The 70,042-nt window shown below is 47.0% G+C and overlaps 4 protein-coding genes, 1 long non-coding RNA gene and 1 pseudogene across 25 annotated transcripts in view; 3 read left to right on the forward strand and 3 right to left on the reverse strand.

Moving 5' to 3' along the window:
• The first annotated feature begins 5,905 nt into the window (after positions 1–5,905).
• Positions 5,906–6,161, forward strand: LOC101703906 (large ribosomal subunit protein eL39). Its single transcript, XM_004840430.4, has one exon. It carries the CDS (start codon positions 5,932–5,934, stop codon positions 6,085–6,087), a length of 156 nt encoding a protein of 51 aa, XP_004840487.1. The 5' UTR covers positions 5,906–5,931; the 3' UTR covers positions 6,088–6,161.
• A 4,838-nt stretch (positions 6,162–10,999) lies between these two features.
• Ints15 (integrator complex subunit 15) lies at positions 11,000–25,448 on the reverse strand. The gene is made up of 6 exons (XM_004840431.4): positions 25,185–25,448; positions 24,513–24,734; positions 22,639–22,804; positions 19,438–19,965; positions 15,641–15,680; positions 11,000–13,246 (listed from the first exon to the last, which is right to left on the reverse strand). The coding sequence occupies exons 1-6, from the start codon at positions 25,374–25,376 to the stop codon at positions 13,045–13,047; spliced, it is 1,350 nt and encodes a 449-aa protein (XP_004840488.2). The 5' UTR covers positions 25,377–25,448; the 3' UTR covers positions 11,000–13,044.
• Positions 25,449–26,914: 1,466 nt separating this feature from the next.
• Zdhhc4 (zDHHC palmitoyltransferase 4) lies at positions 26,915–34,800 on the reverse strand. Its single transcript, XM_004840432.4, has 6 exons — positions 34,677–34,800; positions 33,904–33,977; positions 33,328–33,506; positions 31,141–31,266; positions 29,338–29,582; positions 26,915–27,253 (listed from the first exon to the last, which is right to left on the reverse strand). Exons 1-6 carry the CDS (start codon positions 34,791–34,793, stop codon positions 26,963–26,965), a joined length of 1,032 nt encoding a protein of 343 aa, XP_004840489.1. The 5' UTR covers positions 34,794–34,800; the 3' UTR covers positions 26,915–26,962.
• Positions 34,801–36,480: 1,680 nt separating this feature from the next.
• Positions 36,481–38,512, forward strand: LOC110348260 (uncharacterized). The gene is made up of 2 exons (XR_015445512.1): positions 36,481–36,586; positions 38,236–38,512. It is a non-coding gene; the product is annotated as an uncharacterized LOC110348260 (long non-coding RNA).
• A 573-nt stretch (positions 38,513–39,085) lies between these two features.
• LOC147822706 (BCL-6 corepressor-like protein 1 pseudogene) lies at positions 39,086–47,084 on the reverse strand (annotated as a pseudogene).
• Positions 47,085–67,019: 19,935 nt separating this feature from the next.
• Grid2ip (Grid2 interacting protein) overlaps positions 67,020–70,042 on the forward strand; it is a 25,189-nt gene continuing 22,166 nt past the window's right edge. For 6 of the 21 annotated variants that reach the window (XM_087196503.1, XM_087196507.1, XM_087196505.1 and 3 more), the window contains exons 1-2: positions 67,043–67,145; positions 68,500–68,569. In XM_087196503.1, coding sequence (XP_087052629.1) covers positions 67,132–67,145; positions 68,500–68,569 — 84 coding nt within the window. In that variant the 5' untranslated portion in view covers positions 67,043–67,131. Of the gene's footprint in view, positions 67,146–68,499; positions 68,570–70,042 lie in introns of those variants that run through there. The other 15 variants (XM_021254718.2, XM_021254719.2, XM_013070624.3 and 12 more) reach the window with 13 other exon arrangements.

Consider the following 70,042-nt stretch of genomic DNA (forward strand, 5'->3'; position numbering starts at 1 on the left):
GCTTTTCTCCCTGCCCCTGTGTTTCCCATCCCACATCAAGCACATGGTGCAACAGCTGTCCTTCTTCTTCCTTCCTTCTCCCTCTACTTTTTCTCAAGGTAACAGACATACCTAGCTGGATGTCCCAATGGTTCTATACAGCTTGTAGCAACGATAAGTTTATCTTACTTCTGAGTCTACTCCCATTTTTCTGTATTTGTTGCCATATTTTTTTTGGTACTAGGGATCGAACTCAGGTCCTTGCGCTTGCACAGCTGGCGGCAAAACCACTGAGCTAAATCCCCAGCCCTGTTGCCATATTTTTAAATAACACACATAATGTTATTACTTGATTATATTTTAGAGAGTATCTATTGAAAGATGAAGATATTTATTTATTTATTTATTTAATTGTGGTACCAGGAATTGAACCCAGGGCTTTCACACTGAGTTTCATCCCTGGCCTTTTTCTTATTTTTTATCTTGAGGCAGAGTGTTGCTAAGTCACTGAGTTGCCCAGGCTGGGCTCAAATTTGCCATTGTCCTGCCTCAGCCTCCCAGAGTGCTAGGATTACAGACCTGCACCATCACACCTGGCAAAGATAACTCTTTAAATATCACATTCACATTCATACTTTCCCCCTCATCCTGCTGTCATGTAATAAAGACTTTACCTGTGTTTGCCTTGGTTCTTCGCAGAGCTTCTGTATCCTTGGGGTCACCAGGACTCCTTCAGGCTCTTCCCAGGCCTCATCTTGTAGGTCTCCTCATGGACCCTGGCTGGTCCTGCTTTATATCCTTTAAAATAAAACTATAGCCATAACATAGTGCTTCCTTGATTTCTGTGAGGTGCTCTAGTGAATGTTTAAACCTGAGTAGGTCATGGGAACTTTCCAAATTTGTAGCTAAAGCCAGGTGTGGTGGCGCACTATAATCCCAGCACTTGGGAGGCTGAGGCAGGAGGATTACCACAAATTTGAGTTCATCCTGGGCTATATAGCAAGACCTTGTCTAAAAAAACCAAAAGGCCGGGGGTTTAGCTCAGTGGTGCTCCCACCTGCCTCGCAAGTGCGAGGGCCTGAATTTGGTCCCTGGTACAAAATAAATAAATAAAATTTTAAAATAAAAAAAAACCAAAAACCAAAAAACAACAACAAAACATATAGCCAGTTGCTCAGAAGTGTCCTGGGGACCCTGAAACTTGTGTGTGGCATCTAAAAGTAAGGGCAGTCACACTGGGGACTCTACTGTTAACCTGTGGAATCAGTGCCGACTGATGGTCTGCAGTTTTGGTTAGATCCACATTTATCGTTTCCATAATTACACCTATGTGAACATCATTTTTTTTTTTTTTTTTTTTTTTTGGTACCAGGGATCGAACTCGGGTCCTTGCGCTTGCAGGGCAGGCGACGAAACCACGGAGCAAATCCCTGGCCCTATGTGAACATCATTTGTGGCTGATCCCAGTGAAGTCTTTTTGTTAGTTTCCTTCTGTACAACTCTTAGTTCTTGCTCATCTTTTTTAAAAATTCCTTTTATTTGAGTAATTCTTTGCTCAGAAAATCTTCCCACATCCATCCTCCTTGGCTCTGTAAGTGCATTTTCTCAACCCACTTCCCACTGGTCAGTCTGTTTTGTCGGACCCTCCGCTCCTCCTTCCAGGGGCTCCTGCCTCTGGACCCCAGGTGGCCAGGTCGTCCTGTCAGCCTGGGCTTCCCTGGGGACTTTCCTGGCTCCCTCACATCCTCTCTTACACTATTCTGGTTTCCTCACATCATATCTAGTCTGTCTTGATAACCTTGTTGTGATAGGAGACACTCAGTGCTCATCAAATATTCCAAGTGCTTGCCTATATTTCCAAGTCTTCCCAGTTAAAATGAGGGGTAAGTGACCAATTTGGCCAATACGCTACGAAGGAAAGTGGCATAAGTTACTTCTCTTTTTTTCCCCCTCAGAATTACAGATAAAACCAAGGGTCTGCGTTGAGCTACATCCCAAACCTTTTTACATTTTTTTGGTACCAGGGATTGAACTCGGGTCCTTGCGCTTGCAAGGCAGGTGGCGGAACCACTGAGCTAAATCCCCGGCCCCTAAATTTTTTTTTTTTTTTTGCTAAAGTTGCTAATTTGCTCAGGCTGAGCTCAAACTTGAGATCCTCCTGCCTCAGCCTCCCAGTGTGCTTCCATTACAGGCATGTGCCCAGCTGACATATACTACTTCTAAGCCAAAGCACGTAGTAGGTAGGAGCTAGGGTTCTACCTCTATCTCACTGCTCTCCTGCTCTGGTGGTGTTGGAGCAAATGCATTCCACATGGAGCTTTTGTCTGCCTGAGCCTGGGAAACTCCAGCCAGGGAAAGAGAAGAATTCTTACATAATTAAACAGAATACTGAGTACAGCAAAACTGCTACAAACATATTAAAAGTCCTGCAGTATCATTAAGGAGAAGGTGAGAATACCATAGATTAGTATCCCTAGTTTCAGAGAAGCAAAATGAGAGAGTGATATTATAGACAGCTACTCAGGTAATTACAGACACACAGTTCTAAGTGCTGCTATATGATGGGAGCCACATTAGCCACTGTTGCAAATGTGATTAGAAAGCAAGAACTTAGGAGCCCTGACTGGCCAGCCACAACCTAAGGTGCCACTAGAAGCAGAAAATGCCTTCAATCCCATTCAGACTCCTGAGATTTCATGAGTTCTTCCCAGAACTCATACCTAGAATACACCCAGAAGCCAACCAGCCAGGGAGACTGGGAAGTATAGTTTGTAGTCATCCAGCCTCCTGTAATACTGAGGAGACCATGGAAGAATGAGAACCAAACCAAGTGGCAACAGACCAAAACTGGCACATTCAGTAAGTTTGTACAGCAGACCCCTTGGCAACCCATGTTGAAAATGTAGACACTTTAGGGCTAAGCCACTGAGACTGACACTACAGCTAGCACTGATTATCTTGACTTTTGGTTTTTTGTGGTTTTTTGTGGGGTTTTTTTTGAGGCAGGGTCTCTCCCTTTGTAGTTCAGGCTGGCCCTGAACTCACTATTTAGCCCAGGCTGGCCTCGAACTGGAGGTGATCCTCCTGCCTCAGCCTTCCGAGTGCTGGGATCACAGGAGTGCACCACCACACCCGGCTATCTTGACTTTCATTTGGTGGAGCAGACTATTTAGCAGTCTTGAGAAAATGTACGTAGCAAGTGTACCTTTGGGAACCTTTCCATGATGTTAATTTTATGTGCCAACTGGATTGGGCCATGAGGTGTCTAGACGTTTGGCCAAACATTATTCAGGGTGTGTCTCTGAAGGTGTTTCTGGATTAGATTGACATTTTAATCAGGAGATTGAGTAAAGCAGATGGCCCTCCTACATGTAGGTGGACCTCATTCCAACAACTGCAGACCAGAGTAGCACAGAAAGACAGAGTAAGAGGGAATTTCTCCTGCTGCCTGGGAGAAGACAGTGATCTTTCTTGGACTGAAACCAGCTTTTCCCAGGTCTTGAGCTTGCCAGTTTTCAGACTCCACTCTATCCGATGGCCTCTCCGGGTCCTCAGGCCCTCAGATTTACAGTGGAACTACACATTGGCCCTCCTGCATCAATGCAGATCTTGAGACTTCTCAGCCTCCATCATTGCATGAGCAATTCTCCAGAGACCCTTCATTTCTAAGACGTCTTTCCCTTTGACTTTGCACGGATTATAGATTGGCACTTCTTTCCCCTTAGAATGTTGAAGTCTTGTCTTTTAGCTTCCAATGTGGCTGATGGAGAAGTCATGTGAAAGGGAAAGCTGTGGGCTAGGAGGGCTCCATGGGAAGTGGAATGTCCTAGACTTACAGCTGCCCCTGGACTGTGGCTGTGGGGTCGCAGGAAGTTGCGTCTCTCACTGGAGGTAACGGAGAAGGTTTGGAATAAGCACTGGGACACAGTGGCAAACTTCACAGTGGCACAGGCTGCCAGGAACCAGGACGAAGAGCAGGAGATGAGTGGTGGTGAAGGAGTGAAGCTTCATCTGTGGACCTCGGTTGTGCGCTCCTTTACATCATCCTGAAACCACCCCCAGCCCCTGTCCTTGGAAAAACTATCTTCCACAAAACTGGTCCCCAGTGCCAAAGAAGTTGGGGACTGCTTTCTCAGGGGTGAAGCTTTGGGGAGATGGTTAGGTTATGAAGGAGAGCCCTCTTGAATAAGATTAGTGTCCCCATAAAATAGGCCCAGAGAGACCTGCAGCCTCTTTCTGAGAACTCACCAAGAGGATGGTGCTCTGTAAATCAAGACAAACACCCTCACCAGACACTGAATCTAGCAACACCTTCATCTTAGACTTCCCAGACTCCATAACTGTGAGAGACAAATTTCTGTTGTTTATAAGCTGCCCAGTTTCTGGCATTTTAAAAATAGCAGCCAGAGTAGACTATGACACATTGGCATGATTCTGATTTTATAATCTGATTAGGGTCTTTCTCACCCACAAAACTGCCACTTATGCAAGTCAAGGAGTTTGGGTTGGTCTCCATTGTCTCCCTAGGACTTAGTATGACAGACATCCAGTAAGTGTTTGTTGGATGAATTGTGAGATGGAATCAAATTGGGGACGCCATGTTATACCTACTATTGCAGCAAAAACTACTCAGCACAGTAGCCAATATTTCACCCCCAGTCCACAGCGGTGAGGCATCTGACCAAAGGCAGGCAGCCCTCTCTGCCAGTAATCAGGAGCAGAGTCCTGTTGGAACCGAAGGTGTCTGGGTTGAACTGACTACTAGGGCACCTTAGGGAGGTGGTCTCTTGGGTTTCCAGTGATGAGAGGCCCAGAGTTCTCCTGGCTCCCCTCTCTTCTATGAACTGGTCTTGCATTCTTCCAATAAACTTATTTTGTTTGCCCAATTCACTCAAGATGGGTTTCTCTTGCATGCAAACAGATACTTCTAACAAATGTAAAAACTCTGACTAGACATGGTATATAGGCACTGACTTCCTAGGAAAAGGTAGGATATCTGGTATTGGTCACTGGGGAAAGGCAAGGAGATTTGCTATGTGTGTTCCAGGATGAGGAAAGGCACTCCATTAAGACAGATCAAGCTATCAGCTAGGGTCATTTGGGGTCATGTGTCCTCTGTTGAAGCTCAGATTAATGCAAAGGGATGCAGGACCATAGTGCAGGGCAGTTCTATGTGATGATGCTGGTTTCTTCCCAGCAAGACCTCGGCATTCCTTTGTAAGGCCCAGATGGAGCCAGGCCCTTCCAGGTCTGCTCTGAGAACATCTCAAAGACTAAGACTTGTAAAAATCTAGATCTGAAGTTGAATCCTGGGTCACTGGAAGGGAGCTCCACGTGGACTCTAGTTTGTTTGCTCATGCTGCCATAAGACAACTATGTGCCTTAAACAACAGAAATGTATCGTCTGCAAGTTCTGAGGCTAGAAGTCCAAAAGCAAGGTGGTCAGGAAGGCCGGTCACTTCTGAGGTGAGGCCTGGCAGACCGAACCCATTCCAGGCCTCTGCCCAGCCTCTGGCAGTTTGGTGGCAATGTTTGTTGGCCTTTGTCTTGTGGAGGCATCATCACAATCTCTTTCTTCATTTTTAGGGGTGTTTGTGTGTCCCATTTTTATAAGGATTATATTGGATTAGGCTCCATCCCAATGAACTCATGTTATCCCAACTAATTACATCTGCAGTGACCCTGTTTCCATATAAGGTACTGGGAGTTTAGGACTTCAACAATATGAACTTTTGGGTGGGGGAACAGAATTCAACCAATAATAGATTCACAGCCCTATCAGATGCTTTGTATGAGTTCAGGGCATTTACCGAGAAGGCTGGGGATGCTGACCATGGAAGGAGTGTCCTTGGAAGGACACAGGGACTAGACATCCTCCAGATCCTTTGAAACACCTCTCCTCCTCTGCTTCTGTCTGCCATCGCAGGGGTGCACTTGCCTCCGAGCCCAACCATGTCTTCTCACAAGACTTTCAGAATCAAGCAATTCCTGGCCAAGAAGCAAAAGCAGAATCGTCCCATTCCTCAATGGATTCGGATGAAGACTGGTAATAAAATCAGGTACAACTCCAAGAGGAGACACTGGAGGAGGACCAAGCTGGGACTGTAAAGAATTGAACATGAGATGCAGCATATTTCTCTCCCCTGAGTCACAAAATGATACATTCTTTATCATGGTCGAGATTACATTACCATATCAAGCTTAAATACGATTGGCTGGACAGTTGAATGTGCTTAATCAGGAATCTTGTCCTGTGATCACACTGAGTCAACAATAAATGTTTTGAAACCTTAACAAAAAAAAAAAGAAGAAAAGAAACACCTCTCTACCCCCAGAATGCCATGCCCCTGCAGGGGAGGGCTGACTGCTCCTTGGCTGCCTACACAGATGTCCCTGAACAATCAGAACCTGTATTCAGTACATCCCCAAGGACCAAACTCAGAACCTGAGGAGGGAGGAGAGGAACATCCAGGAAGAAAGTGGTCAGGACATATCAACTTATACTCCAAAAGTCTGAGACTTGTTGAAGAAGTGTAGTGAACTCAGTCCAGAGAGCAGAATGTGATGTGGGTCAAGCTGAACACAAGGACTATGTGCTATGTCTGTGTTTTTGTACCAACTTGTGCAGAGGGCATGGTGCCAGCAGCCTAGGGGGAGCCAATGCCAACCTGAATGACACATGAGCCTGTTCCTAGGAGCACTGGTCTTGGCCCAGGATTGAGGAGAAATCCAGAGACTTGGGGCAGGAATGCCGGGCTGGACGGATCTCGACATCTGTCCCCCATTCCCTCCTCAACTCTCTCTCCCATAAAGGCTCAGTGGACATCCCCCTGCCTGATTTGGGAAATGGGTTAGTGACAGAAGCACCAGGATCACTGAGCTGGTTCTTGGCCAGGTGTGTTTGTGAGCAGCCCATTCAAGTCGACTTCTTAGTTTGAGGTGGGATGGAAGGATGTTCAGCCAACTGAGGTCAGGAAGCAGCTCTGAACCTCCAGCAGCAAGGTGGGAGCACCATATGTATTGTTGGGCTGGAAACCAGTTCTCAAGGAATGGTTTCTGTGGTCAACAAAACCGGAGAGCAGCCCAGAGAGAAATACTTGATGTGTGTAACTCAAACCTTTTCAGTTGGAGAAAATGAAGCTTGACCCAGGCTGCTACACTGGCTGATGTGGCCTCATCTCTGCCATGGGACCAGCCCTTCCCATTTACCTGGTTTGAGGGACATGCCTGGGGCTGTCAGGCTTGGTCCCCTGGTGTGTCAGTCAACTTGGCTAGATTAAGAGGCTTAGGGGGTGGTGCACTCATCAGAGGATTAATCCACTGATGTCACAGTTGAATGTGCTGTTAGAAAGTGGGGCTTAGCTGGTGGTGAGTCACTGGGGTGTGTCTGTGGAGGTGCTCTTCCCCTACGCTCTGCCTCTTAGCTACTGTGCACTGAGCTGCTGTGCTCCCCCACCCCCTTCTGTCGTGATGTTTCTGCTTGGAGCCAGCTAAGCGTGAACTGAAACCTGTGTAACAATGAGCCAAATTACGCACCCCCCCCCATGTGCGTCTCTGTATCTGTCTCTATTTTGTGTGTGTGTGTGTGTGACAGGTTGGCTCAAACTTTTGATCCCTCTGCCTCAGCCTCCCAGAGTGTTGGGATTACAGGTGAGCGCCACCATGCCCCACTGAACCTCTCCTCTTTAAGTTGCTGTGTTGGTCCTTTTCCCCAGCAATACTAGGCAGCTGATTCTAGGATGGAAGTTAGCACACAGGAGTTTCATGATGGAGGGTTCTGCCAACCAGAAGGGGAAGGAGAGGGAAGGAGCACTGGGGAGAGGAAGGCTTTAGACAGGGATGCAGTTTCGGTCACACACATAGACACCCAGGACACGGGGACCTCAGCATCCAGTATGGCTCTTCAGAGTTGTCAGAAGCTGGGACAACTGGCAGCAACTTCACACACCTGTATCCATTATTAGACACAGACCACCCTGGCATAACCTTGGCAAGGTGTCACTCTTAGCTGAGGGAATCTGGAAGAGGGCAAAGAGCTGAGCACTACCTGCCTCAGCCTCTCTGCAGCTCAGAACAAATCCTGACCCTCAGGGAGATATGGGCCTGGGCAGTCCATCTTAGCATTCACACCAAGCCCCTTCCCTTTTCAACCTAGCCTGGGGCTCCCCATCCAGGCCATGAGCCAAGGCCACCAGGAAAAGAACTCAGCATCTAATCAGCCACTGGAAGTCGAGGAGTCAACACACATGCCATCGAGGTGCCAAGGTATCTGACACTCAAGAAGGGCCTGACCTGCAGAAACCAGGCTACTGTGAGTTTATCATTGCGGCCTCAGAAATGAAATTGATTCAACCTCAGTTTTATGACATTATGTCAACAGAAATATCCCAGAGCGGGTGTGTGAGGGACCCATGCCCAAGGAAAGAGCAAATGACGCCTGTGGGGAACATCTCTGAGTAGTTAGAGGGGACTCATCGCCTCTTCTGGTGACCACAACCGAAAAATTTGAAAAACACAGAACAAATGTCTGAAGACTAAGGCGGGGTGGGAAGAAAAGACAAAGCATAAAGAGAAGCCAGGTGGCAGTGGCTCTGGGGCTGTTGGGTCTTTCCTGCTTCTTACTGGCCACAGCCTTGGTAGCCTGAAGCTGGGAACATATAGCAGGCAAAGACTGCAAAACTCCAAGAGACCCAGTCTTCACAGACAAGGCTGGGACAAGTGGCCCCCAAAGCAGGCAAGTGGGGGAAAGATCTCTGTATTTTCCTTCTTCTGTTAGTCCTGCTCAGTGCCAGGGTCCGTCAGGTAATCATACTATCATGGCAGTGGTGGCACAGGATCTAAAGTCCTGAGAGAAAACCTCTTTTCCAGCTGGGCGTGGTAGTGCATGTCTGTAGTGCACCATGTCTGGGCGTGGTAGTGCAGCACTGTTGGAGGCTGAAGCAGAAGGATAGCAAGTTAGAGGCCAGGCTAAGCTACCTGGTGAGAGAGTGTCTAAAAAGAAGGAAATGCTGGGATATAGTTCAGTGTAGTGCAGTTGCCTAGCAATGGTAAGGCCCTGGGTCAATCTCTAGCACTGCAAAGTCAATAAAATAAATTTAGCCAGGCGTGGTGGCAGATGCCTATAACCCCAGCACTTGGGAGGCTGAGGCAGGAGGCTCACATCAAGTTTGAGGCCAGACTGAACTACATAACAAGAGCTTATCTCAAAAAAACCCCAAAAATAAAAAATAAAAAGGAGGAAGAGAGGGAGGGAGGAAAGAATGAAGAAAGGGAAGACAGAGGAAAGACAAATCTGTAGTTGAGGAAACAGGACCAACAGTCCCTGTTTTTTCTTTTTTACACAGCAATCAATCTTGGCATGCCATCCACGTTACGAGTCACTCTCCATCACCATTTTGACTTCTTTGTCTGGTTTTTTTTGAGTCTTTCAGGCTGGCCTTGATCACTATGTGGCCCAGGCTGGCCTTGAACTATTCCCCTGCCTCAGCCTGCAGAGTGCTGGGATCACAGGCAGTGTGCCACCATGCCTGGCTTGACTATCTTGATTTTGAACACCACAGTTCCAAAGGTATTTTTGTTTTTGTTGTTGTTTTAAGAAAATACAGAATTAAAAAATCTGATTTCCACCCCCTCTTGAAAACTTGGCAACATTCACCCTGACCCAGGTGCCTGTGGATGGCACAGATCAGCAATTTGTCCTGTTTAGCTGAGCACTCAGTCCTTCTTGGAGTCTAATCCTGGCAGCATCACCCACAGACATCACCAGCCTGATCCCTAAGGACCGGTGAGTTTACAACTAGCTGGCCAGGCCCCTGGGAATGGCTACTTAAGCCATTTTTGGATTTTCCTTATTTAAAAAAAAAAATACACAGCAATTTTGTATATTTTTTCCCAAGGAAATTGGAAACACCTCCACACAAAAACTTGTACATGAACAATATTCAAAAAAAGCCAAAAGGTGGAAACATCCCAAACGTCCATTAACTGATGAATGAATAAATAAAATGTGGTATCAGTAAGTAATGGATTGTTCAGCCCTAACAAGTAAGTGCTGACCCGTGCTGACTTGAAATATGCCAATCACATGTATTGTGTGATTCTATTTGTATGAAATTCCCAACAAAGATGAACCCATAGACTGAAAGTAGACAAATAGTTTCCCAAGCCTTAGGAATCGAGGTAGTGACTCCTTATAGGCAGGGTTTCTTTTGGAGATGATGTTCTAATATTGCGGTGATGATTACACCACTGCATAAATACACTAAAACCCACCGAATTTTACATTTTATTATTTTTGCAGTACTGAGGGTTGAACCCAGGGCCTTTGCACTGAGCTACATCCTTTTTAAGAAGTTTTTGAGACAGGGTACCACAGTGTTGCTAACTTGCCCAGGCTGGGCTTGTGAAACTCCTGCCTCAGCCTTCCAGAATACCTGTACCTGTCATCAGTCAACTAGGTATGTAAATTAAAGCTCACTAAAATTGTTACTTAAAAAACAAACACTGTGGCAAATATCACTGAATATCTTTTTGTTTTTGAAATTGCTGGGTCACAAGCCATTTTATTTTTTCCAGAGTGGCTAAACCCGTTTACTGTACCACTGTGTGACACTGCTCCTCTATACCTGTAGCTAGTTTGTTTTGCCAGTCTGATGGGTGAGTGAAAAATAGCTGACCAAAACCTACACTCCGCTGGTTGCCACAGTCTGTCCATATTTATTGGCCATTTTTATTCTTCCTATTAATTTTGTTCATTTCTTTCATCTTTTTTTTGGAATGCCTTTTGATTAATGTGTAGTTATTCATATGTTCTACACTATTTTATGTATTGCAAATATTTTTTCATTCATTTTTAATGTTAGGTAAAATCCTTAAGTGCCTAGCATGTAATAATTACTAGATAGGAAGTAGCATTTTCATTAATAAGGAGGACAAGATGGTGAATATGTGAAAGTCAGCCTTTACCTCCATTTTCAGTAGGTTGATTTAATGACTGGTAAGAATACCACCAAAGGAAGTCTGTGGTTCCAGTATTTTGTTTTATTTTTGGTTTTTTGAGGCAAAATCTTGCTATATAACCCAGGCTGGCTTTGAACTCGTGACCCTCCCGCCTCACTGTCCCAGCCCTGAGATCACAGGTGGGCGCCACCTCGCCTGGCTAGTGGCTTTCTTTCCATTTTTCATTTTGACAAGAACCATCCCAGATCTGAGAGGAATTAAGATACATCCAGCCCCTAGAAACATTTGGTGGAGGCTACACTACTCAGAGATCCGCAGGAAAAAGAAAGTAACATTGAGTTGATTTGCAGTTCTTTTCTGAAACACTTCATACAGGAGTGAAGTACAGAGAACGGGCCGGTGGTGATCTTTTCAGCCTCTTCAATGTGTGCCACCGAAACAGACACACACAATCTCCTGCAGTTCAGTGTCTGACATTAGCAGGTTTATACTTAAGCAGGTCTAATCAGAGATAATCAAATCAAACTCAAAATGTCCTTTATGTCCATGGCCCTTTAATGCAATTTAAAAACAGATTCCTGAAGAGCTTCACCTTGCAGGCTGGTTCCTTTGCCCTGACTGTGGCTGCCACTCCAGAGACTAGGAAGGCTCCTGTCCCTGAGCAAGAACACACGATCCCTGCCAAGCAGACGGCCTTACATACAAGGCTTCAGCTCCCCCTCTCAACCTCAGGGATGCCTTAAACTCCAGATTTAAACACACACACACACACACACACACACACACACACACACGTGTGTGCGCGCGCACGCTCTCCCGGGACTCTGCTAGGCTACTGGGTTTGGTCTGGTGCTCCAGGCCATGGCCTTTAACCAGCAATAGAAGGGTAAATAAATGACAAGGTTATATTTCTTCCCTACAAGGTAATCTTAACCGTCTCATGCTCCACTGTTTTCTGTTACCATCTGCCACTTCTCACTTTCGGCTAGGGAAGCCATAGTGACATGGTCAATGAGCTTTCCTTCCTCCTCAAATTAATGAGACCCAAAGCAGACAGCTTCCAACAGCAAACTAGGAAAAAAAAATACCTGAAGCCAGGTGTGGTGTGCTGCCTGTAATCCCAGCACTTGGGAAGCAGAGGAAGGAGTCCCTGTGAGTTCAAGCCAGGCTGGGCTAAATTCAAGAGCAGCCAGAACTATATAGCAACTCTGTCTCAAAGAAAAAAAAAATCCCAAGGGCTGTATTTTGTATACAGAAAGCACATGGACCAGAAGCCAGCAGGGCCCAGAGGCTGAGTGGGGGCCAGGGTGGGGACACTGCAGTGCTTCTGTCAGAAGTAGCTTAAAAACTTACATTCAACCTTCTTAACGTGATCCTTGTGGACGGGGAAGGAAACCCCGAAGTTCACATTTATTTCATTGTTAAAATACATCCTGCAGGGCTGGGCTGTGGCTCAGCGGCACAGCACTTGCTTGGTGTAAGGTTCAACTCCCCCTCCTGAAAAAAAAATATTTTTTTCCCATAAAGTCTATAAAACTGTTTAGAAAAATTTATTGGAACATATGAAAGGAAAATTTAGAGACGCCCAATAAAACAGAAGTTCCTTTGCAAGGTGACGGGAAACCCTGACAGGCATCCCCGAGCGGTGCCCAGCGCTGCCCAGGCTTGGGCTGCAGCACTCACACTCTGCACTCACGCAGCTGCAGAAGGAGCCCGTGTCCGGGGCAGGGCTGTGTCACATTCACAGGGGAGAGGCCCGGCAGACGGACACACAGCTCAGGCTTCTCCTCAGTGCTCCTCCGGGCACAGGCTCCAAGGGTTCATCTGAATGACGCCAAGTGAGCCAGGGCCCGCAGAACCAGCGTGTTAAAAACACTTACAGCGCACTCTGCAGAGGGCTGTGTGCTTTCCTTCCATCCATCCAATCTGGATTTTTAAGACTGTGACCAGGCAGGTACTTCAAACGAAGACGATTCTGCCAGCCAGGAGGGGCCGCCTGCTGCCTCCCTAGGGTCCTCTTCTGGGGCCAGCACCCTTCTCTCCAGAAGGCTCCCTCCACCCACTGCAGAGGGCACATGGCCTCGAGGCGGCTCACTAGAGGCTGGCCTAGCGGATCGGCCTGAACGGGAAGGCCACACCGGGGATGAAGGTGTGCCCCGGGTGCGTGGGCAGGGCAGGGTGGGCAGCGGGGTGGGCTGGCACGGCCCCATAGCCCAGCGGGGGCGTGTGGATGTGAGGGTAGAATCCTGGGGGGAGTGCTGTGTGTGGCGACTGCTGCACTGGGCCCGAGACCACGAGCTGGAGCAGGCTGCAGAAACAAGGAGAAGCATTAGGGTCACCGAGGCCAACCTCACCCTGCAGCACACGCGCCTTGGGGTTGCTCTGTCCCTCTCATCTGTCAGCAGGACACGGAGATGCCTCGTCACATGGGCTTCCAGGTAGCTGGACACTGAGCACAAGAGGAAGGAGGGGGTGGGGTGGGGAACGGAGCAGCAGGTGACCCTGGGTGGCAACATTTAGCCAGAGGAGGAACCGGCAGGGGAACGCCAGGAACCCAGCAATGGCTTATGGAGGGGGGTCTACCTGCAGGTCGTGGGCCACATGGGAGCTCGTCAGCCTCTTGAGCGCTGGGGTTACAGAATCACAGCACCACGCCCAGCTCTGAGTCATTCTCTCCTTGGTCCTGGGGATCGAACTCAGGACCTTGCACTTGCCAGGCAGGCACAGCGCCACTGAGCCACATCCCGGCCCTCAAAGTCATTCTTCATAACTGCGTCTCAAGTAAATTCAAGCATCATCAGCGCCTTTAAAGCCAGCCTTTCAAATAAACCTGAAATTAAGGGTCCAGCACAGCACTCCCTGGACAGTTTACACCTTCACCCCAGCCCTGACTATGGGGCCCACTCCCCGCAACCTGCACAGCTGGAGCCCATCTGGCTCCCAAGCTCCCCTACACCAGGACTGTAGCTTCCCCACCATGCCTGGCCCCGGGTCTCCCTCAACAACCACCTGCCCCACTATCAGACCGACCCTACCATCTGCAACCATCCTGCCCAGCTGCCTGGACCTTCCCCTCCTTTTTTTTGGTAGTCCTGGGGATTGAACCCACAGGTTTCACAGCAAGATATAATCTCAGCCCTTTATTATTATTATTATTATTATTATTATTATTATTATTGTAGCCCTTTTAAATTTTTGAGACAGAGTCTAAATCATACAGGCTGGATGACAGGGTCCCTGAACATGGAATAAGCCCGCCCTTCCTCCACATCTAGCCCAGCCCCGGGCTCCAGTTTTGCACACTTCTGTCTCCATCAGCTCCTGCTCAGATTCACTGGCTTGACAGAAGGGGACCAGGCCCTGGGGACGATGACATCCACAGTCCAGCCACACTGCCCTACTCCCTGCTCCACACTATTTTTTTTTTTTGGTACCGGGGATCAAACTCAGGACCTTTCGCTTATGAGGAAGGAGGTGGAACCACTGAGCTAAATTCCTGGCCCTCACACTATCTTTCAAAAGCCAGTCCTCAAGCCCTGTGCCTCCTTGTTAAGGACCAACCTGAGATGGGAAAGAACATTAAAAATCCGAGCAATTTAACTCAGTTGTTTTCAATTCTATAAACCCTGGCCCAGTTCTGCCTTCAACTATAAACGTCCTTGCACAGCTGCCTCAATGACTTTTCAGCGGATACATAATGTTCGACCCTTGCAGGAATCACGGTGGCTAATTCACCAAGTCTCCCTATGCCCTGGTTAGGCTGCTTCCAGGTGCCTACCACTTACAAAACTGTACTTGTATGAGACATTTTTGTGCACATACTTTCTGGCTTCTTTGCCAAGAATAGATTCACAGAAGTGAAAATCTTGTTATTACAGGAGCAGCAACAGTGACAGCAGCTAACACTTGCTAGATACCACACCCAAGTGCTGTTCCAAGTGCTTTCCAAGTTCTCACTCGGTCAGTCCCCAGAAAGCCCTACAGTGGGGCAAGGCAAGGGGAACCTGAGGCAGTGACTATGATTTTTTCAGATGAGAAAACAGGTGACAGGAGACAGGGAACCTGCCCAAGGTTACAAGGACAGGAAGAAGCAGTGTGCGGCCCTATCCCTGCTTTCCAGAGCACAACTGAGGCTATGGAGGAGATTCCACGTGGCAGGGATGATGATGCCAAGTTTACAAACACCACCTCTTTCATCTTCACCACCACTTGGGAGCGAGCAACAGTATCCGTCCCCCTTTTTGCAAGGGGGAAACTGAGGCTCAGAGACAGCTGAAGAGATCACCTAAGGTCACCGCAAACCACACAGCATCACTCAGAAACCAAGTCCCTCCTGCCAGGAGCCCAAGCCTCCATGTAACTGACACCCTGTGCTCTGGGCTGGTGGCTCTGCAGTCTTTCCCCAAGAGTGTAACTCAGTGTCACCTCAGTGCCAGCATACTGCCCTCCCATCAAACAGATCCGGGCTGAGTGAGCTTGGGGTAGGCTCTGGTTTTCCCATGACTCTTGGCCCACGTTGATGCTCTACTTAGGGTTCTTCTTATGTGGGTGAAGCTGTCGTTTCTGCTCCCCACTTACCATCAGGTCCTTACAAAGAGAACCTCTGAACCCTGCAGCCCAACTCACCCTAAGGAACCCAGGATCAAAGGGGTCTGCTGTGTTTTGCCTCCCGACACCCCGTCCCAGCAAAGAAGGTACCTACTTGTTATGAGGCAGCCTGGAGCACAGGGTTCTCAGGTCATCTGCAATTAAGGAGACATGTGATTAGGACCAGACTGGAGACAAAGAGAACTGTTTGCTGAGGTGGTTCTTTTCCAGGATGCTAGCAAGTCAGCAACAGTGCCTGATGTTACGTATTTCCAGAAATGCTTTTAGAAACCGGGTTCCCCTTTCTTGCAGTTTTTGCTTTAAAAACAGATCCAGGGGAACATTTTGGAGTGCTGGTTTGGTATTCATGAAGCTCCTCAGGTGTTCTTTGTTGTGAAAGTATCTTATTTCTCCATCAATTTTGAAAGATAGTTTTGCAGGATACATCAATCTGGGTTGGAGGTTGTGTTCTTTTAGGGCTTGAAATACTTCACTCCAGGCTCTCCTTGTCTTGAGGGTTTGTGTTGAAAAGTCTGCTGTGATTCTAATGGGCTTTCCTTTGTATGTGATTTGTTTCTTTAACAGCTTTCAATATTTTGTTCTTGTGTTGGAATCTTGACTATTACATGCTTAGGTGTAGGGTTGTTTGTTTGGTTTTTTTTGGTACCGGGGATCAAACTCAGGTCCTTGCGCTTGCGCAGCAAGCAGCGAAACCACTGAGCTAAATCCCCAGCCCAGGTGTACGGTTTTTTTTATCACAGCTAATTGGAGTTCCATATGCTTCACTCATCTGTGTGTCAAACTCTTTTTCCCTGTTTAGGAAGTTTTATGGAATTACTTCTGTGAAGTTTATTTATAGTCTTTTGCACTCTTACTCCTTCCTTGACTTCAATCAATCTTAAGTTATTCTTTTTTGCATCATCTAGTAGCTGTTGGGTTGATTCCTAATGGTCCCTTGCTATTTTTAAGAAATCTTTTTGTGTTCACTAACCACAATCCTGTCCTTTGTATCCAAAATTCTGTCCTCATATTCACTTATTCTGCTGTGAAAACCTTCGATGGAATTTTTAATTTCTTGGATATCTGCTTGAATGTATTTCATGTATTCCATTTCTTTCCTATGCTGGGTTTTCATCATTTTCTTCAGCTCCTCTATTTTTTTTATCTGTATCTGCTCTAGAGTTACTAAGCATGTCTTTCCTTAGGTCACCATCTCTGTAGTTATCTGAGAAATAATTTATTTGATTTTTCCAGAGCTTCTTTCATCTGTTTTGTTACTTTCATTGTTATCACTTCAAGGAGTCCAGGTGGTTGACTTTTGGATTGTTCCACCTCATTGCCAATAACAAATACTGGCAAGGCTGTGAGGAAAAAGGAACCCTTCTCCATTGTTGGTGGGAGTATAGACTGGTGTAACCACTGTGGAAATCAGTGTGGAGATTCCTCAAAAAACTAAATCATAGCACAGCAATACGCGTACACCCATGTTTATAGCAGCACAGTTTCTAATAGCTAAATCTTCGAAAAGGCCCAAATGCCCATCAACTGGTGATTGGATAAAGGTGGTTTTTTATAAAATGGAGTACTACTCAGCCACAAAGAAACATAAATTAGAGACATTTCTAGCTAAATGGATGCACCTTGACTCTTAAGTGAAATAAACAGGACACACATGTCAAACACCAAATTGCTTCTCTGGTGTGAGAAACTGAAAGTGTACATGAGGACCAAAGTGTACAACAGACCTTGTCAAATAGGAAGAAAATGTTCAAAGGGGAAGGGGATCTGGGGGGGAGGAAAGAAGAGAAAGAAAAAAATGAGAAAAGAAGGAAAAACAGAAACAAAGCTTTTGTAAATACAGAGGGGTGGAGGGGAATGGGAAAAAATAAGAACCAAGATAGATTATGTACAGGTACAAATTCCCAATGACAAATGTGATCATAATGTAGACCTACAATGTACTTAATGAATACATAAAACAAAACAAAACATAACAAAAAAATAGGTCTGAAAGAAAAAAAAGAGAGACTAGAAGGAAAAAATGGAAACAAACCTTTTATAAATAAGAGGGGGTGGAAGGAAAGGGAGGGGAATGGGAAGCAAAATATATAATGTACAGGTACAAATTCCCTGTTATCATTACATCTATCTAAAATGTACCAAAAAATAAAACACATACACATACACAAAACAACACAAAAAGAACAGGAGAAAAAGTGAAGACTAGCCAGATGTGGTGGTGTAACCTGTGGTCCCAGCACTCGGAGGCTGTGGCAGGAGGCCAGGGGGCTTGAGCCCACCCTGGGCTTAGTGGTTTAGTGAGACCCTGTCTCAAAATTTAAAAAAACCATAAAAAAGGGCTGGGGATGTGGCTCAGTGCAAAGGCCCTGTACTACCCTTGTACTACCAAAAAAAGGTGAAGACAATAAGACTTCACAACAAGCGCTTCAAGCGCTACTCAAAAATAACAACACTGGGCCAGAGATTTAGCTCAGTGGCACTGCACCTGCACCTCAAGCACAAGGTCCTGAGTTCCATCCCTGGCACCAACACTAAGGGCCCAGGATTTAGCTCAGTGGCACCACGCCTGCCTCACAAGTGCAAGGTCCTGAGTTCGATCCCCCATACCAAAAAAAAAAAAAAATCAGAACATGCATAAATAATATCATTTGTTGTCAATAATTATCTAGAAATAGAACAGTCCCCTCTTATCCAGTTTCAGTTTGTGGTTTCAGTTCTCTGTAGTCTGAAAAGAGTAAATTAAAAATTACAGAAATAATCCATAAATATAAAATTGCATGGCATTTTGATGTAATCTCAATCAGTCTCAAATCACCACATTTTTCCAGTGTATCCACACAGCATACTTATGCACCCAGTAGTCACTGGGTCCATTAGGGTGACTGACTGTGGCAGTACTAAAATGCTTGTGTTCACGTAACTTGCCATACACACACACACACACACACACACACACACACACACACACACGCAGACACACAATTTTTTTTTTCCTGATAGGGTCCCACTTTGTAGTCCAGGCTGGCCTTGAACTCACAGCAATCTTCCTGTCTCAGCCTCCCGAGTGCTGCTATTACAGGTGTGCACCATAATGCACAGTACAGCATACTGTTATAACTGTTCCATTTTATTGTTATTGTTGCTAATCTCTTACTATACCTAATTTATAAATTAAACTTTATTATAGAAAAAAAAATAGGCCCAAAATAGAAGAAGCCATTGAGCAGAGGGGTCACCCTCACTGACAATTGGTCAGGTGGCCAGAAAAGTACCTGAGGACAGTGCTCCTGCTGAGCAGCCAGTCAAAGCACTCCAGCACGGGAGTCGAGACTGGACACTCATCACCAGCAGCCATCGAGTGGGGCCACCCTTGTGACTGAGTCAACGGTGGAAAAGCAAACAAGAGTGGATCGCGGGCACCAGACCACTTTCCAGACAGACTCAAGCACTGAAATGCAGGAGAATGACAGAACCCTCAGAACAGCCAATTGGAACACATCTTGACTGGGTGGCAGTTCCATGAATGTATACATCTGTCAAAACACATCTAACTGTATTCTTACCCTGTGCATTGCACTGTAGGTGAATTATGCCTTAAGAAAAAGAGAATGCAGGAGGAAAGATTCCTCATGCCCAGTCCCGTCTTGGCCCAGAAAAGGCAGGTGATGTCCAGACATCACATTGATGGCACATGAGGAGCACGATGGGGACAGCAGGGTGAGGGAGCACCACTAGGGGACATTCTGAGACCTCCACCCTCCTCCCCTGCATTTATAGGAGGAAAGGAGGAAAGGAAATCCTAAAAGAATCAAAGCCAATGTCTGTCTAGGAGTCCCTTTTTTTTTCCTCTGCTTAAGCAATGTTGCCACCACTGGCAGGGGAGGTACCTACCTCTTGTGCACAGCAGGGCTCCTGAGGCCATGGCTACCTGCAAAGCCTGTGCCAGCCGGTCCAGTGAGAGCTCTATCTCCTGGGAAGCGTTGAGGGGGTTCAGTTCATCCGAAAGTCTGTTGATCTCCTCTACCAGCGGGACCATGTGGTCAAACAGGATCAGCCCCAGGCGCCCATACAGATTCTTCTCAGTCAAGTGCAGCTGGAGCGTCATGAGAACCTGCAGGACACTGAGGTGGAGTTTTGAGTACAAGACATGGGAGTCTCTCTCCATCCCGACACCCGAGTCCTTCGTGACTTTGTTACTGACATGGCCATTCGACAAACAAGGCTTCTTCTTTCTTTTATAAGCCAGGGGGGCCTTCACACACCAGCGGATCAATCCAATGAGCGGGGTGAGCTCTAAAAATCCTATTGGGAGATTGGCTGCAATCGGAGTATTTAAAAAAGTGATGAGAATCAACCGTGGGTCCTCAAAAATCCAGCTGACAATCATTTCAAGCAAGTCCAAAGGTGGGATGAGATCATCTGCAAACAAAGACCATTCAGTCAGAAGTGTTCTCGGTCTTGAGGAGAGAAGGGAGAAGTGGACGGGGGAAGACAGATCCCCAAGCTCACAGCCTTCCTGCCGGGCACTCAGGTCACTACCGCCTCACCTGTCTATGTTCTGTCTTGTTTGCTAGAACATCCACCCCATGAAGGATTAGTCAGTGTGACATCCCTGGTGCCCAGGACCCTCTGCCCAAAGTAGAGGCTGAAAAAAGTTCTTGTTGGGTTAATAATTCCTTAGAACTCTATTATGCTTTGAAAAAATCTCCTGCCAGCCATCTTTCCGCCGCCAACAACCATCCCAGCCTCAAAGCCAGAACCCTGGTCTAAGCAAAAGCTTGATCTCCTTTGATTCCTGAGACCTGGCAAGCTCCAAGGCCTAGACAGAGAAAATAATAATGAGAATGAATGTTGACACTGATGCTGAGTTTCCTATGTTGGACTCTGGTCTCAGTCCTTTTCACATTAAATTAAACTCATGAAATCCTTACATAGCTCCATCAATTATTCCCAGAGGATGAGGAAACAGGTACAATGATGCTAGGTAATTTCCTAAGACACATCAGAAGTACATGGTGAGCTCAAAGCTGACCTGAAGGAGCCCTGGTCTTAGACCACCAGGCCACACTGTCCATCCTGGGGTTGGCATGCCATGCTTACAGGTTGGCTGTGTCTCCAGTCACTTCTGGGACAGTACACCCCACAGTTTGCAGGGAAGCTAAAGGTGACAGTACTCTCTCCAAGCCAAGCATGGAAGAGGAGAGTGTGGGAAGCCAGGCACATGATGGAGAAAGCTGGCTAGCTGCTCTTTCTCCTGAAGCGGGTCTTGCCTCAAGATCGTTCCTACTAACCATCTGGTCTTAAACACTGCCCTTGCTGATGTGAGGTGACAGCAGCGACAGGTAGCAGCATTCGTCTGTAACCCTCACTTGGCAATTGTGCATCCAGCCCCTTAATTCTCCCAGATGTTTCTGTCTAGGTAACATCAGGCTCAACCCATAGTTCCAGAGTACACCCCAGGTATGAGCAGAGGCCTCTCCAAAAGCCTGAAGTCAGGCGCACCCTTAAGCCCACGCACTGAGTATGTGACTCCTTCACTTAGTGAGACCAGAGCTCTCAGTACCACTCGGGCACTGCAGGATGAGATGAGTGTCTTCCTTTCGTGATGAAGGCATGGGCTCATCCTTCACTCTTCTGACAGTGGTTTCAGGGCTGTCCCTCCCAGGGTACCACCATGTGCCAGTGGCCTGGGAAATCACTGACAACTGACACACCAGCTTACAAGAAAAACACAATGTTTCAGATACACTCTGCATGTCAGCGGTTACCCCAAACATTACTTCCTGCTCCACATGCTAACGCATCCATTCCCAATGCCAATGCCAACTTCTGTCCTGTTGGCCTGAAACAATTGATGACCTGAAAAGCAACTATAATGGTATGAACTGGGTTTAGTTAAATCTTTCCTGTAAGAAAACCACAGGCCTAAACACAGGACCCAGCTAATAAGCGTTCTCAGGAAGCCCTGCAGGACAGACCAGGGATGATTCCTCGTTAGCAGGGTGGCACTGCTCCACAAGAGCTACTACTACTCCAGTGGCAAACTGCTCCACACGAGTGTGGGACTAGTGTGGGGATCTTGTATGCGCTTGCATGTCCACACTATTGCTGCACAAACTTTCTTGAGAGCTAAAATATGTAAAAGCAAGAAAAGATTACAAATAAAAGAATGCTGAAATACAGTCAGAGGGCTGGCAGAGACCAATACTGGGCTGAACAGAAAATGGAAACAGAAATGTCATTGCAGGCTCTCAAACTGCTAGAAGAATTAAATTATTTGTCAGTCCTCTGGGCAGCAAGAGTAGAGGGTAAAATGGGAGGAACGTGAAATACAAACAAAAAAATCAAGCTTTGAGCCAGACTCTACACAAAGCTGCTCACCAGAGGTGAGCATGGTGGAACATGCCTATAATCTCAGCACTCTGGGAGGCCCAGGCAGGAGGATCACAAACTTGAGCCCAGCCTAGGCAACTTGATAACATGGTGAGACCCTGTCTTAAAATAAAATACTGCTTAAAAAAAAAGGGCTAGAGGGGCCAGGGATTTAGCTCAGGGGTTCTGCTGCCTGCCTCGAAAGCGCAAGGTCCCAAGTTCGATCACCAGTACCAAAAGGGGCGGGGGGGGCTAGGGGTGTAGCTCAGTGTGTATGTAGGTTCAATATAGGTGAGAATTAGATGAGTGTTTATTGTACTATTCTTGTAACTTTTCTGGATTTTTCAAAACAAAAAGTGGGAGGGCCAGGGATTTAGCTCAGTGGTTCCGCCGCCTGCCTCCCAAGCACAAGGCTCCAAGTTCCATCCCTGGTACCAAAAAAAAAAAGTGGGAGATAAAAAGCAAGTCAGATTTCTGGGGAGAAGGCCACATCTCACCAGACTCCAATCTGGCTTTTTGGACCATTTGCCACTTATACTGTTCCAACTCAGGCAACTGGGGACACTAAGAAAATTTCCCTCTTAGCAAACTGCACAGGTCCAGCTGCCCACACATTTACCTTTAGCCCCAAAATAAAGAAAAAAGAGCCAAAACGTTCACTGGGAAATAAGACCAGCCATCAGCTAATGCTTCTTCGATGGCTATAACACATTTTTTTACCTGATGTCAGGTCATAGAGCGCAGTGACAGATGTTATGAACTGGCAGCAGAATCGAGGGCTGGCACTGAATATCTGCTTCAGGGTCTGAACAGAGCCTGGCACCAAACAGCAGTAGTCGTCCACCAAGGCCCTGGCGAGCCGCACACAGTAGACCACAGGCGTCCTCTGGAAAGAAGCCACAGGCCATGTAACTACAGGCATCGGAAGTTAGCAGGTAGCAACTATGGACAAACAGTGAGGACCACTCGGACTGGCAGAGCTACTTCCCAGGGTGGAGAAGGATGTTAACAGCTTCCTTTGAAGCAGGAGCCAGCAATCTAAAGCCCACAGACCAAATCCCCTCCACCTCCTGCCTCTGGGAATAAAGTTTCATGGATACACAGTGCACTCACTTGCTTGCCTACTGTCTAAAGCTGCTCTTGCACTTTGAGGGCAGATCTGAGTAGCTTCAACAGAGATTCCATGGCTTGCAAAGACTAAAATGTTTACATAAAGAGTCTGCCAATCTTGGCTTTGAAGTTTACTTAGGAAAGATATTTCTGACTTCAGGTGAGAAAATGACAATTTTGTAACTACAGGATTCCAGGTGAGACTCTAACAGATAAAAATTAATAGCTGCTACTACTTTGAAGAGATTCTGAGGAAAATGTTTTTGGCACTTTCCAAATTCCTCTCACAGCCCTATTCTCTTTGACAGGTTCCTCTAATGCTTTTGAACCCTATATCCTCACCTTCCCCTGCCTTTTTTTCTTCCCATGTATAAGCCTGCCTATCAGCTGCTCAGGCCACATTCACCAGCTGCTAACACAAACTCTGGATTGGGAAGAATTAAGGTATATGTTTCACTGTGACTTACCTGCGCACTACACTTAACAGTATGTTTTTGCTGGCCAAATTTTATGGATAAGCAAAATTATTTAAAAAAAAAAAACATTTAATTAAATTGGGGAAAAAAAGATTTCAAGTACGTGGGAATAAAGGAGCTTTATTCATCTGAATGTAGTACCTTCCAGTAGTTTGGCTAAGGAACACATTCACCCAAATGTTTGGCCAACAACCGCTCTAAAAGTAGAGTAGCACTTGGGAGGGGGGTAGTGGGATAAAATAAAATTTATTAAAAAAATAAAAGTAGAGTAGCACAAAAACAAAACAAAATGTGTCTTCCAAAACACTACCTAACACTAAATCTGCTGTAAATACATATTTTTCCTTCACTATATCCATTAAAAGTTATCAACTGCATGATGTCACCTTGGAACTACATGAAATAACTCACATGCTTACTGACTTAACTGTATAGAGAACAAGCTTCTAGTAACAGGTAAGCTCTGCTATAATTTAATATATAATGACTTTTAAAATCTCACCTTTAAGACTGCATACGTACAGTTTTCAAAATTCTACCTTATTTTCCCCTAGATTTTTCACTTGGTCTGAAGACAGGCCATTTTGTTCTGTGGGCATGGTAGCACACATCTGTAATCCCAGCACTCTGGAAAGATGAGGCGGGAGGATCACAAATTTGAGCCCAGCTTGGACAACTTAGTGATTTAGCAAGACCCTCTCTCTCAAAAAAGAAGAAAAAGGCTAGAGATGTCGCTCAGTGTAAAGGTCCTGGGTTCAATTCCCAGTAACAACAACGACAACAACAACAACAACAAAACCAAAACAAAAAAAATGCCCTCAAGAATTATAATGCTCTGTACATAAAAATGGGACTGGAATACAGTATCAGTACACAGGGCAGCAATGATAAAGGACATATTGAAGTACAGGTGGAAAACACCTCTCCAATAATCCAATTAAATGAAAATTTCTGAAGTAAACTCATCTTCAGAGACTCTGGGGAGGAAGGCTATTTCCAGAGCAGTACCTGGAGCCAGGAGGCTGCACACTCCAACACCGGGATTCGACACACAGCCACAGCCATGGAGACCAGCTTTCCCAACAAGCTCATCCTGCTGTCATCAGCTTTGTTCCCTTGAGGGCTGAAAAGCGATGAGAAAATAATCTGTCTCACAGAGTCCTTGGTTTGCTCCTGGAAATAATTGCACATGATTTCAAGAAGCTGAAGCTCCTGCAGTGAATTCAGTCTCTGTAAAACAAATCCAGGAAAGAGCTGTGAGAAATGTGGCTTTCGCGACTTGTTCGTTCACGCAGTAAGAAGGCAGGGAATACACTAAGTTCCCCAGGGTGCTTTTCAGAAACCCAGGTCTCAGGGAGTAGAATGACGACGTTAAGCTCAGGAAAAAACTCATATATCTCATTAGGTATCATCCTGGAGAACTCAGAATACCCCACACGGTTTAGGACACTAGAAAACAGGGCTTTAATGCGCTAAGTGGACAGCCTCCAAAGTCTATTCCTTGAACACCACTGGGTCGCAGCTGTCACCGCCTGCAAAACAAGGCACTCGGCTGGGCAATGCCTCAGGACTGCAGGGCAGGGGATTGGGGGACTGCTGCAAGAGCAAGCCCCAGGGGAAGAACCGAGAGGCTGGGCGAGCGCCTGTCACCCAGGGGAAGGGCACGGCCGGGACAGGCACCTTGGGCTGAGCGCCGCGCTCCTTGGGCACCTGGAACACGAACTCCTCCAGCAGCTCCACAGGACCCTTGTCCACGATGGGCAGCGGCCCGCTCTGAAGCTGGCTGCTGAAGTAGATGTCCAGGTGGTACAGCACCTCCTTGGCGGCGCTCAGCGCATCACGGCGCAGCAGCGAGTGGCGGATATCGCTCATGGTGCCCAGGTGTCCCGCGCGCCCCACTTCCGCCCGGGCGCTGGGGACGCGCCGCCGCCCGCGGAGACAAAGAGGCGCAGTTCGGCTTCCGTGCCGACCTGGGCCGGGCCGCGGCGCCCACCTGCCAGCCCGGTACCTGCTGCCGGCCCGCTCAGGGGGCCATCGCCGCTTCTGCGGGTCAGCGGGCACCCAGGGTCCGACTGCGGCGCCAACCGGAGCTGCGGGAGCGGACGCCGCGCAGCAGAACGGCAGCAGAACGCCAGAGCGAGGACGGCGGCCCGCAGGGGCCAAGCGCAGGAGGCGGCCCCGCGCTCTCGGGACGGCGCCCCCTGGCGACGACGCGCTGGGCAGGTAGGCCCCGCCCCGGGATCCGAGCGAGTAAGCGACCCTCTCCTCCTAGCCCTCTACCGAGCGCCGGCTGAGGCTTTCCCGGGCTCACAGGCCTGCTCTGGGCAGTGTTCAAAGCCTCCGCCTTTTGCCTTCACCGCTCTTTCCACCAGCCAGGACCGGGCGTTGGCCGGGAGAAGGCGGACTTCGGTTCCCTACCAACCCAAGCAGGGTTTTCAAATTGCGTCTAGGGCTGGGGAGTTAGCTCAGTGGCGCTGGGCCTGCCTCGAAAGCGCAAGGTCCTGAGTTTGATCCCCTGTACCGAGGGGGGAAAAATTGCGTCTGTTCTGAACCCCCAAGTTTCTTTGGAAGAATGATGCCTCGTAAAGGCCTCCCCTCCGCGCCCACTGTCCACAGGGTTTCTGTTCCCCAGTCCTTTCCAGAGTCCTGGCCTTGCTGGCTGCTGGTTCCTTCGCCTAGCCTGAGATGGCTTGTAGGAAACTTGGTAGCCTTCAAGGTCCAATCCACCTGCTTCCTGCTCCTGAAAACCCGCCTACCCTCCTAAAGCCCATCAGCACTTTATATAAGCTTCTTTTCTAGCACTCATCTCTCCACTGAACAAGCTAGTAGCTTACTTCAGACATTTTTTAACAAGGCAGAAAAGATTTGAATATGGCCAGAAGAGGCCAGTGGAGAGTAAGGCAGGTGACACAAGTACAGGAAGTGCCTGGAGTAACTGGGCTGGCACAAAGGCAGGCCTCAGTGAGCATGTGGTAGCGGGTCTGAAAGCCTCCCTGGGAGACAGGGACAGACTAGGAAAAGGCATAAAAAGGGTGTAGCCAGGCACAACCCCAAGGTGTTGAGTCACTGAGATCCTGCTGCACATCAGGGGACAGAGCTGTAAGACCCCTTCTTGTCCAGGTGCCCAGAGTAGTGAGATCAAGGTCCCAGAGGTACCTAGAACCTTGGACAAGTGATAACTCCCCCCCCCCCCATGCAGTAGGACCTCAGTGGTGCTGGATTCCAACAGAGGACAAACAAGTAGGAGATCTGCCACGGCAGCTGGCAAAAATTAGTCACTCAGTAAACACTGGTTTTCCCTATCTTCCTTCCCCACTGAAAGCAGGTTTATACACAACAGAAACCAAAACAGCTGATTTATAAACACACAGTAGAAACCAAACAATGCCTAGAAAATAAGTATCCATATGTATAAATAAATGTATATTATATTTGATAAGCAGTAACACTCTTTTCATTTATTTCTTCTTTCTCTCATAACATGGGCTTGCAGGTAGAAAGATCTCTTGGAGGTTGCTCCAAAGTCCGTGGGAGTAAATGTTCTGGTAGATTTGGGATTCGGCTAATGAGGGCCTGGCCACCAGGGGGCAGTGTTGGAACCGGGCCCAGTCCCCTTTGTACCATTCATTCGTGGTCTGATTGGTAGCAGCCAGGTACACAGCAAAGCACAAGTAGCCCCCCAGGAGGAAGCTCAGCACCACGACAAAGCCCAGCAGGAAGACAATCCTTGGGAAGGTCAGGAACAGATACTGGGAGCAAAGAAGATGCACGTTAGGAAGTGGAGAGTGCCAGCCCTGATCCTATCTACAGACACACCAGTCACTGTCTTAGCCACCCACCTGCATCCAAATCTGACACATTGAATATAAGTCAGAATTTACAAAGAGCCCCAAGATTTTCTTGGTATGTGTGAGAGCTTACTGTGGGACAAGTGAAGTGTTCCTCTAGGGGAGGCCACTCAGGAAACAGGACTATGCCAGTTAACTATTTGCAAAATAGATTAACACGGATCTGAGTTCATGTATCAAAATAAAATGGGTGGGAGTCAATGTCTCTCTTAAAACAATCCAACCACAAAAATACACTCACAAGGGTATTCAGTGGCATTGCCTTTTAACAGCCTTTTTCCCCAAAGAAAGGAGTTAAATATCCACCCATAAGGAACAATAAAATAAACTCTGGGCTAGTCATACTGGATTAATAAGAAGCTATTGTAAAATAACTCAACTACTCTGGAAAATAGTATGGGAGTCCTTTTCGAAACCTAAAATGGATTTTTATGAACCCAAGAATGACCCTAAAGACTCATTTTCACATAAGAACTTGTAAACAAATGTTCATGGCAACCTTGTTTGCTAATAGCCCCAAACTGGACACTACCCAAATATCCTTGAGAAGGTAGATGGTTTCACTGGTATATCCAAAGCACGGAATCCTGTACAGCAACAAAAAGGAATGAACCACTGATACACAAGATGACTTGGATGGGTTTCAAGGGAATTATGCTGTGTGCAAAAAGCCAATCATAAAAGGCTATGTACTGCCTAGTATTTATGAAACATTTGTAAAATAACATAATCACAGAGAAGGGAAACAGGCTAATTGTGGCCAGGTGTTAGGAGTGGAGAAGAGGTAAGTGTGGCTACAAAGTGGTGGCAGAAGGGAGTCTAGTGACAGCATGTTTGAGCAACGTGATGGTCCTGGTGGTTCCATGAAGCTGCTCCTGGGACAAGACTGCACAGAGCTGCATACATGAGCAAGTGTGCACATATGACCAGTGAACTCAGCTCTCTGGGCTGTGCCAACATGTTTTTCAGTTTGGTCTGGTACTGTGGTTGTATAGGACACTGGAACAGGAGGAGGGGTGCTGGGAGTGCATGGGACTTCCTGTATGCTTCTCTACAACATACCTTAAATCTATTTCAAAGTAAGAATTTAAAAAAAGGTACTGGCTTAAGGTGGCACACACCTGTAATTCTAGCACCCTGGAGGCTGAGGCAGGAGGAACATAGGCTAGAAGCCAATCTGAGCTACATGGTGAGACCCCCATCTCAAAAAGAAACTAAAACAAAACAAAACGAACCCCCCCCACAAAAACTAAAAAGGAAAAAACAAAGAAGATACTGGCTTTCAGACTAAGTAAAGCCATGAAATCAGACATGGAGGCACAACCCTGTAATACAAATACTGAGAGGTGAGGCAGGAGGATTGCAAGTTGAAACTCAGGCTGGGCAACTTAGCAACTTAGCACTGGCTCAAAAAAAACCCCAAAAAGAATGAAATATATATTCATGCTCCAATTATGACTGAAATGTGATTTTTTTGGTTTTTTTTTTTAGTCTTTTTTAAGACAAGATCTCACTATGTACTCCAGACTGGCCTTGGACTCACTATATAACTCAGGCTGGCTTTGAACTCACAGCAATCCTCCTGCCTCAGCCTCCCGGGGCTAAGATTACAGGCATGCGTCACCACGCCCATGAAATTTGAAGCCATTATTCTACGTGAAAGAAGCCAGTCTAAAAAGTCAGACATTATATGGTTCCATTTATTATGAATTGTCCAGAAAAGGCAAATTCATAAAGACAGTAAGATTAATGGTGCCAGGGCCTAGGGGAAGAGGGACCAGGGAGTGTTTCTCTTTCGGGTAATGAAACAGTGGTGAGGGGTGCGTGCCTACTAAAACCACTGAGTTGTACACATTTAAAGGTTGTATTTTACAGTATGTAAATTTAATATCAATTTAAAAAAACAGGAACAGCTTCACTTTTTACTGGGAGAATATGACTTTTCCAACTTGAATTCAGAAAACTACCGCGCACTGCATAATTACCTGAATGAGAAAGACTGTGTCCACAGCCTGGAAGTGTCCAAAGTCATCAATATACATTTCCTGGTACAGATCTGACACCACCACCAGGTGGACCAGAAACGCTGTGCTCAGGACGGCCATGGTGGTGGCTGACGAAGTCAAGGTCAGGAGGTAGATGAGGAAGTACCTGATGTTCCAGGCCCCAATGCAATTGTTTACCCACACACAGTGATGGTCAAAACGGTGCACACAGTGGTTACACACACCTGCACAGGAGGGAGCCATGGACTATGTTTGTCCTTGACAACACAGTGATACCATGCACACCTACAGTTTTTACAAATTGAACACTGACAGTGCGGGGAGAAGTGGCAGGGCGGTGCTGCCACCAGGCTTTTAGAACTGCACTGTCCAATACAGTAGTAGCCACTGGTTGCCTAGTAGCCACCAGCCATGTTTGGGTATTGCACATTGACATATGGCTACAAGAAAAATCTGAGCGTATTCTGGGTGGTTTTTTTTGGTAATGGGGATTGAACTCAGGACCTTGCGCTTTCAAGGCAGGTGGCGGCACCACTGAGCTAAATCCCCGGCCCTGAGTACTCTGTTGATATTCGCAAATTTACAGTTTTTCAATTTATGTAATTCTCTTCTGAATTAATGTGAGTAATACAGAGGTGACATAAGAGTTGTGAACTTATTTATCCTAGTACTTGGGAGGCTGAGGCAAGAGGATTGCTGTGAGTTTGAGGCTAACCTGGGCTACATAGTGAGTTTAAGGCCAGAGCCTAAACTACATAGTGAAACTCCGTCCCCAAAAAGCAGAAAAACAAAACAGATTTTTAAAAAACTGATGGTTTTGCTTTAAAGTCAAGTCCGTTCTGATAAAGATGTATCATTATGTCAATGCAGATGTGCATAATCAAAAAAAACATCATGGTACTTGGTTCAGTTATTGGAAAACTTAAGAATGTCTGGATGTAGCCTGGGTATGAGAGTCTACTCTCTTCCAACTGTGAATTTTATGTACTCTAAATATAGATCAGGAATTTCCAATGAGAATTTAGTATCCAAATTGAGATGTACTGTAAGTGTAAAATGTATGCCAGACTTCAAAGACTTAGTGGGATACAGAGAACATGAACTATCTTGTAATACCTTTACACTGATTACATGTAAAAATGATACTTTAGGGCCAGGTGTGATGGTCCATGGCTGTAATCCAGCTGCTCCGGAGGTGGAGGAGTGCTGAGACAAGTATGGGCCCAGCCTGGGCCATTCAGTGGGACCCTGTCTCAAACATAAAAAGGGCTGGGGATGTAGCTCAATGGCAGAGTGCTTGCCTAGCAGGCACGAGGCCCTAGGTTCAATCCCCAGCACTGCAAGGGGAGAATAAAAGATATTTTAAGCATGCTGGTTTCAATAAAACATATGATTAAAATTAAGTAACTGTTTCTTTTGCAATGTAGCTACTAGAAAATTCTAAATCACATAAGTGGTATTTTTGTTACACAGTGCTACTGTAGAATCTTGGGCATTCTCCAGAAAACTGAGCCTGAGCAGACCCAGCAGTCCACAGACACATCTTTTGCAGAACACACCCTACCGCGTGGCAAAGGAAGGGCACAGGGTCGGCCTCTAGACAGAACACACGACCTTCCTGTCAGTCCCGCAAAAAGAACCACCATCTGGCCTCTACCAAGTGGTCACCCCATGGCTGGGGATCAGAGGGGTCTGCGCTGAGATTCATGAAACACTCCCGCCCAGCAAAGCCCACATCACCACTAGGGAGGGTGCTGCTGGTGCCAGCACAGCCACACTTACTGCAGTGCTTGGATCGAGCTGGTTTCTTTAAACCACACGTAGAGCACCTCACGTTCTTTGGAAACATCACGTCATCAAACTCATAAACTTGAAGAAATAATAATTCATTTGTTTTTGTTATAGTGCCTGAAAAAGTAAGGACAAATGTCAGCTTAAGGAATATGGTGGACTGGATATTCATGAAATCCATTCCGAAACAACACAACTGAAACTGCTATATTTAATATGTTAAGCAGTTCATTTTTACAACTGCTTTAGTGAGACACAATCCACAAATGCAATTCAATGCAGTTGTGCAGCCTTCATCACAATCAATTTTAGAACACTATTGTTGCTCCAAAAAGAAACCTGTTGGCACTCACTCTCGTTTCTCTCTAATGACCCCAGGCCCTGGAATCTACGAATTTACTTTGTGTCTCTATGCATCTGCCTTTTTTGGACATTTCACATCAATGGAACCACATAATTTATGGCTTTTTGTGTCTGGTTTCTTTCCTTTTTTTTGGTACCAACGATCGAACTCAGGAACTTGTGACTGCAAGGCAGGCACGGTGCCACTGAGCTAAATCCTCAGCCCTGTGTCCGTTTTTGTTTTTTTTTAACTCAGCAAGTTTTCATGGTTCATCCAAGTTGTAGCATGAATCTATACTTCATTCTTATTTTGTCTTACTCTGTTCTGTATGCGAGGGGTGGAACCCAGGGCCTCCCATATGCTAGGCAAGTGCTCTAACACTGAGCTACACCCACAGACTCTAATCTTTTTATGGCTGAGTAATAGTCCACTAAATGGATTTCTCATATTTTATTTATCCATTCATCAGTTGATGAATAGTTGGTATTTTAAGGACAGAAAAGTTTAAATGTAAAAGTATAGAAAAACATCCCAAGTACATGCCAATCAAAAGAAAAACAATATAATAAAATTAGTATCAGACAAAAGAGATGTGGGTGCAAAGAGCATTAGTTGTGATAGAGGCTTACTATATTGTGAAAAGACTCCGTTTACCAGGAAAAGATAATACTAACCCTAAACTTGAATGCATTTAACAAGAATACACATATACACACAGTAGCTTCAAAATATAGAAAGCAGGGCTGGGGATTTAGCTCAGTGGTGCTGCCACCTGCCTTGCAAGCACAAGGTCCCAAGTTCAATCCCTGGTACTAAAACAAACAAACACACAAACAAAAAAATAGGAAGCAAAAATTGACAAACTACAAGGAGAAGTCTGATGATGGAGAAATCCATCATCAAAATGAGATAACCACCACTCTCCGTAACTGGTTTAACTGGCTAACAAATTAAAAAAAAATAGTATGGATCTAAAAGACTTGAACATAATTAATAAACTTGATATAAGGGACTTTTGGTTCTCTGTACTCAAGAATTAAAAAATACAAACTCTTTTCAAGCACATGGATCATTTATAAAAATTGACCACAGGGCCGGGGATTTAGCTCAGTTGGTTCCACTGCCAGCCTCACAAGCACAAGTTCCCGAGTTTGATCCCCGCTAACAAAAGCAAAAACACAAAAAACTGAACACATGTCCAAGTGCAATGCATGTCTCAAAAAAAATTTTTTTCCAGCACTGAGGATTGAACCCAGGGCCTCAACCATGCTAAGCAAGTGTTCAGCCACTGAGCTACGACCCTAGCCCACTCTCTTCCCTTTAAACATTTTTTAAAAATTTTCAGACAGTTTCACTCAATTTCCCAGGCTGGCCTTGAACTCCCAGTCTCTTGCCTCAGCCTCCTGAGTAGCCGTGATTACCATGGCTTTCAGGCTGGCCTTGAACTCATTATGTAGCCCAGGCATCAGAAAGATAAACTAAAACACAAAGAGCATATTGAAAAATTTTAAACAGTTCTAAATAACCCACTGGTCAAAGACAAAAAATAAAGAAAACACAATAGTTTTGCTATCTTTTTTTTGTTTTTGGCTTTTTTGAGACAGGGTTTTGCTATGCATTCAGACTGGCCTTGAACTTGCTATGTAGCCCAGGCTGGCCTGGAACTCACGGTGATCCTCCTGCCTCAACTTCTCAAGTGCTGGGATCACAGGCATGGGCCACCACATCCACCTTTCAATCTTTTTCAAGGGACTACTATCTGTTTTTACTGTACCTGTACTATCCGTAAGACAGTTGAGCTGTCCCCAATTTGTATGCTAAGAGCCTCAACTTACCAGGATTGGTTACACAAGTTAGGGCGAAGAAAACCAGGTTTATAATCAGCCATAGATAGGGCAGAAGAAGGTAACACAATGAGAACTCCAGCTCTTGACAGTAGCCAAATATTTCCCAGGTATACTCAATATAAACCAGCCCTTGCAAGACCAGGTGCAGGACAATGAAGGTGTGGTTGCTGAAAGGAAAGAGGCCTGTGCTTTATTCGCAGGGATGCGCTGTGAAGAAATCATACAAAACTAACAAATGTTACAAGGGCAACCATTTCCTTTTCAAAATTAAATAAGAAACCAGGTGAAACATAGCCATGTAATATGCAGAAACACATGTCAATCTTTTCCCACTCTTTAAATATCTTTATTTAAAAGTAGACACATCAAGACCCTAAAGACAAACGGCAGGTTATTTGTGAGTAGAAGTTCTGAACACAGAACTCTCCATCCTTCTAGCATCCTTCCCCAGCACTGTTACTATGCTGGAAACCACAAGGGTTTCCTGAAGCTAGGGCAGCAACAAGTAATCAAGACAGAAAGAGGATCATATTTAAACTCCGAATTATATAGAACTATATATACCGTGTGTGGAAGAAGTAATGAAGGCATCTCTGTATGGCTCTCTGAAAGCACTGTGGAATTATACAGGAACATAGCTGAAATAAAAGAAAAGAAAAAAGCTCAATTTCATCTCTCATTCTCCTCACTCTCAAATCAGATGCTCCAAACATAGCCAGCACTACCAGAGATACTAAGTTTTGTTTCTGCATAAAGGTAGAGAAGCCAATACGAAAGAATGAAGAAAGTGAATGGCTTCCTTTGATGCCAACTCCTCCACTTCTACCCTGACCCCAAAGGTGGCACTTGTCAGGGTCTTCAGAGAAAGAGGTGAGCAGAAACTAAGGGAATGTTGATATGAAGGCTGCTCTTTCCCTTTCTGGGTTCAATCCCAGTTCAAGTTCCACCTCCAGATTACTGGCATTGGCTCAGGTCCATCCCAAGTCAACCACTTTATTGCTTAGTTTTGTCCTCAGTTCTGCTCCCTTTCAACCCAGAAGGAGGATGAGCAGCCCCATGTTTGGCTTTCTGTTCATCCAATCCCCAGTTTCACCCATCAAGCACCTTCAGGCAGACACTGCTCACATCCATCCCCAGTAAGGGGCACCGCATCAGAGCTAAACAGCCACAAGGTTACCTTCGGCAGTAATGAAAACAAAAACATACAACTGCCATAAATGAAAGACTAAATGAACCAATGAATTTAAATGGACTCTTCTTGCCCCATCAGGAAACTGGTGAGTCTTTTACACTAGTGCAATAGTCAAACTTCAGTGGTATTCAAGGATCATTATTACCTGTGTTCCACCCTGGAACAAGCTACTCAAATGATGACTTTTTGAGCAGATGCAGATCATAATAACACTGGTCAGCCCAAAAGCCAGGTACAATAAAAAGAGAACCAGGAAGTCCATCCTTGAGGCTGCCAAGGAACAGAAAGAATATAACTAGCTACTACTGAAAGATCTATTCCATGGCATATATTCTCAGACTCTCTAAACGGGTCCGAAAACAGAATTCATTGGCCCTCAAGTACATACCACAGAGTGCTATGGCCTTTTAGTGGGCCTTTTATCTGTTTCTGAGTGCTCCCCTTCAAGATGAACACTGTCTTCTGCCTTTGGGGCATCTCCTTCCTCTAAGTTCTAAGATAAAGTGAAGAAGAATGTATCTATCTTCCTTCCCTCCAGCAACAAATCCTCCTTTTACTTCCCTAAATATTCACATACATGCTACTGTAGGAAGTACCCAAAAGAATCTGCTGACAACACGACCAGAACAAACATCTCCTAGAGGCAATCAGGAATTCAGCACCCAGGATCAGATGTCCTTGTCCTTTGACACACTCCAAGTCACTGCCTACAACTGCCAGGGACTTATGGGAACCAGAGACCATACATCAGCATGTGTTAATAAACTCAGAGTGATTTACTTTTGGCCTTAGTGGATATGATTCTGGGCCAGAAATTCCAATCAAGATAATCAAACCAGAAACTATTCATTACATAAAAGAGGAAACATAGGGCAGCAATTCTCACCAGGTAATTCGGTCTCCAGCCTACATCTTTCTCCTGATTGGATACTTTTGCAGCCACAACTCTGGCATTCCCAGTATTCACACAGAAGTCAGCAGCTCCTCTCTAGCAACGCCTCTTGGGCAGCGGTGTGTGAATGGCACTCCAGGCGGCACCCACAGCAGCGGGAGACATGGTTCCTCGGGAAGCTGGATGTGATTGCAGAGACAGATCAGTTCAGCCCTCACCCAACAAAGACTGGGAGTCCGCGGCAGAATGCATTGTGTAAAGGTTTGGAAGTGAGGGATGCTGAACCCCAAGGCGTGAATGAGTTACAGGACTTCTGAAGAAACAGCTAACTGGGAAGAAATAGGCCATTAGTCTTGGGTTTATCCCTTCTTATCCCTCTATTTTTTTCTCCTTGTGTGTATATGGGAGGTCCGGGGAATTGGACCCAGGACCTTTGCACTGAACTGCATCCCCAGCTTTTTTTTTTTTAAGACAGGGTCTCGCTAAATCACCCAGGTTGAGCTCGGACTTGTGATCCTCTGACCTCAGCGTGCTGGGATCACAGGCATACGCTACCACGCCCCGAATATCCCTCCCTATCACTATTACTACCTGTATCGGGGAGGCACCCACACTGGAGACCGGACAGAGGGCCTCCCGGAGCCTACTCTCTACGACCCCCATGAGTGGACCTGTCCTGAGCCCCTAGGTAGGGATGCAGCAGCCTCCAAGGGGAGACAGAGCCTGGCTTGCAGCAGGCCCGGAGACAGGAGCGGGTCTGTAGCAGCCCGGAGAACCCTCTGGGTTCCAGAGCCCCAGAGTGCGGGCAAGGGTTGCCCGACTCGGAGCGGTCACAGGCAAAGGGGTGTAGCAGGCAGGAGCGCCAGAGCCCCGGGCAGGGTGAAGGTAGCAAGCACTAGGGAGGAGGTTCAGAATGGGAGACGGACGGCCCCAAACCCCGCTAAGGCCTCCTTACCCCAGGGGTGGGGCCAACCGCCTGCTGCACCGATCTACAGCCTCCCAGGCAAGCCCTGAAACTTCCGGTGGGCTGGTGACGTCATCGCGGCGCCCGCGGCCAGGGTGACTTCCGGCGGAAGTGGGGCGGTCGGCTGGGTGCTGTGGGATTGGTGGCTCTAGTCCCACCCGATAGTGGAGTTTCGGTGCCCTGTTTCCAAGTAGACTTGGTAAGAGTACTGTCCTGCGCCTGATACGGCAGGACGACAGGGCTGTGAAACAGGCGCAGCCTTGGAGGAGCCCAGCTGTGTTGCGCTCACGGGGGAGGTCTGGGCCGGTCTCACTTAGGAAGCTCATATACCGTGTCTGCATAGCGTACGTGTTGCTCCCAGCTGGCCACGTCGTTGGAGTCTGTTCGACCCGTTCCAGCATCTTCCACCGCAGAAGGCACAATATATACCCATCTAAGTCAGAATCCGCTCCACACATGTTCTTGCCCCAGCTTTTTTACACAGTCCCGAACATCTCCCCATGGGGGCAGTGACAAGTGCATGACCATAAACCTCTTGGGTAAAAGAGAAGGCTGTTTTGATGATAGCCAGACTTGGGGTGATAAAGCTGCTTCCAAACATAACAATGAGAAAGCCCTCTGCGGGGTGTTCCTTTGCATTGAACGCCTCCAAATCCGCTCAGAAAGTTCTATTCTTGATGCCTCTGAAAACCTGAGCGAACCCTGTCCTCCCTTTGAGGGGAAAATGTCTGATCTCTAAACAGCGGCCTCAAAGCCTTCGCTTTTCCTGTTTGTCTTTGCTGCCTACCTCAACTTCTTGATTCCTTTTTTTTTTTTTTAATGCTCCTTACCGAGCAGGCCAAGTACATCATTCACCTTTGTGAACTTATGAACATAGAATCTGAAGACGTGATAGAATCAGAGAAGACTGGGTGTAGATGGAACCCATCACATGGTCAAAATGTGGCTAGATATCACTGTCTCCAGCTGACACCACTCTTGGTTGACACTGAGATGGGGGTTAAATATTTTAAATTACTTTTTTCTCCTCATAAATGTAGAACTTTACTTTTATCCTCTTTTATTTTGCTATGGATAGTTTCAGTTCAAACTAACTTTGAACCTCGGTTTGGTCACCTATGGCATTTTGTGCTGGGTTAGCTTTCATTTTTTGAAATAAATCCAAGTAATAACATGTTCTCTGTAAAAGTGTAAAATTATCCAAAACCAAATAAAAAATTTTCCTTGGCCACCATCCCTCCCAAATCCCCAATTCCCATGACAGAATTACTATGTATCCTAAAAACTCTCTTCTCAGCATATATATATATATATATATATATTCATTCAACAAAGCATATATTGAGTGCCTAATGTGTACCAGGTGCTGTTCTAGACACCAACAACATTAGTAATAAAACAATAGGCCCAGGATGGACCCATGGGATTACAGGCGTGCATCACCACACCCAGTTTAAACACATTTTAAATTTTATCAAAATGTGTAAATAATGGCAAAGAAAAAATTATTTTTCTATCTTGACTGCTACTTTACTACTATGTATTTTATATGCATAAAGTGTGAATTTTTATATTCACTTAAAAGGCTTACATGCCTGTAATCATAGTATCTAGACAATTTTCATTTTTTTAGTTTATCATACGTGTTTTTCACCTAATGAGATAGTTTCATTATTACTTGGAGATACAATATAATGACCTTAATGTTCTCTTTTTGTTGGACATTTTCATTATTTCTTACTTTTTTATTGTTATGAATAGTTTTGCAACTAGCCTATTCATTGCTTTTTAAAATTTTTTATATTTATATATATATATATTTAGTTATTTTGTTGTTTTTTTTTAAAGGGAGAACAACTTCAAAACCAACTGGGCAGGATGATGGAGCTGGGGAGCAGTCCTACAGAAGGGGGCCCAGAAATTCCCCCAGGGAACAAAGAACAAACACAATACAAAGAAAATAACCACCAAAGCTCCCAAATGGGTCAGGAGCCTCTGGAGAACAGATTGTCCCATCCTCAAACTGGCTTTTTTTTTCCTTTTTTTGTCTTTTTTTTTTCCATTTTCTTCTTTTGTTGTTGACGTTTAGCACCTGTCCAATAAAACTGTACCATTTCCAACCAGAGCCAGCCACAGTGAGGCCCTCCTGCCTTTGGATGGTACAGACCCTCTACAAGGATTGTTCGGAAAAATAGCAATTGGTAGAAAAATAAGAGAGTGGGAAAAACACGCCACAGGGTGGGGACAGGGAAGCACCCCGAGCTCCTCCTTCTCCTCCTCTCCTGGCCTGGAGGCTGCTGGTGGGTGGCCACCCACTCAGCCTGAGTGGAGCCTGGGCTGGAGACTGGTCTCCTGCCTTCGCCTAGGAAAGCACTGGCGCCGCCGCCTGATGTCACACCAGACTGTCAGCCCCAGAGCCCTCCACAGATTCCAAAAGAGAACAGTGGGGGCGGGGTGAAGATGGGAGTCAAGGGCTCAGAGGCAAGAGGCTCAGTATCTGGAGAGGGGGAGGCCAGGACAGGGTGGAATGGGTAGGGATGTGGGGAAAGATGGAAGAAGAACCCTGTATTGTGCACCTTGAAGGGAGCAGGGAACCCTCGGGCCCATTCTCAGCTCTGCTTTACTGGAGTAACTCACAAGCCCCTTACCCAATTCTCCTCTCCCCAGTAAACCTAATCTCAAGATGGCAGGTCCTCTTCGAAGGACAGGGAAGAGAAAAACTGGCAAGGGAAGGGGAGCACCAAAGCCTCAGGATTTACCCCTAGGCCCCCAGCTCTGAGCCAGCTTCATTAGTCACATGTTCTCCACCCTGCCCACCTGGGCCCCTCCCAGGGTGGGGGTGGGGGGCAACCTGGGGATAACTTTGTCAGAGGGAGGGAACAGCCCCAAAGCTTAACGAGAAAGAAACAGAAAAGAGGTAAAGAAAGTCCCTCAATACAACACGTTGTCTCACATCGGCACAGGGATACAGACTTATCAGAAACCAATGAAACAATACCAATTAAATACTAATAAATACTATGGCAGACAAAAGAACACAGGGGGACAAGGGGTCGCTCAGGTTTAGGCTTTTCTTGTTTCTCCTTGGAACAGGCCACAGCCACCCAGGCCCATGTTAGGTCACATGCAAAGGTTCCAGTCCAAGGGACCCTGGCGCCACCTCCTACCACCCCCGGGACCTCTTGTCGTCAGACATGGAGTTCAACTTTCCACTCCCATCACCAACCACAATGACAGTGATGACAGGGAGATGAGAACTAACTGTAACCAAAAAACAAAAAAAAATCCAGTCACTAATGCTGGCATTGATAAGGCAGCTTCTTGTTGGTCCATATTATTGCCTCATTCTGCAGCCTGGTGCTCGGTGGGGGGACAGGGGAGGTGGGGGAAGGGTGAACTTGGGAGGAGAAAGAAGAGGGGGTGCCGTTTTCCTGGTCAACTGTTCCAAGACTGGAATTCCACCTCAGACCCTGGGAGCCGAAGGAGCTCGGGCTCGGAAGCAACCAGCTCCACAGTCTCAGAGGAGCCAGGGGGAGATCTGTCCTCCATGCCATCAGGTCTCTCAGCAGGGGTCAGCAGCTGACTGGAGGCCACCTGCCGGTAGAACTCTGCCTTGGGCAGGGTGGTGATTTCAAATTGCGGGAAACAGGCCTGAAATATCCTTGAGGAGAGCTTCAGCCGTTTGAGGACATCAGTGAAGAGGAACCAGTTGCAGGGCCCTCGGGACACTGACACTTGGAGGTTGTAGCAAGGGAGAAGAGGCTTGTCTGAGAGTTCAGACATGAAATCACCCTCTTCCACATCATCTCCTTCTTGATCAGCGCTCCCAGGAGGATTGTGTGGGAGGTCACAGGTAAATCCATCTTTTTGCTCCAACACAGAACTGCTGTAGAAGTCCCAGGATACACCTGGATCCCCTTCTGCCCGGCCCTGAAGATCCGAGAGGTGATCACTGAGAAAGCACTTCACGGCGTCACTGCTGGCCAGCTTCATGGCCGTCTGACCCAAGTAGGTGGCCAATGTGGGATCAGCCCCATACGACAGCAAGAGCCAGATGGTCTCCAGGTTGTCACTGACCACTGCATCATGAACTGGCCTCATGCCATCCTGTGCACTGCAGTTCACGTTGGCCCCATGCTGCAGGAGGATGTTCAGGATATCGGTCCATCCCCGAGAACAGGCCTCATGCAGGGCTGTGCAGCCAGCATTATCGCGGTGATTCACATCCTAACTATCCTTCTGGAGGCAGTACAGAACAACGTCCTTATAGCCCAGGCGTGCCGCCCACTGCAAGAGGGTCTCACCGGCATTTTTGTTCACTATGAGCCACCGTGCTTCCGGGGGGATTTGCCGGGCTGTAGGTGACTCCGAGGCCTCCTCTGGGCCGTCACTTTGGGACTTAGAAGGTGTACATGGTTCTGTGAGCTTTGCAGGGGTGGGGGATTTGGAGGACCGTGTCTTCTGCTGGCTCCAGCGGCCTTCGCCCTTTGCCTCTTCTGAGATGTTTGCCATGTGCTTGGTCTTGCACTTTCGTTTTCCTGATGGCTTTTCAGGATTTTCAAGGCAGGCTGGCCCTTCCAGTTTGTTTGGAAGGAAACCATTTGGTGACTCCGAAATCCCCTGGGCTTTGCTGGGCAAGAGAAGGTTCCTGTTCCTGAGGCGGTGCTCCGAACTTTGGGAGGAATTCTTCTGCTTACGGCCCTTTAGATCTGACTGGCTGCGTGTCCGGGTGCTCAGAAACACTGGGATGAAGTCACGGAAACTGCTCTTTGCTTTCTTTTCCAAGGAACCTTATGCTGCTCTATTCATTGCTTTTTTAAAAATTATCTTTTCATGTTGAATTTATTAGCAGTTGGTCAGTTCCTGAAAATCATGCGCTTCTACCATTTTGGTTTTCTCCTCTGTTCTTCAAAATGTCCAAACACACACTGATGCCTGTATTTTATAAGCTGCTATAGGAGGAAACACTGTTAAGCTTAAAACTAAAGATGTAATTCAAATATGATAGAAAGGATTGTATCACCTTTGATGCAAGTAGCAAAGAATTCCTCTTAGGACATTCCTAAACCCTCCTGTCAGCCTGAAACTGAACCTGTGGTATCAATTGTTTACCTGCTGCAAGATCATTTGACAGGATCAACCACCTTTTACACCATGATCTCTTGTCCCCAAGGGAATGACTGAGGCAATACTTGGGAAATGGGATACAGGACTTCATAGCTACTCTTTTTTTTTTTTTTTGCTACTCTTGCAATAGACACATAGAACAGAATGTTTGCTTACAGTGATTTGTTGGTCATGAGGAATTTTGCAATGGAGAAACAAAAAAAAAGACCAGGAATGTAACAGAGTCTTGCTTTGTTGCCCAGGCTGGCCTCAAAATTCATGATTCTCCTGCCTTGGCCTCCAAGTAACTGAAATTACAGGCATGCACCACCATCCTCAGCTACAAAAGTATTTCTTTGGAGGGCAAGGACTGGATAATTTGCTTATTATTATGTCAACAGCAACTATTTTAATGCCTAGATTACAGTAGATGCTTAATAAAAAATGTGTTGAGTGAATAAAAAAAGGATAAATTATCCCTGGAGGAAATTATACGGTAGAATAGATAATACCAAAACAAAAATTGCTCTGGCCAGTGGGTCGGGCCACTGTGTGTCACTGTTGGGTGGCTCAGAGCGCAATGCAAGGGTTCTCCAGTCACAGTTTTGAATTTCTGCTTGCCTGCAAGCAATGTGCCCAGACACCACGTACCAGGAAGCAGTTGGGGCAGAATCTCTGCTTCCTGGCTCTCTGAACTGATCTTAAACTAGTGCATCAGGCAGCTTTATTTGTTCTAAATGCCGTGTTGTTACTCGGGTCACCAGCACTTCTACTCACCAGCAGGTGTGGTATCTCCCTTCAGAAGAAGGCAGAAGAAGGGAAAAACACAACATTGTAAACACTTTGCTGAGACCTGTGTGGAAAAATGAAGAGGAATTTCTAGATTGGGTCCAGCGTCATGTGACTTACTTACACAGCATGATCTAAACTACAGTGAATGTTTAAATTAAAAATTTTAAAAATTATTACAGTAAAAGACATGAGTCCCCTTCTAAATACTCCTCTTGCATCAAACACATTCATCCCATCATTCTTGTCACTTTCTGAAACAACTCTAAAATCCTCTTCTCATGTCTTCATTAGTGTTGCTGTGGCTCCCTCAATATCCTGTATTGAGGGCCAGGGGTTTAGCTCAGTGGTTTCACTGCCTGCTGCGCAAGCGCAAGGACCCAAGTTCGATCCCCGGTACAAAAAAAATATCCTGTATTGATTCAAGATGTTATGGAAATTTCTCTCAAATAAAAACATAACAGTGGTCTTCATCCACCTTATTCACCAGATCTACCATCGTGTGACTTCTGATTCTTTCCAAAAGTCAAAATAACAATGAAAGGGAACCATTTTGAACCAATTCAGGACATTGAGGTAGCCATGATATTGCCATTAAAGACACTCATGAAAGAGGACATCCAGATCTGCTTCAGAAAGTGGCAAGAGTGATGGGATAACCGTGTTCTAAACAAGAGGAATCATTTTGAGGGGAATTAATAGCAATATGTCCTTTACTGTTATAATTTTTTAATTAAACATTCACTGTAATTTTGGATCACATCTTTTTTTGTTTTTTTAAGGGGCTTTTCTTTGGTCTTTTTTTTTTTTCACTTTTCTTTTTTTGGTACCGGGAATCGAACCCAGGGCCTCGAGCTTGCCGGGCAGGCGCTGTGCCACTGAGCTACATCCCCGGCCCGTGGATCACATCTTGTATTAACACATCTGACACCAAGCACATTAGGGCTGACACTGAGCTCTGTTAAGGACAGGAACATAATTCTGAGAAGAAACTTGGAATGGACATGCTGACTGGGAGGTCAGGTGGGGGCTAAGAGTGTGCACTTGGCAATCAGGCTTCCTGGTGTCCAGTCAAGGAACCACATTTTATTTTATTTTATTTTATTCATTTATTTATTTATTTTGGAACCACCTTTTCTACTGAATAACTGTAGGCCACTTTCTTAACTTCTCTGAGTCTCAGTTTCTTCATCTGTAGAGTCAGGATGAAAGCATCTACCTCCAAGTGTTGCTGGGAGGATTAAGTGAGATAACCCCCCTAAAACATTTCAATAAATATCAGCCATAATATAGATGCAATCCTCAACAATAATAAATTTGATCAATAGAGAAGGAAAAAGCAGGAGTAGTTCTGGTGCAGGAGGTTTGGGGTATCAGGACACTTTGCATTGCAAGTAATCATAAGCCTAACTCCAACTGGATTAAACAAGAAAGATTTATTGGCCTCTGCCATTGGAATATCCAGAGGTAATTCTGATTTCAGGAAAGGTTTCAGGCAGCAGCTTAATGGCATCACCAAGGACAGAGATTCTTTTTGTTCCCTCTTCTGGCCTTGGAGTATCAGCCTTGTAATACCACCAGTTTTCCTCCTGGTGGTAGAAAGGCTTCTAGCCACAGCTGGACTACATACTTCCACATTCACATCCAGCGAGGGGAGATGGGAGAAGAGGTCTTCCCTCGCCTTCCAAGTAGGCATGCTGAGCTCCATCCTGATTCACATTGCTACCTTGGGCCATAGGTTCACCCTTGAGCCAATGACAGGGCCAGAGAAGTGGATTGTGACTCCCAGCTAGAGTTGAACAAGGTCCCCGGCTGAAGCCTCAGCTGGGATCAGTTTCTCCCACAGCACATGGGCTGCTCAGGGAAGGGGAATGCTCCAGAAAGGTAATCTGGGTAATACTAAAGGAGGGCATGGATGCTGGGTTGGCAATCAATAAGTGGGAAGCTGATAAGTTGTGATGTCTGGAACGATGTGAGGTATAACTCAAAAAGTCCCCCAAATTTAAGATTAAAATGGGAATGGATGAAGGTGCAACAATTAAAATATGAGATGCATTGGGGGCACAGCAGGAGCTTGTGGTAATGTCCTTCATTTCCCAGACTCAAAGGCAGGTCTATTAATGTGATTCCTTCCTGGCACCTGTCTCCTGGTGCAAGTTCGAGAAAACGTGTATCCAAAGGCAGGGGAAAGAAATTTTATCCACGGAGCTGCAGTCAGGCAGTGGTGCAAGGTCACCCAGAACGGATGCAATTGCTTAGGAGGAGCAAGAGAGAAGGAGCTGAGGCTTTTCAGCAAAAAAAGAGGAGCTGGCAAAGAAGGCCAACCTCAGATGGTCAAAGAATTAGGAGAGCCTAGGTGGGGTGTGGTAGCACAAGCCTGTAATTTTAGCACTCTGGGCTGCTGAGCCAGGAGGACTGCAGCGCAGCCTGGGTAACTGGGCAACTTAGCTACTTAGCGAGACTCTGTCTCAAATTGAAATAATTTTTTAAAAAAGGACTTGGGATGTGGCTTAAAGACCCTGGGTTCCATCTCCAGTACCAAAGAAAACAAAATCAAAACAAAGATAAAGAATTAGGAGGTTTAGCTCAGTGGTTCTGCCACCTGCCTTGAAAGCGCAAGGAACCCAGTTTGATCCCCTGTAGGGAACAGGGGAAGGGCATTACTAGAACCTCTGCAGAAAGTCCTGGTCTCCTGCGAGCCACGGGAGCACAAGGCGAATTACAGGAAAGGTAGAAAAATGAGACTGAGAAGAAGCTGAGTTTTGGGTCTGATCAGTGCTGCTCTGGGCGGCAAAAACGAAAGCCCCCAGTTTACCACACCTTTATTCAGTACATCGGGACAAACAAATGTACCAGATGACTTGCAGAGAGTTCAGTACATCCGCGTAAACAAGATGTAACAATCCAAGAACAAGGAGGAACTGAGTAGATGTTTGTTCCTCCCAGGATGTTCTCAGCTCCCAGGATGTTTCTTGCCCTGGAGAATCACAGCATCACCGGATCACTGAGGTCTCAGTTGTGACCCGAGGCCAAAATGGAGTTATGTCTCGGAATGCCATAGCTGGGCTGTAGGCAGGAGAACTAGGCTAACCAAATGATTTTTCCTTAAAATTATGTAGCATTGCCCCCAACAATCCCTGGTACCAAAAAAAAAAAAAAGAAAATAACTTTAAAGTGACTAGGGTGTCAGACAAGATGAAGGGAAAATGAATATAAGATAAAGGTAGAGGCCAGTGTCTGGGTGGGCTGATCTCACTCTGTGACAGAAGTGAGGTGCTGAAGGAGGTCAACACTGGTGCTCACAGACCAGCACCAGACTGAGGTAAGTGACAAATGAACCTTGGTTATGTGAGGCCACTGAGATTGGGAGCTGATTGTTACAACAGGCAGCATTAGTGACACAGACCGATACACTACCCAGTTGTTAAAGCCATAGCAGGGCCCAATGCCAACCGTCAAACCTGCCCTCAAAATACCATTGCAAGAGGAATGTGGTGGCACACACCTGTCATCCCAGCACTCTGGGAGGCTGAAGCAGGAGGCTCAAAAGTTCAAGCCCAGGGTAGGCCCAGCCTGTCTCAAAATAAAAAATAAAAAAGGGCTGGGGATATAGCTCAGTAGAAAGGCCCTGGGTTCAATTCCCAGTCCTGGGGGAATGGAGGCATTATGTCATTGGTCAGTGGTCAAGCTCAGCTCAGTCATGGGAATGGCCATCCCATTCCTTTGTCACTCAGGGCCTTCAGGGCCCAATGCAGATATACACAGAGGTTTTTGGCAGAAATGCATGACTGCAGGATCTAAATCACTGGCTTGGACTCAGTGTCCTCAGTCCAGAATGGCTGGACATGATGGGGCAGACTTGGCAGGGAGAGAGGGAGATACAGGCCAATTTTAAACCACTGTCTGGGTTTTCCCAATCAATCCCTATCTGCCATCGTTTGGACTCTTGGCCCAGCATCATGCTCGTGCCCTCAACACATCATGAATGAAGAGCCTTTTAGCCATGCCCAGATACAGTTTCGCTATGGCCGGCCATTGGTCTGCTGGGACAGCCACAACAGAATGCCACAGAGTTGCTTAAACAACAGGCATGTATTCCTCGCAGTTCTGCCGGCCACAGGTCTGAGATCGAAGTGTGGGCATATTGGTTTCTTCTAAGGCCTCTCTCCTTGGCTTGCAGATATCCCTCTTCTTCCCACGTCTTAACACAGTTTCCCTTCTCGGTGTGTCTGTACCTGGGTTTCCTCTGATGAGAATACCATCTGACTTGCCCATGAGCAGTTCCTTCTGGCTGCCATATTGGCCACAGACCAAGGGGGCAAAGGAAGAGCTGTGAAATATCTGAGACACGGGTCCAGGACAAGGGTGGTGGCAGCTGGCACCAGGGTGGTGGCAGCAGAAGTGAGGGAAGTGGGTGGGTTCTGCTTATAATTTGAAAGCAGAGGGCTGAGTTTGGAGGATTTGCTGTTTGATTTTAGGATGTAAAATGGAGAGAGGGGTCAAGGATGCCAACCCCTCTCCAGAGCCCCTACTCTGTGATCTCCAGAGTTTTCTCCCCCATATCTGTAGATAACCCTGCTGCCCTGGCCTGGACTCTCTCCCTCTGCTTGCTGGCAGGAAGGTGGTACTCAAAGGATGGAAAGCAAGATTGCAGCAAAGTGCTTTCTTCTGTGGTCAACAGGAGTACCAGACTCAAAGTCCCTCTGAGAGCAGACAGTTGGCTGTAAGAAGGGACAACCAACCTCTTCCCTCTTTTCAGTATCAGTACAGCGCTCAGTACAGGATACTCGGATACCAGGCATGAGGGGTTTTCCCACACCCAGCAATTCTCCAGCAAACATCAGCTGGATGTTCTAGAATTCAGTTCAGTTCCAACAATATCTACTTGGGGTTCAACTCAGGTCCTGCAGGTGGGGGGCTCAGCCCCACAAGACTGCTCCCCACCTCAGATTCCAACTGCAAATTCCATCTACACTTCTGACTATAAATTGTAGGGCCTTATAATCCCTTCCTTAGGTTCAATTAATTTATTAGAGTGGCTCCTAGAATTTGGGGAAATTCTTTACTTACCATTGTCATTTACCACAAAGATTTTGGGGGCAGTACTGGGGATTGAACCCAGGGCTTTCACATTAAGCTACATCTCCAGCCCCAGGGTCTCACTGTTTGTTTGTTTTTTTTGAGACCCGGTCTCACGAAGTAGTTCAGGCTGGCCTTGAATTTGTGGTGATCCTCCTGCCTCAGCCTCCTGAGTTCTGGGATTACAGGCACCACACCCAGCAAGATACTTTAAAGGATACAAATGCCTAAAATTTCATGCAATTATTATACATCAATTAAAAATAAAACATATATATGTATATGTACATCAGAGGAAAAACAAAGAGTACAGGGCAGACAGTCAGATGAGGACATGGACGGAGAATGGCTGGAAAGGGTCCCGAGGATAACAGCTTCTGTCCCCAAGACAGTGGGAGCTCGACTGTCCCAGCTTGCTGGGGTCAGCTGTTAGGGTTTTAAGAAGACCTCATTCTGGCTGCTGTCAAGAAATCAACCAATAGCAAATGCTGGAGGGGCTGTGGGAAAAAGGAGCCCTGCTCCACTGCTGGTGGGAGCATAGACTGGTGCAGCCACTGGAAATCAGTGTGGAGATACCTGACTAGAGGTCCCATTTGAGCCAGCTATTCTCCTTCTTGGTATCTTCCCAAAAGAATTAAAAGCATCCTACCACAGTGATATATGCACACCCATGTTTATAGCAGCAGTTTGTAATAGCTAAAGTTGGAAACACCTCAAATACCCACAATGGATTAATGGATAAAGAAGATGTGGTTTTTTATACAATGACGTACTACTCTGCCATAAAGAAGGATGACCTTCAGACTGTAGCTAAATGGATGGACCTCGAGACCATACTCCTAAGTGAAATAAATCAGACACACGTGTGTAAATACCACATAGTTTCTCTGGTGTGAGAAACCGAAAGTGGAAATAAGGACCGAAATGTGTGAAGGATGTTGGGAAACGGGAAGAAAATGTTCAAGTGGGAAAGGGAACAAGGGACAGGGGAAGGAGAAAGGAAGGAAGGGACAAGAAAAAAAAGTAAAATATAGAAGGAAAAAATGGAAACAAAGCTTTGGTACACAGGGAGGGGAGGGGAGGGGCTTGACGGAAGTGGGGAAGGGGAAAAAGAGCCAAGATACATATGTACAGGCGTAAATTCCCTATGATGAGTGCTCTCATTATGTATATCTAAAATGTTCCAATAAATGTTTTGCTTAAAAAAAAAAAAAAAAAAAGACGGCCCGGGGATTTAGCTCAGTGGTGACGCCACCTGCCTCGAAAGCACAAAGTCCCAAGTTCGATCCCCGGTACCAAAAAACAAAACAAAACAAACAAACAAAAAGAAGACCTCATTCTATAGCCATGACTGATTACATCATTGGCCACTGGTGATCAACACAATCACACAATTGTCATGGGGGTGGGACTGAGAGTTCCTGCCCTTGAATCTTCTGATTGGTTTCCCTGGTAACCAGCCCCTTCCTGAAATCATCCAGCAGCCACCAGGAGTCGCCTTGTTAGAACCAGAGATGCTCCTATCCCCCCCCAGGATATCCTAAGGGGTTTAGGAGCTTGGGCTCAGAAGCTCCTATTACTCAGAAAATGACTGAAGTTTTAGAAGCTCCATGTCAGGAAACCTTGACCGGACCAACTTGCATATTTCTTATTTCACAGCAGTAGAGGTCTGCAGAGATCGTGGGTTCTACAGACAGGTATAAATACTGCTTCAAGCACTCCTGAGCTTGTGTGGCTCTGGACAAGCCCCTTCATCTCTTGAAGCTGTTTTTTCATCTGTAACCGAGACCAGAAATTGTGGCTTTGTTGGGAGAGTTGTGAACTGAATGAGGTAACACATGTATGAAAATTCCCTCACACAAGACTGGATCTGGCTTAACATCCCTTATTTCTCCTTTCCCTTAGGTTACAGGGTTCTGAATGCTCCCCTCAAGGAATTCAAAATTTTTTTTAAATCAACATGATGGAAGTATGATTAATATACAATAACTTGAAGGCATTTACAAAGTAAAGTTCAATGAGTTTTGACTTGTGTATTTGACTTAGTTACTTTCTCATCACCAGGACCCAATACCTGATGCCCAAAAGGTAAAGGAGGAGAGGTTTATTTTGCCTCATAGTTTGTAGAGGCTTCAGTCCATAGTCGCCTGGCTTCCAGGCAGGGCGGGATAGCAGAGGGCCATCACAGAGGAGAAACAATCTATGACATGGTAGAGAGGAAAGCAGGATCAAGGGAGGAAGAAGGACCAAGAGGAGGAGGAGAGATATATATACCCCTCCCAGGCCACTCCCACAGTGACCCACCAGGCTTGATCTCCTATCACAGCCAGCTATAAACCCATCAATGAACTAATCCAGTGATGAATATCATCACACACCCCTGATCCATTCACCTCCCCAAAGTCTCCCTATTAGAGCATGAGGCTTTGGGGGGACATCTAGATATAAACCATAATAGTACTCCTGTAAAATTACCATGATAATTAAAACACAGGATACTTTACTCCCCCAAAGAGTGCTCGTGCTCCTTTGTGATTTATCCCACCCTCCACCTCAGCTCCAGGAACAATGAACCTGCCTTCTGGCATTACAACAAGTTTGTGTGTTGTAGAATTTGATATAAACAGAATGAGAGAGCTTTATTAGCAGCTTCTTTCACTTACCATCATGTTTATGAGGTTCAACCATGTTTTTATGAGTATCCATAGTTCATTTCTTTTTATTACCGAGTGGCAAGTCCTGTCCATTGTATAGATGCATGACAATTTATTTGTATCATTCAGCAGTGGATGGATATTTAGATTGTTTCTAGTTTTTGGCAACTGTAAATAGTGCTGCTGTAGCGTTCCTGTCCAAGTGTCGGTGTGGACATACATTTTCATTTGTCTTTGGTAAATACATTGGAGTAGTGTTATAGACTTACTGTATGTGCCCCCCACCCAGTTCATATCTCAAAACCCTAACTCCAATATGTTAAGGTTAACAGGTCATAAAAGTGGGACCCTGATCTGATAGAGTTAGTGTCTTGATAAGAAAAGACATCAAAGATGGAGCCTCTCTCTGTCTCTCTGTCTCTCTCTCTATCCACAAAGAAACTCATGGAAGACACGTGAGAAAATGGCAGTCTTCGCACCAGGAAGGAGTGATCAGCAGGAACTCAACTGGCCAGCTCCTTGATTGCAACCTTCCAGCCTCCAGGACCATGATAAAATAAATCTCTGTCATGTAAGCCACTTAGTCTATAGTATTTCCTTATGGAGCCCAAGCACTTTAATCTTGGACTTCCCAGGATCTAGAATTGTGAGCAATTAATTTCTATTATTTATAAATTACACTAAGCTGGGTGTGGTTGTTCATGCCTATAAGCACAGCACTTGGGAGGCTGAGGCAGTAGAATTGCCATGAGTTTGAGGCCAACCTGGGTTACGTAGTCAGTTCAGCCTGAACAACATAGTGAGACCTTGTCTCAAAAAACAAAAACAAAGCAAAATTACCCAGTCTAGGACTAGGGATGTAGATCAGTGGTAGAGTACTTGCTTAGCATGCATGATATCCTGGGTTTAAATTCAGCCCCACAAAAACAAAGCAAACAAACTGATTTCCCAGTCTATGGTATTTTTGTTACAGCATATTGAACAGAGTAAGACAAGTGGGTAATGTACTTAACTCTTTTTGTGTGAGTGGTTCTAAGGCTAAGCCCAGGCCCTTTGCCTTGAGCTACATCCCCAGTCCTTTATTATTTATGTATTTTTTGAGATAGGGTCTTGCTAAGTTGCCTAGGCAGGACTTGAACCTATGATCCTCCTGTCTCAGCCTGCCGAATGCTGGGATGACAGGATTGTGCCACAGTGTCCAGCCATACGTTTAACTTTTAAAGAAACTGCCAAACAGATTTCCATAATGGTTGCACCATTTTACATGGCCACTAGCAGCATTTTTTACTATCTTGGAGAAACATTGTTAATACAAGAAGACAAAAGAGCTTGCCAAGTCACCCCTGAGACTGTCACTGTTTATGTCTAATTACCATGCAGCACCACAATTAAGCAGTTTATCAAGCTTTTGGAGCTGTGCTGCTCAATGGATTCTATTGTAACACAAGACACTTCCATCAGTGCTGGGGTTGTTTTTATTCACTTGTGGTTATTGATTTTTTATTCATGAGGATATACTTTAAGCTTCCTAGCATAGTTTATAATATAGTTTTATATATATGAAATGAGAGAACACATATGGAAAAAATCCATCTCTTTCTTTGTCTGTTCTCTCTCACACTTTCATTTTCCATCTCTCACAGACAGGTAAACACACTAACTTGGAAAGCACCTTTGGTAAATCAGGTCTGGAGAACAATCAGCTCAATCATGGTGATCTATTACAAGTAACTTCTAATCTATCTGGCCCCTTCCCCCACACTCAGAGAAGAGGATTTTTAAAATAAACTTTTAATTTTAGAACAGTTTTACTTTGACAGAAAAGTCGTTAATATGATATGCAGTCCTCCTGTACCAGTGAGGGAAAACCTTTTAGAGGTGAGTGCCCAACCTGCAACCCAAAATCCACCTATTTATCTCAAAGTGCCAACATTGCAGTTAAACCCAAATACTGAGGTTTTAGTTTAGAAAAAACAACTCATACATTAACTTCTTTTGTCTTAAAAGAAAAACAAGCCAGTGCGGTGGTGTGTGCCTGTAATTCCAGCACCTGGGAGGCTGCGGCAGGAGGATTACAGTGAGTTCAAGCCAGCGTGGGTTACATAGTAAGTTCAAGGCCAGCCTGAATTACATAGCAAGACCTTGTCTCCAAAGAAAGAAAGAGTTGAATGTTTTGTAGAATGCCCTCTATTTGGAGCTCCCTGCAGTTTTTCTCAGATTGGTTTTGGGTCTGGGAAAGATGGAAACTCCCACTCTTCCTTCTCACATGAGTCAACGGCATGCACTACACATGCGGCTTGTCACTTTATCAACTGCCCAAGGTAGCATTTGTCAGGTTTCTCCACTGGAGCATCACTGAGCCTAGGCGCCAACTCCTTTGCGCTGCTCTCTAGCGGGAAGTCGTCATCCTTGGAGTGGGGAGTTAAGCTCCTCCTCCCTCAGCCAGGAGTGGGTGCAGCTGTGTAGATTATTTGAAATTCTTCAGCATGTTACATTTGCCTCTTCCTCAGTTATTCATCTATTCAGTCACCTGTTTATATCAGTATGGACTTGTGGGTATCTATTTTATACTTTACGGCAGTGATGGTGAACCTTTTAGAACTTTCAGTGATAACAAAGAGGCTGCTATGGCATGTGGGCCATGCTTGCCACCGTTGCTTTAGGGTATAATCCAATACAGTCAGCTCTCCATATCTACAGGGTCAGCCAATCATGGATTTAAAAAAACATATGTTCAAAATATTAGCACGAGGACCCAAGTTCGATCCCCCGTACCAAAAATAATATTCTTAAAATGTATATTAAAAACATATTTGGGGGGTATTGAGGATTGAATCCATGTCAGATTGGGCCTTCATACTGAGGTACGCCCCCAGCCCTTTTTAAATTTTTTGTTTTGAGCCAGGGTCTCACTAAATCACTAATTTTCCCAGGCTGGGTTCAAACTTGGGATCGTCCTACTTCAGCCTCTCAGGGTGCTGGGTCTATAGGCACACAATAAAGTGGCACTCAGAGGACAGACAGACCAAGGAAGAGAGCAGCCCTCAGAGAATTGAAGGGAAAGGCAGGTTTATTCACTAGCTAGCCGGCCCAACAGAAGTCAACTTCCAGAGTCTGAACCCCATCTCTGAGTTTGTTCTCATATTTATCTGTTGTTTAGCCAGGCTGTGGGAGCAAGCAGAATTTTACAGAAGCAGAACTTAGCAAAGGGTAGGGAGGTGCAGGTAAATGTTGTTTTTATAGCTTATCTTTAAGACATAGGGAGGTAGGCAGCTGTGTTTCAGCAGTTCACCTTCCGGACACCGTGACCTTCATGAGTTTAGCAGGAGGGGTAAGGCTTAGAGCGTCAGCCTTGAGACTGTCAGTCTCTGCTCTGTCTTTTGTTTTTTTTCATTTCAACACCACCACACATTGCTTGAAAATATTTTTTAAAAATTGTGTGTGTACTGAACATGTACAAGTTTTTATTTCTCATTACTATTCCCTAAATAAGAAAAACATAGAACATTTACATTGTATTAGGTATTATAAGTAATCTAGAGATGACTTAAAGGTTTGTGTGTGGGGGCTATATGCAAATATATATTTTATATAAAGGGCTTGAGCATCTGTGGGTTTTTATATCCGTGGGGTCCTGGTATCAATCCCCCACAGATAGTGATGGCTGACTGTACTATGCTATTTATTTCGTTGCTCAAACCATTCCAGTTTTGCTTTGGGAGTGTGAGAGTGTGTGTGTGTGTGTGTGTGTGTGTGTGTGTACTACTGGGGATTGAACCTAGAGGCACTCTACCACTGAGCTACACCCTCAGCCCATTTTTTATTTTGAGACAGCGTCTTGTTAAGGTGCTAAATTGCCCCAGCTGGGCTTGAACTTGTAATCCTCCTGCCTCAGCCTCCGAGAGAGCTGCGATTACAGGTGTGCACCACCATCCTGGCTCAGTTTTGGGCATTGGGAACGCTTTCAGTGGCTCCTGTGTCCCTTTGACAAGTCTGATCTCTGTGTGAGTGTGTTCAGCATTCCCTTACTCTCCAGTCCTGGAAGATGCTCTAGGCTCCTTTGTGTATTCCCTGTCCCAGCCCCAGAATCAGCCTTCTCTCCAAGGTGTCTGGGATCCTTTTATCAGTAAATGGTACCAGAAATCAAGATCTGGCCACTGGGTGTGAGTTGCTTGTAGGCCTGCTCAATGTAGAGCATGCACACTGTGCCATGTGTCAGTCCATGCATCTCCACACCTCTAGAAAGCCTTCTAGATGCGTCCGTCTGTACCCGTATTAAGCTGAAAACTCGTTGGCGCTGATGTCCCATCTCTCACACCGAGTACCACACAGATCATTCTAGCTTTCCCTCCTTTGCTCTCACCAGCCATTTGCCGAATTCTTTGATTCTAGTCTGCACATATGGTGTGATTTCAGAATTGTTAACCTGAGCTCCTGTGGGAAGTCATTTTAACAATCACCGTTCCTTTTGCCTTTAGTTTTACGGACTGCACTCATTTCCAAAATGATGGAGGTCAACACCTTTTCCCCCATCCAAACTGTGTTTCCTACCTCAGTCTCTTCTCCTGCCAATAAACCCAGCCTGGGGGGCTCCCACTGTGATGTTCTCTATGACAACTGGACTCCATGCCCTACTGGGTCTCACCTGTCCCACTCAGCTGACACTGCCCTTCCCCACATGATGCAGTTGAATCCTTCCAACCCACCCAGCAAGCCCTGTAACCTCCAGGGTGAACAAGCCCAAGTCTCCACTTCTGCCTGAGGACGGTTGCTTGTCCCTCTGGGCCACGCAGCAGGGGCTGGCCAGCCTGGGTCCTGGCCAAGCTGTCCAGCCCTCCTGCTGCTCTGCCTGGATACAGGGGACCTGCTCAGGTTACCCAGAGGATCACTTTGCCTTAGAAACTCCAGCTGTCCCCTCAGGCGCATCAGTAACTGATGCCAAGGCCCTGAACAGCAGAGGGTTGGCAGCAACCAAGTGTCCCTGGTGTCCCAAGAACACTGTACCTTGTCCTCTGTGACCACTGCAGCCATCGGTGCGGAAGGTGAGCGAGTGTGGGGCGAGTACAGCACATAGCAACCTGGGATGGGCCTTGAGATGTCTCCCACTTGTGCCCTGACCAGGTCCAGCCTCGTCAGGAGCCCGGATCCCGCAGCCAGGAGCAGGTGCAGAGGGAAAGGTCAAACTGGGGGCTCGGTGGTGGGAGAGTGCTCGGGACACTTCAGAGAGCTTGGGCTGGCTCAGAAGCCCCAAGGGTCTGAGTGTCGCCAGCCTCCTCGGCCAACTGGGCTCCCCAGGTTGGGTACAGATGTCACAGGATGCCTGCTCTGGCCTTTGATAGCCTTGCCACCCTGTCTAGGTGGGCGGTTCAGAACAGTTAAACATGGGAAGGGGATTGTGAGTCCAGACCTGAATTCGGTTCCCAGTCAGCACTCCCTTTTTGTGGTACTGGGGATTTGAACCCGGGCCTTCACACTGAGCTACATGCCCAGCCCTTTTTGTTTATTCTGAGATAGGGAATTCAGTCACTGAGTTGCCCAGACTGAGCTTAAACTTTTGGTCCTCCTGCCTTTGCCTCCTGAAGTGCTAGGGTGACAGGTGTCTACACCCAGTTCAAGCCAGGCCTTCTTTATCAAACCCTCTGAGCAGACATTTGAGGACTTTCCCTGAGACAGGGAGTAGGAAGGCAGGGCGGCATTAACCTTGAGGGCAGGCTGAGCCCTCATTGGCCAGGGGGATGACCTTGGTTTAGAATCCTCCTGACTTGGTCTGGGGAGGTTTACAAAACTCCTTCTGCCGATACAAATGGACTCGGGGGCCTTTTTGTGCTCCAACATTCTGCACTTCTGGAAGGGTATGATTCATGCAGGACTCTGCTTCTCTTATGGTACAAGATCGGACCTCAAAACCAGGTGTGGTGGCACCTGCCTGTAATCCCAGCTGCTTTCAAGGCTGAGGGAGGAGGATTAAAAATTCAGTGCCAGCCTAGACTACACGGAGAGACCCTGTCTCAGTTCTCCCTATCTTCCCTTCAAAATGGACCTCAGCCTCCCCCAAATGTGGTGATATCCCTGCCCTACCTGTGCCCAGTGGACTGCACGAGCCAAGTGCTTTGGCAGTGAGTGACAGAGGAAGTGAGAAGTGACCCTGAGGTCCCTTCCCCAGAGGCCAGCATCACAACTTAGCAGTGAGGATGAGGGCCTGGGGGTGAGTTCAGGACTGAACCCCAGCCTCAGGGTGTGATGGACTCTCCACCTGACGTGGCTCTCATGCAGGGAGCTCTCATGCCATGCCTCCTGGTGGCTGGGTAGAACAGGCTCTCACTGGACGCCACCCAAGGACATTTCCCCCGGTTCATCATGCCGTTTGAGCCCTGGCCCTCCGTCCCTCCTCCAACTTGGACTCCCCAGCTTCCAAGAAGTGTTCCCCAGACCTCCTGGGGAAGGCTGCTTTCAGGGAGAGGAAGCCTCTGGGAGGATGACTCCCATGGACAGGTCTCCAAGCATCTGCAGAGGGCTGAGGGACATCTGAGTCCAGGGCCTTCAAAACTCACCCCTAGTCAGGCACGGTGGCGCATGCATGTAATCCCAGCTCCTCAGAATGCTGAGGCAGGGAGTGCAAGTTCTCATGGCAGCCTTAGTGAGACCCTGTCTCAAAATAAAATTTAAAAGGACTGGGGATGTAGCTTAGTGATAGAGTGGTTGCCTAGGATGCCTGAGGCCTTAAGTTCAATCCCCAGCTCTGAAAAAAGAGAAAGTGGGGAGGGGGAGGGGGAAAGGAAGGGGGAGAAGGAAAACAAGCTGGTTGAAACCAGCCCTCCTGAGAGGTCCCTCTAAGCCAGCAGCAGGAGCACCTCAGACATTCTGAACGGAACAGAAAAGGTTCACACCACAAGCTGCCTATAATGGCACAAACCCTCCATGATCTCCTATAAGAAATCAATGTGTATTTGTCAGCTTTTTATTGCTGTGACCAAATACCTGACATAAAGAACTTAATGAGGAGAGGTTTATTTTTGGCTCACAGTTTCAGAGATTTCAGTTCAGGTCAGCTAGCTGCAAAGCAGGAATACCATAGCAGAGGGGTGATGGAGGAGGAAGGCTGCTCACCTCATGGTAGCCAGGAAGCAGAGCACCAGGGGAGAAACAGAGAGGGTGGAAGTGGCCAGGTTACTTCCCTAGTGACCTACTTTCTCCAGCAGGCCTCACTCCTCCTACCAGAATATTCAGCTATGAACACTTCAGTGAATTAACTGATGAGGTCAGTCCCCATGATCTAATCATCTTCTAAAAGTCCCTACTCTGAATATGTGAGCCTGTCAGATGACATTTTTTACCCAAACCATAACACCCTACCCCAAACAGACAGAAACACACACAGACTGTTCTATCCACAATGTATATCCTTGCTTCCCCAGGCTGGGTTTGTCCCCAGGACACCTCATCAGCTCAAACAACAGGGCTCTTTTGGAGGACAGATACCCTCTCCGCGGAGCCCACTTAGAGCCAGGAGCCCAGATTAACCACAGCATCCTTTCCCAAGGAAGCGGAGCAGGAGGGTCTCCCCACTCAAAAGACAAATCGCAACACCGCCACTCAGTTGGCAAGAAGGGAGACAGCGTTTCTACATAAGACCTATTCATTTATTGTCCTTCTAGTTCTCATTATTCTATCAGTTGCATGAGATGAAACCCAACAGCCAAAAAAAAAAAACAAACGATTTTTGAACACTAGTAAGCCCTTCTGTCAAATGGAAGTTGGGTAAAGTTCAGGAAAGTAGATCCAGGAGTTCAGATATTATAAGAACTGACCCTCCATATGGTGACAAAATGTGGCCAGTAACCCCAAATTTGCAATGTGCTTGCAGCTAATAGGCCCAGAGGAGGACTCTCTCTGTCTCCAGGCCAACATGTCGCATCTGGAAGGGCTCTAAGGAGCTCTTCTAGGGAGGCCAGCTGGGATACAGTGACTGGGGGGCCTGGTCACGCCCCTTCCACCTTTCCCACAAAGATCAGCACCTAACTGCTTATTCCCCTGGCAGCCTCTGACAAGCACAAGAGGGAGGCTGGCCCAGCAGCCAACCTACTTGGCCCCTACAAGAGAGAGGAGCCCTGAGTGTGCACTGTCAAGTCAGGTAGGAGACCTCTACACAGAGGTCCAGGGCCTTGCCGGGATGGTGGGGAAGTGAAACACAGTGGCAGGAACATGAGATGGGGGAGGCTCTGACATTCCCCGGAGGGGGCGTGGGGGTGGGTTAAGACCCTCTTGTTTCAAGGTGTAGATTCTCCATTTTCTGGGAGATTTACAAAGCCTTCTCTCTTGATATGGTTTCTGGGGCCTCTTCCTGTTCCAACATCCTGGGCCTCTAGGACATATGATTTGCGAAGGACTCTGAGAGGAGATTTTGGCAGGTGGAGAAGGGGTGAAAAGAGGGATGCAGGGGGGGGGGAACAGTGAAGAAAGAGGGAGCCACAGGAGTGGGGTGTACCATGGAAGCCAGACAGTCATGCAGCCCCCGGGAAAAGGTGTGGCCTCAGCACTTTAAACATCAAGGGACTCAAAGGAAAGATTTAAAAATACATCATTTGTCTTTTACAGCCAAAGAAAATTGTAAATTATGAAATCCAGAGCTAAGGACAATGCAGACAGATATCTTTAGAGACCTCCACCCAGGTCCTTGGTGTCCTCGGGGGCACTGAGGTGGCAGCCCCAGCTCGCCTCTCTTCTCTTCCTCGGACTACTTCTTGGGGTCTGAGGCCTGTTCTGAGTCCAGCAGAGGCCCGTCCCATGTCCCTTCCCCTCCGATCCGTCTTTTCGGCCATTCTTCCTTGGTAGTTTGGGCACAGACAGCTAGAATGGGGAAGGTACACACAGATGGCGGGTGGCTAAGCATCAGAGGGAGGAGACAGAGCAGGTGGAGGCCCGAGACCAGTCTGGGAGGGCAGCTTCACAGAGGAATCCCTCGTTGTCTCTTGCTCTCTCCAGCCACACCCATGCCAACCACCAACCAAGGCTGGCCCGAAGATTTCGGCTTCCAGCTGGGCGGCTCCTGTCCCTGCTTTGTGCTGGAAGTAGCCGAGGGGAGCAGCGCACACGCAGGGGGCCTTCGGCCCGGGGACCAGATCGTGGAGGTGGAGGGGCTAGCTGTGGGCGGGCTGAGCCGTGAGCGCCTTGTGAGCCTGGCGCGGCGCTGCCCTCGCGTGCCCCCCAGCCTCGGCGTGCTCCCGGGCCCGGATGGCGGCCCCGCAGCCCTGACGACTGCACTGCGGGCCGCGCGCTCGGGTCGCAGCCTCGCACTGGGCCGCGAGCTACTGCGCCTGACTCGCCGCAAGGGCCCGGACGCCGTGCACAGAGAGCGCAGGCTCAAGGCCCAGGAGTTCAGCCGAAAGGTACGCGAGTGAACCAGGGCCGGGCTATCGTGCCAGGGGGCGTGGTTAGGGTTATGGGAGTGGCTTGTGGGCGTGGTTAGCGGGTGTAGCGGGGCGGAGTGAAGAGCATAGTGCTCCCACCAGCTGGATCTGAGAAAAGTTCTGGAGACAGATTTAACAAAGTTAGAATGATAGGGCTGGGGATTTAGCTCAGTGGTTTCACTGGCTGCTGCGCAAGCGCAAGGACTCGAGTTCGATCCCCAGTACCCAAAAAAAAAAAAACAACCAAAAAACAAAGTTAGAATGATATTCAAGTTTCAGGGCCTTGTACCTAATTTTGAAAGTTTTGCTCACTTCTTCTATAGGAATTTTCTTTTTTTTAAAAAAACTGAGGTACTCCAAATGTACAGTAAAGTGCATTAAATAGACAGCTCAGGGAGCCGGGGATTTAGCTCAGTGGTTCCACCGCCTGCCTCGCAAGTGCAAGGATCCGAGTTCGATCCCCGGAACCAAAAATAAATAAATAAATAAATAAATAGACAGTTCATAGGGGTTCCTATAGTCCCAGATACAGGGGAGGCTGAGGGAGGAAGATTGCTTGAGCCCGGGAGTTTCAGACTAGCCTGGAAAACAGAAAGAAACCTTATATCAAAATAAATTAATAAAAGCAGGGAAGGGCATACTGGGGTTGTAGCTCAGTGGTAAGGCATTTGGTTAACACGCAGGAGGCTCTGGGTCCAATTCCCAGCACAGCAGGAGAAAAAAAATAAACCCAGCAACAACACATGTACAGCCCAATAAATTTTACACAGTCTTACGCCCTTGTAACCGCTATCCTGATCAAGATGTAGAATAAAACACAGATAATAATCGAATGTAGGCTGTAGAATAATTCCTTCACCCCAGAAGGTTCCCACATGCCCCTTTCCCTGTCTGTTTTCCCCATCAAGAGGTAACTGCTATCCCCTACCTAGATCCCCCACCCCGTCCTGGGAATTGAACGTGGGGCCTTCACGATGAGCTAGATCCCAAGGCCTTCTTTAATTTTTTTGTTTTAATTTTGAGACAAGATCTCACTAAGTCGCTAAGTTCCCTACACTGGGCTGAAACTTGCCATCCTCCTGCCTCAGCCTGCCAGAGTGCTGGGGTTACATGTGCGCACCACCATTCCTGCTTGGTAGTTGCTCTTCTGACATCCATGTCTGTCCCAGATTTTTTGTTTTGCCCCTGATTTTTGCCTGCTTGTCAACTCCATATAATGGAATTACTCAGTATGTACTGTCCGATGCCTGGCTTCTTTTGCCCAACATTGTATCTGGCTTCCACCCACACTGTGTGTAGTAGCAGGGGATCCTTCTTTCTATTTCTCCTACTACTAAGTTAGGGATTTTCTAAAAGACCCCACCTGTTCCAAGCTCCTGCAAAACCAGAATCTGGTCTTGCCTAGCACAGAAGTCTGGCTGGCTGGCATTAGGGGCCCAATAACCTTCCAAAGGAATTTCCTGCCAGGCTTTGGCATAAACAGGCTTGGATGGGTCACTTGCAGAAACTTAGGAGGATCCTGAAGACCAAGAGCCTGGAATGGCAGAGACCTGAGGCCACCAGAGGAGCCCAAGGCCTGAGTCATAGCAGAAGCAAGGGTTGACTACAAAGAGAGATGGAGGCACAGTTCAGACCCACAGGGCTGGGGAGGAACGATGGAAGACAGATAGGCAGGGTCTTAGTATAGCAGGCCATCCACCATCGTATATGCCTGTCCTCTAGGCCTTTCAAATGTGTGTGCTCATCTTCATTCGGCTGAAACTGCAGCAGAACAAAGGGTGAACTTGTGTGTGACCAGGAAAGAATCTGGAGTCTGCATGCTCTGCCCCCTGCCTGAGGCTTGGGCCCATGTAGATGGTAAATCCAGAAACTCTACTTGCTGAATGGGACATTTGAGTTTAGGGATTTGTCCTTCCTCAAAGGGAAATTGTTCAGACCTGTCCATGGCAGGGCCTGGCCATGGGGTTGGAGACCCAAGAGCTCTGTTGGAGTTTGGTCATTGCAGAAATGGCTCCTGGCCCATTCCCCAAGTATCAGCTGTGTACCACCCCATCCTCCTCCAATACTCAAGCTCAGTCCAGTCCTCATTCCTAACCTGACCCCTTGGGACCCTCTCCCCCATCAGTACACTGGGGTGAGCCCTGCCTGGGCCCTGAGCCCCATTCCCTTGATCAGGCTGGCCTCTGTCACCAGGTGCACATACTTCCTCCCATAGACACAGGACTCAGTTCAGGCTTCCCTGTGTCACCATTGACCAGCTCCTCAAAAACTGTGACTTTCTGTGGTGGGGGCTTAGCTCAGTGGGAGAGCATGTGCACAGAGTCTGGGAGACCCTGAGTCCAATCCCCAGCACTGGGGGAAAAGTGACTTTCTGCTGATACCCAGAATAGGCTGTGCTGCTAGAACAACAGCAACAAACAACAGGCACCTTAGGGCCTCTGTACCAGGAAGGGTGCTCTTCAACTGCGCAAAGCCCTCTAGAGGTCCAGGTGACTTTCCAGAGTGTCTGATGTCCCCATGATGTTTCAGTATCCCACCTCCCCATCTCAACTTGAAGCTTCAGAGTTCCCTATGGAAGATGACACATTCATGGTTGATTTTGTGCCACTTAGGATGCCCCTCCCCTCAGTGCTCATTAGCCAGAACTGGCCATACTGCTGCTCCCCAAAGGTGCTGGGAAATGTGGTCTTTCATTCATTTGGGAAGAGAGAGAACTAGAAATATCGGTGGGAATTAGCAATGTCAGCTACAATATCACATGATTTGGCAGAGAAATAAAGGCCTGTCCCCAGTGCCATGTAATTCCTGCAGAGTTGGAAGGGGCACACTGAGAGCTCTCAGCAGGATGACAGAGCTGGCTAGGAGGCAAGGCTGTCCAGGATAGAATCTTTCAGGCTAGCTAGTGCATTTTCTAGCAAGGGGGACTGTGAAAGGAGGGATTCTGGTTAGGGCTCACCAAGCACCCGCAAAAGCCAAATGCATCCCCCAAAAAGATTGCCTCTGGAAGATGAAGGGCCTCTGCAGAACCCTTGTTGCATTTCAATAATCAGCCCCCTGGTTCTTGCCAGAATTCAGCCTGCCCCAGTTTTTCCTCCTTAAAGTAGCTAATATTTAATAGAAAAGCCATTAGTGTCCCGTGATGGTGCCTCATGCTCAGATGTAGGTTGAGAACGTCTAGGTAATAACTGACACCGAAACCACACTGTGCCACAGGCCCCAGGAGGGGGAACTATTTTTTCCTCTTTCTTATATAAAATGTCTTTGCAGCTAGCCATGTTCTCCTTTGAATCAAGGCAGCTGCTGACTTTGATTGCAAACTATCCACCCTCGGCTGCACAGCAAGTTCAGGAAGAGGAGATGCTTGGTACTGCATCCAGAGGACAGCAGGGGTCAGCTGGGGGCCTGCAGGAAATGCAGCTCCATGTTGCTCTTTGATTCAGTTCCCTAAACATGCACTGGTGCCTACCACATGCCAGGTCCTGTGCTTGGGACTGGAGAGGGATCAGACAGCTGGCTGTCATATCAGGTGGAGAAACAGACAGTGATGTGTGCAGACTTGATGTGTCCATGTGCTAGGACTCAGACATTTAGGAAAAGTGGCCACTGCCTGGAATCCCTTGAAGCCTCCTACAAACGCTTACTCATCCTCTCTGGGGTCACTGCCCTGGACTTAATCCTGCCTTACCTCAGGGCACCATCTAGGAAGCAGTGGGATACACAGCTCTGAAGTTCAAGAGCACACTCAGGGCCAAAGATCAAGCTCTGACAATCACCACGTGGCATCCTTGTCCTCCAGAGCAGAGTTGTTTATGGCAGTTTCTGTCAAATACAAAGACAGCAGTGTGTCCTCATTGACCTTATACTTGGGATCTGGTGCTGTGTGACTTGTGGCTCTTCCCCAGTCAAAATGACCAACAGGGTGGACAAGGAGCCTGATCAAAATCAATGAACAAGCAATGCTAGATAATGAAAACTGAAGTGAGGCAATAAACAGAGAGCAGAGAATGACCAGCCATTCATTTTCATTCATTCATTCATTCGTTCATTTATTTGACAGAGTATCATAAATTGCTAAATTGCCTAGGCTGGGTTTAACTCAAAATCCTCTTCCCTCAGCCTCACAAGTGCTGGGATTACAGGTGTGGGCCACCACACCCAGCTACAAGCAATTTTAGAACAGTATGAACCCCTTAGACAGAAACCTGGCACCTCTCAGCCATCACTCCCAAGTCATGGTTTTAAATAAGGATTGAAAGCATCATTCCATCATTCTCACTGGGCAAATGAAAGCACATTGCATCAAATCTAAAACAACATCATCCACTGCAAGCTGACTGTTGTTTATTTAGTACGATGAAATGAAACACTGTCCTGATTAATCCATGACACACACTTCCTTATCACCTTCTTGTCACTTAATTTAGTAATTGTCAGAGGCCCTCTCACTTAGCCATATTTAGTAATAGCAATGCAAATAACTTAGTGGAAATAACAATATGAACACTCACAACCAAATACATATATGCGTAAGAATGATAACCAGCAGTAGGACACATTCTGATTTCAAAGCTGTTGGAATATGAAAAAATGTTCATCCTGGGGCCAGAGATGTAGCTCAGTGGCGCCATTCCTGCCTGGCAAGCCCGAGGTCCTGAGTTTGATCCCTGGTACAAAAAAAAAAAAAAGTTCATCCTAGAATCAGTGATATACAATGTTGATAGCCTGGAGTGTACTTAGTTACAAAATAATGGAAGTTGACTCCACTGACTTAGGCAGGAAAAGAATTTTCACTTCACAGAATCATCACTGGAGACTCAGGCTTAGAATCAAGAATGGATTGCCGTGCAGGAGCACTGCTATCCCAAAACATCCTCCAGGAAAACTCTGCTCAGTGTATTGCAGGCCTTAGTCACTGCCTTGGACAGCCTTTGCATTTCTGTATCATTCCTTCAGAAGCCAAAGTCCTGGCCTTCAGTTGGCCTCTGATCAGCCAGAGTCTCCAATTGGCCAAAGCTACATCAGGATCTGGCCTTTCACTTGGTTTAGTCTTTCCTCTCTCTCACCTCAGTAACGAGGAAATTCCATCCTCTATGTGGATGTGCTGCAGTTATTTAGACAACATTGTCAGGTGGTTTTTTTTTGCTTCCAAGATCTAAGTATTATAAACACTACAGAGGCAAACTTCTGCAAGGCATCATTGTACCCTTGTCTTGTCAGGACATGACTAGGATAAATTCCTAGACAGCAGGTCACTGGGTAAAAGAATAGACTTTAGAGCAAGGCATGGAGGACTGCCTGTAATTCCAGCACCCTGGAAGGCTGAAGCAGTGGGCTCAGAAGCTCGAGCCTAGACTGGGAATTTAGAAACTTAGTGTGACCCTGTCTCAAAATAAAAATAAAGCTGGGTGTGTTGGCTCACGCCTGTGATCCCAGCACTCGGGAGGCTGAGGCAAGAGGATTTCTGTGAGTTCGAGCCCAGCCTGAACTACATAGTGAGTTTGAGGCCAGTCTGAACTACATAGTGAGACCTGGTCCCAAAAAAAGAAAATTTAAAAATTTCAAAAATAAGGGCTAGGGCTGCACAAGTGCAAGGACCTGAGTTCGATCCCCGGTACCAAAAAAACAAAAATAAGGGCTAGGGATTTAGTTCAGTGGTTCCCCATAAGGTCCTGAGTTCAATCCCCAGTACCAAAAAAATAATAATAATAAATTACAAAACTAAATAAAAGTAAAGCCGGGTGTGTTGACACACATCTGTAATCCCAGCATGAGAGAGGCTAAGGCAGGAGGCCCACTGCAAGTTTGAGCCCATCTTGTGCTACATAGTGAGTTCAAGGCCAGCCCGAACTATGTAAAAAGAAGACTCAGCCTCTAACTAGATAGACGATTAGATAGATAGACAGACAGACAGACAGATAGATAGATAGATAGATAGATAGATAGATGAAAGGATAGCTAGATAGGTAGATGATGTAGCTCAGTGCAAAGGCCCTAGGTTCAATTCCCAGTACTGGGGAAAAAAAAAAAAAAAAAGAATGGGATTAAGACACACTTAGCTACTTTCCAGAAACATTGTGTGCATCTGCAGACTCACTCCTTGGAATAGACATGCCTAGATTAGTGTCCACTTGTTTATGTACAAAGAAAAAGAAAACAAAAATCCAGTAGGAGAACAGAAGATGTCAAAATTCAGGAATACACACGAACTCCACAGCGTTTTTATGAAGCCAGAATGTTCTGTGTGGGATCTCTCAACGAACAGTGCACAGAACAGAACATAGTATTATAATAATAGTAACTAGCAATTAGTGAGTTCCTGGCACATTTTTAAGCTCTTGTATTGATTTCCTTGATCCTTAGAATATTCATTAGAATGGCTCCCTCTGGGTTTGAATCCTGACCCCTTAACCTTGTAACCTATGTCCATTCCTTAAACTGTTCCCCCACAGATTTCTGTCCTGGGAGTCATTTTGTCTCTATCAGCTCAGTTTGCTTAAATGTAAAATGAAGATACTAACCATGTCCATCTCTAGGGCAGCTGTGAGCTTTGAAATGATGTGATGGGGCGAAGCATGTCAGCATGTCCTCATGTCAGCCACCCCGTGTAGGTAAATTGAGGGAGGAAGGGAAGGTGGTGAGTGATCCTCCATGGTTCCCCTTTGGGTCCCTTCGTGCAGGTGGATGAAATCTTGGGGGACCAGCCAGCTGCCAAGGAGCAGGTGTTTGCTGCACTGAAGCAATTTGCAGCGGAGCAGCGCGTGGATGACTTGGTGTGGGCTCTCACCCTGGTGCTGCCCCATGAAGCCCGAGGGCCACTCCTGGACAACCTCAGGTACCTCGGTTGGGAGTCTGATCTTGAACCAACACACCTGCAGCCAAAAGCAAGGGTGGGCTAGAGAACTTGAAGGGCAGCCAGGGGAAGGCTGCCAGGGAGTCACCTTGTGTGACAATGGCAGACGTACAGAGAGGACACACCTGCTGACACATCCCAAATCCATGTGGGGAAAATCTCCAACAGGATGGCAAGACATTCCTAGTTCTTTATTGTTGGGGGCAATGGTACAATCTGACCACAGGAAGCCCAGGGTGTGCTATGGGGAATCACACTCCCTACCCTGCCCTACAGGCAACACCCGCTCTCTGATCTTTGATTGTTTTGATGATGATACTGAGTGTGTGCCAAGGACCTCATCAACTAGAGGAACATTCTCTGGATGGAATCTCCCAGTGCCGCTATAACCCCATTTTACAGAGGCAAACTGGGGCTCAGTGAGGTTCAGAAGCTGGCCCAAAGCTACACAGCAAATCAGTGGCATTCTTAGCACCATGAACCCAGTCAGCTGGACACTTTCTGCTCAGCTTCCAGCTCACCCTTTAAGTTGTTTATTACAAAGAAAAAAAATGCCCTGAGTTCTCACCTGGAGAGAGCCCAGGTGACCCAGAAATCTCCGGACCCCACTTTCTGCCTGCTTGGCTTCTTTCTTGATGGAGCGACACCCCACCCCCATCCTGCCTACGCCTGCCCCCAGCCCTCCCCTCTCCCAGGCTCAGCCCCCTCCCTTCCCTGGCTGCCATTCACCCCACAGCCTGCCCCTCCCTCTGGGCCTGACCAATGTCAGGGACGGGACTGGCCACCCCCACCCCCACCAGCCTGGGCGTCGCATCTCGGCTCTGCAGCCGAGCAGAGGAGGCCACCGAAGGAGGCCACCATGAGTTGCCTGGGGTGAGTAAGGGGCCTGCCCCTCACTGGGCAAAGCCAGCGAGGGGAAGGAAAAAAAGTTATTTCTAGAGCTGAATTTTCCGCGGAGATGCTGCCTGGTGCTGAGGGATTCCTGGGGAGGTGACGGGTAGCAGCCCTGTCCGCCCCACAGTCCCCGGGGAACTTGGCAAGCTTGTCTCTCAGCTGCCAGCCTCCAGACTCAGCTGGAAGCCTCTCGGGTCCCCTCATTCCCCCTGGGTGCTGCCCGGCTTCAGTCCCTGCTCTTTCCTGGCTGCTGCTCCTCCCCCAGCGACCGCTGGCTAGGCAGTGGGTCGGAGAGGGGGTGCTCGATTTAGATCCTGGAAAGCGGGAACCCAGAGCACCTGGAGATGCCTGGCGCCTCACAGCATCCCTGGGGTGCTGCTGAGGGGGTGTGTGTGAAGCGGCGGCCTGTGTTTCCAGCGGTGTCAAGTGAGACAGGGGAAGTAGGATGGTGCTGGAGGAGGGGTGGCGCCCCGCTGGGCCATAGGGAGAGGGTTGCACTGACAGCCAGGGCTTTAGGCACCCCCGACTCCAGCATATCCCCCACGCCTCCCACCCCTGCTCTGGAAGCCTGGCTGGTTGCCAGCAGCCTCACCACACACTGGGCTGTACGGACCCGGTGGGGATTTCGGGCGTAGCACCTTCCAGACACAGCTGGAAGTGGGCATGGAGGGGACTCGGGCACAGCTAGCTGTGATTCTGAGGCTTGAGGGGCAGCTAAGAGGCAGCCCATAGCTAGCTCAGCCCGGGACAATCGGGAGGACTCCTGGGGGAGGTAACAGATGTCCGTGGCTCAGTGACTCCAAGGGTTTTGCAATATGCTGCCCTGTGGAGAGGCTGGGATAGCCCCCAAGGACAGCTTGTCAAGGCCAGGTATCGAGCCATAGATGGTAAGGGCAGTGTCACACGAGCGCATGGAATCCAGCAGTGCTTAGTTTAGGGTGGGTGGGGCACCTGGAGCCACTGTCTCCAAGGACCCCACGTGGGGGAGAGACCGGGCTTCAGGGAGAGGTTGAGCAGCCAAAGGGCAGCAGGTGAAGAAATATGTTCTCACATGTGTGTGAGTGCTGAAAACTGGACCCACCCAAACCAGAGGTGCGGCCTCTCTGAGCAGCGGTCCAAGTGGCCAAAACAGAAGCCCCTTAGGAGCGCAGGCAAGGAGCAGTGTGACCATGCTCCTCGACCAGCTGGCACAGTAGCCTCTAGTCACATGAGGCTATTCAAAACTTAATTAATATTTGATACAATTTGAAGTTTGGCTTAACCTCACAAGCAGCACTTCAAGCACTCAAAAGCCACAGCTGGATAATAGTGGCCTACTCTCTGGGCCTCGCAGACAAAGAACATGTCCAGGTTCCTTTGGCCAGCGCTGCAGTCAAGGGCGACACAGGCAACGGGTAAGCCAGGTGAGTGGGTCCAAGGGAAGCAAAAGGAATCGTCTTAGCTGGGTGTGGTACCAATGTCCATAATCTCAGCACTGATCGAAATTGAGGCAGGAGGATCACAAGTTCCAGGTCAGCCTGGGTGATTATTAAAAATTTTAATAATTTAAGTTTATCGGTACATTTTAGATATACATAATGATCACATTCATCCTGGGGAATTTATACCTGTACCCGATATATCTTGATTCTTATTTTTTCCCATTCCCCTACCCTCCCTTCAACCCCTAGCCTGGGCAATTTAGTAAAACCCTATCTCAAAGTGAAAATTTAAAAGGGCTGGGGACGTAGCTCAGTGGGAGAGCAGCCCTGGGTTCAATCCCCTAAATAAATGAATGAATCATCTTCCTTTACAATAGCAGTGAACATTGTCGCTCCACACAGAGTCTAATTTGGGTCTGTCCCCAAAGGGATTCCAGACTGATGAAGTGGTACAATGTCTTTCTAATTAGGACAGGACAGGCAGTTTGGAAAGTGTGACGTGGCCAGAAGGGAACAAGAAAGCAGTCCGTGGTGAGCTAGTTTCAGGGAATCTGAGGAGCAGGAGTGTGTGGGAAAGGGCAGTTGAGGGGAGGGTGGGAAGGAAGCAGCAGAGGTCATGAAGAAGCTGGAATTGGGAATCTTTACAGTCCCTTCACTGACAGTGCAACCTTAAGTGGGTGTATTGACCTTTACAGTTTGTCTATAAAATCAGGTTGGTCAAACACGTGTTCCATGCTGGGCGTGGTGGTGCACACCTGTAATCTCAGCACTGGGGATTTTGAGACAGGAGGATTGCAGCGAGTCTGAGGCCAGCCTGGGCTATATAGTGGGATCTAGGCCACTTTGAACTATATAGCAAGATCCTGTCTCAACACCCCTGCCCCCTCCAAAACCTTATGTGTTCCCAGCAGGATTCTTGGTAGGAAAATATATAAGTGAATTCTCCCAACCATAAGCAGAAAAGAGATTAGTTAAGAATCTGGAGAAGCCAGGGATTTAACTCAGGAGGCAGGGATTTAGCACAGTGGTGCAGCGCCTACCTTGCAAGCGTAAGGTCTTGAGTTCAATCCTCGGTACTGGGGTGGGGGGAGGATCTGGAGGTGGGGTGTCAGGACCTCTTGAACCTCCTTTGGTTTTTTTTTTTTTTTTTTTTTTGGTGCCAGGGATAGAACTCGGGGCCTTGAGCTTGCAAGGCAGGCGGCAGAACCACTGAGCTAAATCCCCGGCCCTTTTGCCTCTTCTATTTTGGTGACAAGTGTCAGGGACAGCACAATAAAGAGTTACTGAGCGACTTTTATGAGACAGTATGGGTAGAAGTGGCAGGGATATAGTATGTGCTCAATTAGTATTGGTTTCTCTTAGGGAGGGTCTCGTTTTCCCAAGAGCAAAATTTTAAAGCATGGCATTATTGATATTTCTGGCCCATTATTTCTCTGTTTTGAATGCCCCTGTGCC

The sequence above is a fragment of the Heterocephalus glaber genome, unplaced genomic scaffold (assembly GCF_053883595.1).
Source record: "Heterocephalus glaber isolate CG9 unplaced genomic scaffold, H.glaber_assembly_v1.0 deba00001610, whole genome shotgun sequence".
Lineage (NCBI taxonomy): Eukaryota > Metazoa > Chordata > Mammalia > Rodentia > Bathyergidae > Heterocephalus > Heterocephalus glaber.

What these genes read in the sequence shown, in the direction of transcription:
- Zdhhc4 (XM_004840432.4), bottom strand. Translation starts at nt 34,793, where the DNA reads ATGGACTTCCTGGTTCTCTTTTTATTGTACCTGGCTTTTGGGCTGACC. An exon ending in TGTTCCAGGGTGGAACACAG is followed by an intron (nt 33,978 to 34,676) that starts GTAATAATGATC and finishes CTTTTATTTCAG; the next exon opens with CTATGTTCCTGTATAATTCC. An exon ending in AACTTGTGTAACCAATCCTG is followed by an intron (nt 31,267 to 33,327) that starts GTAAGTTGAGGC and finishes TTACTTTTTCAG; the next exon opens with GCACTATAACAAAAACAAAT.
- LOC101703906 (XM_004840430.4), top strand. Translation starts at nt 5,932, where the DNA reads ATGTCTTCTCACAAGACTTTCAGAATCAAGCAATTCCTGGCCAAGAAG.
- Ints15 (XM_004840431.4), bottom strand. Translation starts at nt 25,376, where the DNA reads ATGAGCGATATCCGCCACTCGCTGCTGCGCCGTGATGCGCTGAGCGCC. An exon ending in AGCCCTGCTGTGCACAAGAG is followed by an intron (nt 15,681 to 19,437) that starts GTAGGTACCTCC and finishes CCTTAATTGCAG; the next exon opens with ATGACCTGAGAACCCTGTGC. An exon ending in TCCAGGCTGCCTCATAACAA is followed by an intron (nt 13,247 to 15,640) that starts GTAGGTACCTTC and finishes TTGTTTCTGCAG; the next exon opens with CCTGCTCCAGCTCGTGGTCT.